Below are 72089 nucleotides of genomic sequence, written 5' to 3' on the forward strand. Positions count from 1 at the left end.
TGCAGCTCGGTGTGAGTCCTCTCTGAGCCCTCACCCGTGCAGCACGTTAACCGTCTCCAAGTGTCTCAGTGTTGTTTATTCACCTGTTTGATAACTGTAAATCTCTGACAAGAGTTTATTTATATCATCTTCACGTGAACACATTCAAGAACATCACAGATGAAGAAACATTAAAAACTTCCACACTACATGAAGCAAGAAAAATAGTTTATTCCTTTATGTAGAAAAAACAGAAACATCAAACATCACAACAGACTCTCTTTGAAAGAACTAAAAACCTTTGTTCTCATGGTCCAATCATGAGTGAACTCCCCGATGAAGCCTTGTGTGCTAAAACATGTCAGAGTTTTAAAGGTTAAACATGAGTTTCCAAAACGTTTTGCTGGAGAACAATGAACTATTTGACTGAGTTTCAATCATTTACAGACGAGCAAAACCAGGACAGAGAAAAAAGGACAAAACTGACTCAGTAAAAAACAGAAAAGAAGATCCCATGTAGATCTGTATTATGTAGAAGTTCAGCCCAGCAACCAGTTCAGTTCAACACAAGTTTAAATGATTCTATCTGAACTCTGTGGAGCCTGATCTCAAGCTTTTTGAGTCTGACACAGAAACCAGAGGATCTTTCTGTGTCTTCAGATTCACTGTGATCCAGTGATGGGAGTGATTTCAGCCCTGAGTGATCGCGCTGATGTTTGCACAGAGCAGACAATGAGGTGAATGTTTGGGCACATTGGTAACAGTGAAACAGTTTATTAGTAACGTGGGATCGTTTGTGTGCAGAGTATGAACTGAGATTCCTGAAGCTCTTGTCACACTGGTCACAGCTGTAGTTTCCTTCTATGTGTGTTCGTTCATGACTGTTACGATGACCTGAATGCGAGAAGCTTCTCTCACAGTGTCTGCACTTGTGTGGTTTCTCTCCTGTGTGGACTCGTTTGTGTGATTTAAGGTCCCTTGCAGTGGTGAAGGATGACCCACACTGATCACAGAGGTGCTTTTTAACCCCACTGTGAATCAGTTCATGTTGTTTTAACTCACTTGGTGTGGTGAAGCTTCTCCCACATTCTTTGCAGTATTTCAGTTTGTCTCCAGTGTGTCTACGTTGATGTGTTTTAAGGGCAGCTTGCCAACTGAAAGTTTTTCCACAGAGGTCACAATGAAAGTCTTTCCCACCACCACAGTGATGACAGGGTTGAGAACTGGATCCATCTGTGTCGCTCTGCTTCTAAACAAAGACACAAAGACAGTGTAAGTCAGTCCTTCAACATTTGTATCCTGAACGTCGCCTGAAATAAAGAGCATCTCTGCAGACGTCCAATTACATTTGACTGTTTCAGTTAACACACTCAGTTTACTGGGCTGCAATAACTACAATACTACCACCATAATACTACAGTAATACTAAAATCATAACTGAAAGGAAAATCTGAATAATCACTCAGAGCTGCTTTTCCATGCAGTAGAATTGCTAACATGCTAACACAGTTTAATGAGCAGAGTTGTTCCAAACAGTCAGGCTAAAATGACAAGATAACAATATAAATACATACCTCACAGTAGCTGCACTTGTAGAGTCTCTTTCTGGTGTGGATCTGTTGGTGTCGTCTCAGGTGACGTGGAGATTTAAAAGTCTTCTCACACAGGTCACATTGATAAGGTCTCTCCTCAGTGTGGGTAAACATGTGTCGTTGTAAGTCTGTGTGACTTATAAACTCTTTGCCACACTGTTCACAGCAGTACACATCATGTCTGGTGTGAATGCGTAGGTGTGTATTTCGGCTCCCTCTCTGGCTGAAAGTTTTTCCACAGATGTCACAGCTGTATGCCTTAATTCCAGAGTGGGTAACTAGATGCCTCTGTAAGTGGCTACTGTTAGTAAAAGCTCTGCCACACTGATCACAGCTGTACGCTTTAACTCCACTGTGGATGAGTTGGTGTTTTTTTAGGTAACCCTTCCTGGAAAAAGACTTTCCACACAAGTCACAGCTGAACGGTCTCTCTCCAGTGTGGATGACCTGATGCTGTTTTAGTTTATCCCTCACAGTAAAACCCTTCCCACACTCGTCACAGCTGTATGGCTTAATTCCAGAGTGGGTAACTAGATGCCTCTGTAAGTTGCTACTTTGAGTAAAAGCTCTGCCACACTGATCACAGCTGTACGCTTTAACTCCACTGTGGATGAGTTGGTGTGTTTTTAGGGAATCCTTCAAGGAAAAAGACTTTCCACACAAGTCACAGCTGAACGGTCTCTCTCCAGTGTGGATGACCTGATGCTGTTTTAGTTTAGCCCTCACAGTAAAACCCTTCCCACACTCGTCACAGGTGTGTTTTTTCTCTCCCTTTCTTCTGTGAGGTTTGTCGGCCTCCTGAGAGCGCTGACTTCTGGCTCCATGTTGGTCCTGCAGTGACAGAGATACAAACAGAGGCAGTGAGTGAAATGCAGTCGTGGAACAAACTCAGCCTTCAAACTCCATTAACACTAGTTTTAAACCTGAAGGTGGAGCGTGGCACCAAACACCTTAAAGGTCTCTTATCCCCACCTGCTGGTAGTTCTAACACATTACATCCAACCTGCTGTTAAAGATAATTCATGACTGTTCAAACACTAAAATCATGCACACACACACACACACACACACACACACACACACACACACACACACACACACACATTATTTTATAATTTAGATTATTTTGTTGTTTCCTATTACATATTTCTATAATTTGTATAGATTTATACATAATTATTCAGTGATAATAAATCCTATGTTTGTTTATTCTAAAGGAACCCCGTTAGCTTCCACAACAGATGTTGCTCGTCTTCCGTCAAATACTCACATAAAATATTACACAATAAAGTGGATTCAAGATATCCACATAATTTCACTCTTACATCCACAGTGAGGTTTCACAATTGTTCAAATATAAGCAATCAATAATAATAATAATAATATCAATAACATTGAGGCACATTACACAAATTTCAAAAACAAATCATGTCTTACAATATTTACAACAACTAAAAGCTCTGTAAATCGGCTTTTAAGTGTTCATTGAAGTTTTGAATAATTCTCTAATTTTTTAAGGCAACTTATTCCACTTAAAAGTTGCTCTAAATGTAACAGTTTTACAAAACGTTACTTTTAACTCGAGCATTTACTAAATTGCAGCTTGTTGAAAACTGTGTAATATGATGATGTATTTCATCTGGATACTGCAGCTGAGCAGAATAAATGTGGTGTGTTTAACAGAATTGCTTTCTTTAGAACTACAAGTAAGCCATAGAATATTTTAGCCTGTACAGGAAGCCAAGAAAGGTTATTATGCATTTTATCAATATTAGTATAGTATGAACATCTTCACACTAATCTGGACGCCTTATTCTGGACTAACTGAAGTCTGTTAAGATCTGTCTTATTAGCTGCTGACCAAATGATTGAACAATACTCCAGATGAGACATTACTAGTGCATTAATGACATCTTTCATAATGAAGAAGTGATACACAAAGAGCATTTCATAGCCATAGCTATGCCTTGTCGGCAGAGTTATGTGACATTAGTGATGTTTGTACTTTCAGCGTTAACTTGGTTTTAAAGCCTTTAAAATATACGCCGTTCAATAGTCGACCTTAATCTGACAGAGAATGTGATGATTTTGTGGATAATTAAAGTCAGTCATATATCCACAAACACAACAAGCTGAAAGTCAGTGATGCTGCTCGGTTTGCAGTCCTGAACATCACGGCACAAGCAGGATCCACTGCACTGTTAATGTTAGCTGTGTTATATTGCTGCCTCTGTTCGGTGGTGTCGAGCCAAACGCACTTTAACGTGTGTTTGAACGAGCTGACGGTTCACTCGTTAAGCTGAAAGAAAGATGCTTTAATCACAGCAGTCACACATGTGTCCACTGCACCATCTGGAACTCTTCTTGTTTACACTCGTAATAACACAAACACTAAATCCTGCTTCTCTGGTGCTGTTGTGTAGCAGTGTGTACACCTGAGACTGTCACCTGTCTGTCTGTCCTGCACTCTCTCTCTGTTTCTTTCTCTCTGATTGTGGAATTAAAGTATGAACATGTGTTTATAAGTTACACTTGTGTTTGAATCCTGCAGCTTATCACACATTTGATTTCCATGTGTGACGACTGCAAGTGTCCAGAGTGAGGACAGACTGAGGGAGCCACTGCTGCACATCATCTGTGAGGCTTTGCAGCCCTGATGATCCACCAGGACAAACTCAGCAGTGTGTGAGGAAGAGGAGGAGGAAGAGCCAGCAGCAGCTGACAGATGGAGAGAATAGACAGACTGTTCCCTGTTTGTGAAGGACTGCTAGGAAAGTTTAACATAACTGTCTGTGCTGAATCAGTCTTATTAGGTAATGTTCAAATAATGTGATCATCCCAGTGTTTCCAGTGTGGGAGAAAGTACTCAGAGTACTCAGGGCCTTCAAGTTACACACTATGAAAGGCAGCAACAAGTTTAATGTTCAGAAACCTAAAGTCTGTATCAGCAGCAGGATGGAGCTAACAATAAATGTTGGTTTCAGTTCTATGAAGCTTTGAGTATTTTGGATCAGTAGCTGCTGTGTTTGTTGCATCATATTGCTGTAACTGTTTATATGCTTTATATATTCTGAGCTAAGTTGATCTATAGTGTTACATCATATTCTATAAGGATGTTATGTGTTTGTAGACCTTCTGCCCAGTTTGACCCATTTAGCAGACGTCAGCCTGTTTAAGGCTCTGATATCTATTCTGTGTGACTTACAGCAGTTATGACATGGTCTGATTTTCTCACCCAATAAAGGAATATTTCATATATCAGTCTACTCTTCATTCTATCAGACACAGTTATCACAGCTCCTACATTTGCTTTTACACATATATGTAAGCATTGAGCCACATTTAGTACCAACATATTAAATGAACAATATTTGTCCCTTATATATGATACATCTGTATACACACTGTCACAGATACTTGTCTGTGAGTGAAGTGATTAATATAATAACTATAATATTGGCCATATTATATTTACATTACCACAGTGAGATGACTTTAGTCTCATGAACAACATCAGCTAATTGTTATTTACAGCTAATCTTAAACGACTGTTCAGCACAGAAATGAAGCCCAACAATCATGTTTCACAGTCCTGTGGTCTCAGCCTCAGATACTCATCAAATCACACAGAGCTCATGTAGAAACAAATGAACTAAATATGTTCTCCTTCATTTCTGTCAAACAAAGCTGTATGAAACGTTTCCAGCTGTTAGTATCATGGTTGCTAGGCAACCTGGGCAGCGCGACGGAGGCTAGACGTCCCATTTCACGAGCCTACGAGCCTCGCACTTCGGCCTTAGCGGTCTTTGAGTACGCGGCCCTTGAGGACTTTAAAGCTGCAGAACCTGAATCGGGATACAGCCATGATGATCTCCAGCCTCGTGCTCGCCAACATTCTCACCTGAGTTAAGAAGACGATCACTGAAATGGTCTCAGCAGGTCCTTTGATGACAGCAATGAAATGCAGTGGTAAGGCTTTTTGGGGATTAAGTTCGTTTTCATGGCAAAGAAGGACGATGCAGTTCATCTGATCACTCCTCATAACATTCTGGAGTGCAGGCAAAATGCTATTATAAAAACTTAAGCAGCAACTTCTCCAGGTTCCAATATTTATGCAATTCTCAAACCTTTTGGCCACGACTGTATAACCTCTTCTGAAGTTTAGTGGATATTATACATGGTTATGCTCAGGATGTGTCGGCCAGTTTCCACTGGAAACGCCTTTTGGTTAAACTGTCAGCGAGGAATTTGCATTTGCACTGTTACATTTTTATATAACTTTAATGCACATAAACAACAGCTGCTTGTTTCAGTGAAAATACATTGATGGCTTTTTAATAAAGTTGTGCAGCTGTAAAGTATTTTGTCTGGTGTCAATTCTATCGTCAGCTACATCGTTATGGCAAATGTTCAAATGTATATGGTGATAAATATCTTTGGTCATATGGTCCTGCTCTGTCGGTCACCTTCTGTGTTGAGCTCATTGTTTCCTCTGTAGTGGCTGAGCTGAGTCCAAGTAGCTGAAAATGTTCCTCTGCTGCTCCGTCAGACTCTCCTCCTCCTGCTGATCAGCTGGGACACAAAACAGATCTTTGTTAGGCTCCACACTGCACTGAAGAGTCAAAGTGTCTCATATGTTCATCTGACAAGTAAAAGAACACATTTTTGTTTCCCAAGGTGGGCAACTTGTTGGAAACAAACACAAAAGCTTTGAGCACTGATACCTGCCATTGCTGGCATTGAAAGATGCAACGCCAGCAATGTGGATTGTCAAGACTCAAACCAATCATCAAGCAAAGACAACAGGGATCATTTGTTTCTGTTTATTTAGCATTCACAGCATTTGTAGTTGCCTTCTGTGCAGGGGAAGTCCACGCACACTGTGTGGTACCGCCATCCGCAGAAGGTGCATTCAACCTCTGTAAGAGAAACGAGGTTGTCTGAGACTGAAATGATATTCACTAAAGAAGTGGTGATTTGTAAAACTTCAAGTGTATGATAAGGTGAAAACAAATACACAACTGCATGTCATGTAGTTGAAGGTTTTTTTTCTTTGGAAGACCGGAAAACACTGAAAGTTACAAATTAGTCCTTTATTTATCCAGGTAAAAAAAAAATCTCATTGAGATTAAAAATCTCATTTCCAAGAGAGACCTGGCGTCATGGCAACACAAGTCACATACCACACAGGTATATAACATTTAAAACAAACACAATATCCCAACATGTGTAACAAATGTATTGTGCTTGAAACAAATTCAGAATAGGTGATAAAGCAGCTGCACATGTGTGTCACGAGTAAATCTGGCTGTATAACAAACAGAAACAAGTGATCTGCTGTCTTTGCTCAACGGTTGGTTTGAGTCTTGACAATCCACATTGCTGCTATCTTTCAATATGTTGAATGCACCAGTGTAAGTGCAGCCACTCAGACTCAATGTGTTCATAGAAACAGGTGCAGATGTGTCACGAGTTCATCCAGCAGTAGCTATGGCACTTGGCCACAGGGGGCAGCAGTGGACTGACCTGCATTCGAGACTGCTCCAGCTGCTCTGTGACAGTCAGTAGATCTGCTACAAATTGCAGATCATATGCAAGTTTTGGAAATGACATTATAAATATTCCTAACTCAGCCACGGCAGCATTGTTGATGTATTACCTATATACTACAAATTATTCCACCTGCTGAAAAGTGGATCTAATGTGGGCGGACTCACACTTAGCAAATAAACCTGTGATGTGAGAATGTAATCAAACTGTTGATCAGAGGCAAAGTAATTTAAAGTTTATGATGCTATCGTCTAATGTTAGCTGACATGATGTTAGCTTGTAAACTTATGTTGTTGTCTGGGTCTCATGTCTGATCTGATGATAATAACTGTGACAACACAGAGATTAAATAAAGGACGTTGGTGGGACTTCTTATGTTAGAACTATAACTTCAGTTAAGGAGTGAGACGTAAGGTGACAAGGAGAATGAAGAGAATGAGAAAGAAGTAACTGGGAAGAGAAAATGAAAACACAAATTTGAAATGATCAAATTTGTGTTAACAGATGATGGTGATTTTAAAAATTCAAGTAATTTAAAGGTTTTATCCTATTTGTTGTTGTTTTTTTTCATATTCTTCTATTTGCAAGAGGTTATTAATAAAACAGGTTCTCTTTCTGGTTTCTCTTTTTGGATGCACTCTCTACAGCTCATCACATCCAAAATGGCGGATGTCAAGTACAAAACCTCGACAGAAACAATCAGCAAGAATTTTAGCATCAGTCCAAAATAAAACTGTCCAACTACAGAGTTTTAAAATCCAACTAAACTATGAACAGAGATCTTTTACAAATAGGCTATTGATGAGATGACAGTGGTAACAAAAACGTACACATCCGCGCACACAGACAAAATGGCGGGAGAGCGTTTAACGGTCGACCTCATGAGTCCGTTACCGTGAACTATGGAGCGGCAGATTTGTGCTGGAACTGAGCTGCACACAGCTGATGTTAGCCAGGAAACATTACACACTGCTAACGTTACCTTCACACGGAGCTCCACACGGAGACGATCAGCGTCAGGCACAAACACCAAGTTCAGAAAAGAGGAACTTTGAGCAGGAAGGAAAGAGTCAGAGCGGCGTTTGAGGACACGTTTACAACCACGAACATCAGAATCTGTCTGTGCTGCATTCAAGTGCAAGTTGGAAACTCACTAATCTCTGTCATGTTGTCCAAAGATGATTTATTTCTGCTGGTTTTCCTGTTTGAAACACAAACATGTGTCAGCACTTTGTTGTTCTTCACCCTGCAGCATTTGAATATTTCAGGAATAAGCTGATCATAAATTCATGAAGTCATGAATGAAAGTGCAGACTGAGAGTGGATCACATGATGTTTGAGGTGTGTCATGTGACATGTTCAGTATTGTCACACATGTCTAGATTGTCCCTGATATCATAGCTGCTCAAACACTGATGATTATATTTGAAGAATTATTCCTGATGGCAGCAAAGTTTGAATGGAGCTCTCTGTCTGTGCTGATTTGTCGCCCTCTGGAGGTCAAAGCACAAACTGCATGATGTCACTGTAACCACCACAGTGACAGGAAGTGTTTTTAAATGATGAAATATGTCAGTGATGCTGATAGTGTGTTCATCACAGACGTTCAGGCTTCGTGTTGACATGAATCAAAGTTAATGTCATTATGGACCAAGGACAGTACTCTGGGTCTCCTGCAGAACAACTCGAGCTGTGATACCTGAATGAAGAGCCTCTGCTGCTTTAAAGAAGGAGGCTCGAGGCAGAGGTGAGGTGCAGACCAACCAGCTTTTATTCAGCAACTTTAACAGAAGGATCAGAAAAATAAAACTATACAGCACAGTGATGCTGACTGAAGCCACAGCATTAAACTAAACAAGCATCTGATCATCTTTAACAACATCTAATAAATAATGACAACTATTTACTCCTGTATTTCCTACAATAAAGCCTGTTCAGATATTTGTTGCTGATGGAAATGTAAAAGGCTCCCAGGAACCAAAGGACAAAAACAGAGGCAACAGTCACAGCTGCAAAGGATCCCCTAACACATAAACTGGTTTGAAGATATTTTCTAGCTCTGCAGAGGAGCTTGATTGCACGGACAGTAAAAAGTGGATTCAATAACAGCAGCGAGCGCTGAGTGATATAACGGTGCTGCGAGCAGCAGTGCAAAGGCTCACACAGAGACAGCAGCTACACTGTGTGTGGATGTGATCCACAGTCACAGCTGTGGGTTTCAGTCAGTGTGTCTCTAACTTCATGGTCACATTTCAAAGCTTATTGGAGCCAGAAGATGTTCAAGTAAAAGATTTCTTGCTGTACTCGTCTACCAGGATAACAGGAGGTTCATAAAGCTGTGTCATACTTCAGCTTTCCATCATGGAGTAGTAGTTGTGTCCCTTTGTGTTTATTAGTGTGTTCACACGTCTACTTTAACTTCACTCTGTAATGAAAGGATTCAAATCCCTGATAAATACATACATGCTGACTCTGAGTCTCAGTGAAGGAGGAAAGGATGGATGAAGGCAGCCTAGTGTGGGTCATGTGTGTCCAGCAGTCATCCAGGGCCTGGATCCATCTGTAACAGGAAGACAAAGTCCAGCCTGTAATCATCCTATCAGGCACAGCGTTTCCATCCAGCATCCTGACGACGCTAACAACCCGTCAAACGTCTCCTCTGGTCCACAGAAGTCACACTTCCTGTGTCATGTTTACCTTTTTAAGTGTGCTATTCAAGCCTGTGTGACCAACTCTGACTCTCCAGATTCCATCCTGGTCTCTGCTGCAGCTTCTTCTACACCACTGTTTTCTGTATAATAATATCTGCCTTTCCCGTCTCTGTCCCAGTGTGCCTGCCACTCGTCCTTCATCTTTACCTTCATTATACTCTTCACCTCACTTTCACTGTATTTTATAGTCAAACCTGCACGACTTCTTCTTGCTGCACCTTTTTAAACTTATCGTCCTGTTCATTGCATCAACACCGATATTCACAGGGAGCCATAAGAAATCCACTTCTATCCCTCTGTGTTTGATTCTATACAGTAAATGAAGTATATCAAAAACAATATGTTGCCTAGAGTCTGAAGACATATCACCTGTGCTCACTAGCACGCTGCTAGAGTCCCAGCAAACCACATACCTCCATATTAGTGCGTCCTCCACCCAGTTCAAGCCAGTAACATCACTACCAGCTCCCAGTATAAACTGCCACATCATCTGTAATTCTTTTACTCATCACCAAACTTATTTCTGGGAGAACAAATGCAGCAGCCGTTCTTTTATCTGACAGTGTTGACGCATCAGTAAATATCCTCACATGACCTGAGGACTTTCCCACTATATGAACCTGCTTTTAGTCGCCCCTCCTCCCTCGCCACAAGCTTCCTTTACAACATAACTTATAAAAAACAACTTTATTGACAATCAGCAATAACAATTACAGACAGTCTAGAAGAAGAATCACATGATCAAGGAGCAGAAGTTTATGGTTTTAATAGCTTTTACATTTTGGGAAAGTTTTAAAAACATTGTTTGGTTTTCTTTCTAAAGCGTTGAAAGGACGGCTTTGCATCAGAAAAGTAAGATCAGCAAATGAATCCATCAAAGTTCTTTTGCCTTGTTTGCAAAAGAAGCCAAACAACATTTGTGTTACAAAGAGAGACTTCAGAACAGATCAAAGATCACAAACATCAGGCACTGATGGAAACAGCCAAACACAGAAACAGAGGCACCAGCAGGTGAAGGAGGCCTGTTGTAGAAATGACTCTGAGTGCTCAGGTAGAAACGCATGAAGAACCAGTGCGTCTAATATTTGGAGACCAATCTGTGTTTGAGCGTCCTGGATGAAACACAGATCATGTTGCAGAGCGAGGACGTCGTCTTTCCTCCCGAGTGTGTAACTACAGGACGTGTGCAGCAGGTTTAATCGTCCTCCTGACAGTTACTGATGAACGAGTCCTTCAGGGAGGCTCCAGGATCACTGTGGCTTTTACCAGCTGCTGCTAAACTGAGAGGTGTTGCTGCTTCATGTGTGAAGATGTTTGCATGGCTTTAACAGTGCAGACGTTCCTCATGTGCACCCATTTCATATGTTTTATTGTGATGTTTAGTAACATCTGCTTCCCTCCTTCAGGCAGACGATAAAGTGAGCTCAGCCTTAAACATGTGGAGAGAACGTTTGACCCACAGTCCTGGGACGACTGCAGAACAATGGTTTGTTTTTAATGATAAAGTTTCATAATGGAAATAAATGCTGAGCCTGTTTCATGATGTTGGCCCTGCAGCATCAGGCAGGATTAATACTGTAACAAACGTGTGTCACAGTTATAATGACTTTAAATGAAGACTTGGGTTGGATGGAGATGTCAGCTGGATTTGTGCTGACTGTCACTTTAAATGTTTTCTGTTCAGCTTCTAAATCTACTTTTGTATAATGTTTGCTGAGTTTTGCACTTCATGACGCTTTTAAGAAGAGCCAATAAATCCTGACTTTACACAAAAATAAAGGTTTAATGTGTTTAGTGTGACAGTGGAGGAGAGCGCACATAATAAGAGTCATTAACAGAATGGTGACAATTATAATCTGTCTCATTTTAGGAGCAGCTCACAGGCACAACAGACTACAGAGCAACCAAAGCACCAGTTAAACGTCCATGTGACCGGCTTACAGCCAATGAACAATCAGTCCCCACTGTCCCCACCAACATCACTGTACTGGAAAGACTGTGCTGCCATGGTCAGAGATGAACTGGTACTAAAATGTAAGGCAGCTGATGTGTGTGGCCTTAGCAGCACAAATGCATCACGGCTGCAACGCTGCAGTGTGTTTAAACATTTGAACATTTCTGTGGCTTCAAACCAGCAGCTGCTCTGTACTCAGTCGTGTTTGTGTGTCTGTCAAAGTGATTGTTGTCTTTAAAAAGCCTTTTGTGTTGAGTTTTGTGAGCAGTGCCGAGCTTCTCTGTAGTCTAAGCTGAGTCGATATATTTGATTCCATGTTTGGTGTGATTTTCAAAGTCAGCAGCAGCAAACCCATACGGTAAAAAAATACATTTTTCCTGGCCAAAATATATTTCAAATATATGGTAAATATATTTTGTATTTGTGATGCTCCAAAAAAATATATTTTTGAAATTGAAAATATATTTCTTTCAAACCAAAATACATTTCAAAACATATTTTAGGGTGAAGAAAATACATTTCCAACCTTACAGTAGAATGTATATCAAAGTATCCTTTATTTAAAATATATTTAGTGCAATAATGATGATAATGATAACAATACTAAAAGTAACATGTTTTATGCACATCTGCAAAAAACAGTTGGATTCAAACAAAACAGAGTCAAAGGTCTATCACGAATTAGGTTGTTTATTCATTTGCTTACAGTATTTCACATTACACAATATCTCACTATAATGTAGCGTTCATTGACTTTGAAATTATCTGTCAGTGATACAGTAAACAAGATACAACAACTGCTATGTACACTTTAGTTTTTGACAATATATACAATTTAGTACTTAAAGGAACACACTCCACTGTTTTGGAAATAGGCTCATTCTCCATCTCCCTCAGAGTTAAAAATGCAGCGTCTTCTTTCTAGATCCGTACGTTAATAGGGCTCTGGAGCGTGATCTTACGGGATGGGGCGTAGCCAGGATTTTTGGTCAAGGCGCCATATTAGCAGGCCAAACAAATGCTTGCTGTGTGGTCGGTTGTAATGTTAGATTGCACTACCGACAAAGGAATAAGCTTGAAAACAGGCTCTCTTTTCATTGTTTCCTCACCTGGAAACATCATGAGGGAGCTTATGTGTTGGATGTTACCAAAAGAAGGCGTCTAGCCTGGATAGCAGCTGCGAGACGAGCTGATATTCAGTTCTCTACCAGCCACAGATATCTGTTGGTGTGCTCCAGTATTTTCATTCAGGTAAGTTCTAAATAAGTTCATATTATTCTTTATAGCCTGTTAATTTTATTTTCAATGCGCTCTGAGATCATAGCACAAACTTAGAACAAACATGCAGAACTACCTTCTATTTATAGAGTTGCTAATTATTTGGCATTATTGCAACAAACCAGCCTATGAAATGAATGAAACAAATCCTGACTGGGTTCCAACACTACACATGGGGCACTACGAAATCCCTGCTTCAAACTACATGCTACATACCACCATGCCAATCAGATTACTTCTTCCATGTGTGGGTAAAAAGGTGACCTTCCTGGATAAGATGGCAAAGGTTTGCTGCGTTTTGGTGAACATGTGCCCCAGTGTGGTAGTAAAACCAGGGAAAATGCTCTTGTTAAATACTCTTAAGTCTTGTGCTGTTTATGTAGTGATAAGTTTTCAAAAGAGACAGTAAATTACAGAATGCTAGTAGTGGGTGATATTATACAAATGCTGTCATGATTTTATGTGAACATTTTGTCATTTGTAAACTATACATAACATTTTTTCTACATTGTAACTGATGTGATGTTCTACAAAGTGCTTTTAATTAAAAATAGGCAAACATTTCTTTGTTTCTTTATTCAACTTTTGAACAGTGGTATTTAGTAAGTACATATTCAGTAAATGCAAAGTATTTACATGGCCCCTTAAATTAAAACATTATGGGTTATTCAGAACAGAACTATGCTTGGAAAAATATTGTCCCATCAGTTGATCCAACTCCTCCACAGTAGCAGGTGGAACTTTTCTTTTTTGAGGATGGCTTCTTTTACCTGTCACAACGAATGGTCTGTTTATGTTTTGATCAAGAACCTTTTTTTGGGCAGCTGAAGAGGAGAAGTCTATCTTATGGCCAACCTCTGGCTGTATCTTGGTCATATTACCCAGCAAAACCCAGTATGCAGGTTCATCTGTAACAGTCCTTGTGCCACAGATCCTCACTGTTGCTTCTACATTAAACAGAAGAGCAGTGACATGGCTGCAAGTCTCCACGACTCTAGCCATACAGCTGCAGTGGGCGGCTTCAACCTTCCCTGTGATGCTCACAATGACCTGTGGCTGCAATGCTGCAATTCAGTCTTTAAGAGTGCAGGACCTAAAACACACACAGACAAAGTTCATTTAAAGACAAGAACTTTAATAAGCCAAGGCCGACACAAATGTGTTTTATTTACTTTCAAATCCATTTATCATAAATGTAACAAATAAAGTGTTTTTATGTATCCATCTATAGAACGCTGCATGTTATATTCTAAATCTGCATGTTTCTTTTTAGAAACCTATCAGCAAAAAATGAACCTAATGCAAGGATGTAATCACTTTCAAGAGGGAGAAAACATAAAGTTCGACTTTAAGTGACAATTATGGACACCTAATATGACAAGCAGATTCTGCAGGTCATTAATCAATGTATAAAACTAAAACAGAATGTATTTTTAGTGACACAGGACACAAACAAGGAAGCAAGATGTGTAATTAGGATTATTTATAATAAATATGAATTAATTAGGGCAATTTCTTTAACCATAAAGAATAACTAAATCCTTCAGGACAATGTCACATCAATGCACTGAACTCACTATGTTATCCCTCTAACAGAGCCTCTACATCAGGGGTGCCCAATCCCGGTCCTCGAGAGCTACTATCCTGCAGCTCTTAGATGCATCCTTGTTCCCACACACCTGAATCAAATGAATGGCTTGTTATCAGGCCTTTGCCAAACATGATGGCATGCTGAAGAGATCAAACCATTTGATTCAGCTGTGTTGGAGTAGGGATGCATCTAAAAGCTACAGGATAGTAGCTCTCGAGGACCGGGATTGGGCACCCCTGCTCTACATGTTCTCACTGTAATTTCCCCCTCACGAATGAATTTTTACTAGCACTAATTTGAATGCTGGGGGGAATCAAACGCATTTTACTCGCAGTACTCAAGCTGACTTACCTTTGCTTGAATGACGCCGTACTCACAACGTGGAGGCTTAAAAATAGCCAAATCTTGTACCCAGTCCTTGGTGAATTGGATGTGCGCCTCCAGAGATTTATAATTGCGAAATTGCTGCGCCGTGTATGCTCTGACTCCACAGACAAGGTATGAGAGTAGATCATGCTAAGTCAATAGCGGTTTGGTCTTCAGGGTTTCTACTCCACGGCTATATTTCATACAGGTCCACATTTCAACAATCAAGTACCGTCTCTTTGCATCTGGACAGAATCTGTCTCTATACCGTCATTTTCTTTTGAGCTACGTTTCAGAATGGTTCGTAGCAATCTTGTTTTGATTCGTGACCTGCCAAGATGGTGCTGTGCTCCCACAATGCATTGCGACATTACGTCAACTCCAAAGCCCTTTGCGTGCAGGAGTGTATGCGCATGCGCATTGCCACGGTGGTTTAAAAAATAAAGATATAATGAAAAGTAATTAATAAAAATTAAATATTTAAACATTCCCACAAATGTGCAATGAACGTGCAAAAACTCTCTTTAGTAGTTGTTGCTGTTTCTTTCTTTCTTTCTTCTTTTTTTTTTTTTTTGAAAAATAACGACGTCTCTGAGGCGCGAAATCTGACAGCGAGAGGAACGGCCGGATACAGGAGACGGGAAGAAACAAGCCGATTATGTTCGCGTTAATTAAGTGGTTGGAAGATGTAAAATTCTCAATTCTGCCAACTGAACATATACGAGATTTTAATGAGGATAAATAATTAGCCGGCATGGAGGAAACGGACCTTTATTTCGTGGGGTGGCGACAAGAAGCCAAGGCGGGTGGCCAGTCTAAGAAGCCTCCATCATCAAGCTAGCAGGTGCCTTTTCCCATATAATATTACTTTATTCTCGTGTATTTGGAACGGAAGCGTAGAGCTGCCACCCAGGCAAAAGAGAAATATAAGTATATCACGTTATAACGTGAAAAGTTTATCGTTCTAACAATATACTATCATGTTTGAACAACATGTTTGAACAACATTGTACGAAAAATGTACATAATTATCACGTCCGTACAATATTGTGCGAACGTGACAATTATGTATATTATAATAATGTGATATTATATTATACCAGTGGTTCTTAACCTGGGTTCGATCGAACCCTAGGGGTTCGGTGAGTTGGTCTCAGGGGTTCGGCAGAGCCTCCGCTGTGACGTGCACGGCTCATTTTGTGCACCAGTAAAAAACATATCTACGTCTAATTTGAAAAAAAAAACACACTTTATTTTTCACTAAAGAGGGGTTCAATGAATGCGCATATGAAACTGGTGGGGTTCGGTACCTCCAACAAGGTTAAGAACCACTGTATTATACAAACATGAAAAGCATAATGTTAGAACAATAAACATTTCACGTCATAACGTGATACAGCTCTATTTTTCTTTTGCCTGGGTGGCAGCTCCACGCTTCCATAATTTGGTAATCAAAATATGTAACTTAATTAATTATATTGTGACGTACTTTTGCCTTTTCTTATTATTCTGCCTTCTCAATAACTATCAAAGCCTATTCACATTTAATTTGGCTTTCACAGAAATCCTACCTCTCCTTCTGGCTACAGAGTACTTACCAAGGTTAGAAACAAAGAACAGTTATGCTTTATTAATGTTCGCTAATTACAATGTTCCACATTTCCTTGCTTTTTAAGTCATTTTTAGGCTTTTTAGAGTTTTTGTTTTTTTATTTTTTTTAGCAGTAATGTTTCTGCCTATTTATTTCAGCCCATGAAATCGAATGCAGATCTTCCTAATGTGAGATTTACATAAATGTAAGTAATTTTGTTTGTCATTGTCATTAATGTTGTTGCTGTTGTTGTTTTTGTGCAGTTTGCAATCATATAAACCTAGCAAACATCAGTCAGCACAGTGACTAACCTAAACAGATTCTTGCTTTATTCACATATATTATATGTAATTATATATACCTGCACATTGTACCTAGGGTTGCAGCCACTTGGCCCCACCCCATTGTTGTGACAGCCCTGATTGTACTTATACACTGCATCTGAACAGGGAACAGTCTGCCACATTAATGTATTTTTAAGTGACTTGTTTGTAATACATGAATTTGTTTCTTACAGATGTCAAAGTCTCAACCTCATGCTGCCCTCCCCCATCCTCCTAAAGTAAGTATTTGTTGTTGTGGTTTTTTATGCGGTGTCTGTGTCACATGCTAATCATAATTATTGAAATAACTGTTTTCTAACAGGTTTTCCAAAACACTAGTTATGTTTGTTGTCATTCAGACCAATACTACTGCTTAGACATTGTTTAGTGGTCATGCATGTTTGACAAGCTCGTTATGATACCAAAACAGTAGGCCTATCACAATAATCGATATATCGACTTAACACACAGTACATGTACATGACCTCAATAATTGTTGATGATGTAATTTATGTGCCATTATATTTACAAAAATAAAATATAATGATAACAAAACAATAACATTAAATATCATTGTTTTCTATTTGTTAGAAAACTTACTATTTATTCAAGTTTTTAAGGTATCTAATATTTTGATTCCTAATTTCAATGATCTAAATACTTTAAGAATTAGATGTTGGTTTGTCAATTGAAAGTGTGTAGATCTTGCATTATTATGGTGTTATATTATGATTATACATTCAAAGACATAAAATGGTCTTAAAATGACAATGACATAACTTGTCGCAATTGTTTATGGGGCAATATACCGACCAACAAAAAGTCGTTATCGTAACAGGCCTTCAAAACAGACAGTTTTATGATTGATAAATTAAAAAAATAAATACATTTAATTTCTCTGAGATTCTCTAATATTCAGTTACAGTTCACAACACAGCTACCCGTACATGCAGTATTATACTGTAAATATAAATCTCTGCATTTAGCATCCCACTAGAAGCGTCACAGTTACTGCCTCTTTTTTTTTTTTTTACAAATACCTGTACTATTACTAACACATTTACTGTTTTACTTTTAGCCTGTGGATACAAATGCAGATTTCCTTAATGTAAGTTGTGCATTTTAATTACATCATGTTATTTTTATTATTATTTATTTATTTATTTTATTTTACATTCAAATATTTCAAGCTTCTTGGTTAAAGAAGCTTGATTGCTAGTAGGTAAAGAATAGTTCACCTATAATTCATATTCCCAATTAATTTCTCACCTCTGATTGAATGCCTTTGTTTGTTTTCCTTTTGACTATAACAAAACATTTTTGCTGGATATATATGGTGAATTTATATGCATAGATACAGTCGTAGTGCTTGACACATGCAAACAGCAGTAGATGTACTAAAAAGGAAATAATTACAATCATGATGTTGATTGCTGATGTCAGTATATATATTTTAGAGGAATGTTTTGTTTTTCACCCAAAATAACTATATTGCTTCAGAAGAGATTTATTACCCTACCGGACTCTTATATATTGTTCTGTTTTTTGTTTGTTTTTGTTATTTTCAGGTTCAATGGTGCGTGTTCTTCTAATGGCCGCCTTCCCACTGGAGGTTTTGATCCACAGCAATTTAAAAGGTAATCAGCTTTGAAAGTCAGTTCAAATGGTTAGCTAATAGTACTTTAAAAAGCCTACAACTCTGTCACCAGTTTCTTTACCAAAAATTACCCATAAAAGTATCGCTCAATAGCATATATTGTAGTTCAAATGTTTAGTTGTACAAATATCAAATTTTTGGAAATCTAAAACTAGTCAAACACTCAAATGTTCATGCTTTTTATAGGAGGACAGAGCAAAACGGACATCGGCGCAGAGTGAAGAACTGCCCTTGATAAGGACACTATGACAGCCATATATAGTAAGTGAAGACTTTCTGTGTATCTAAAATTGCATACAGCACAAGTAACTTACTTTGCAACCATTAAAATAGGTTGTAAAGTAAGTTACCAATACAAATAGGTGATGATGCATTGTAGTGGTTGGTCTCAGACAAAGAAGGTCAACAGATTTATGAATGCTGGAAGGTAAGGAGAGACGACCAAAAGGGGTGTTAGCATTACTGTAATGTGAACTGGATAGACTTCCCATCTAGGAAAAAAAAAGAGGTAAATTATGCGTAAAATATATCTGTATTAATATCTGTATCTGTATAAACAGAAATATCTGTTTGCTAAATGAAGCCAGCTAACATAAATCACATTTTTATTTTAACTCTGATAAAAGTAATAGAACTGTGACTTTTGTTTGTTACAGTGGGGGTAAGGAAGGGGTTTCCCAGCGTGTCCAGAAGGGCTTTGAGGATTGCAGTGAAAGCTGGGGGACTGAGACTGTGTGTATATATATATATATATATATACACACATATATGTATATGTGTGTGTGTTTCTTTTAGAATGTTTAAGTATGTAATGAGAATAAACTTATAAAATGAATATTCCTTGCTTGATTGATATGCTATATGTATGTTTTAAACATCAAATAAAGATTTCTTTCAGATGTTACATGTGAATGTGTTTTCTTAGAAATATATGAAGGGTTAAATTTATATTTTTTTGAATGATTTTAAATACATTTAAATTGTATTTTGAAATATATTTTATTAATATATTTCAAAATATACAAAAAATGGCCAAAAAATATATGTGCTAAAATACATTTTAAATATATAAATATATTTCAAAATGTATTTTAAAATATATTTTTTTACCGTATGGGCAAAGCTACACCAGAGGGTTGTGCTGTGTAACAGGTTGGTGCAGGTGGTGTTATCTACATTTGAACATTAGGCAACAGTCTCATGAAGACACTTTCTATTGTTCACTAAAGACCAACAATAACAGAGACAAAGGGAGAGCAGCAGAACTAGTGCTAACAATTAGCACTGCTAGCCTGCCCACCAACACCAGCTAATGTTCTAAAAACGATGATCAATGATTTTGCTGTAACGGCTCCAGCTGTCTGTGTCAGGGACACGTTGGAGATGAAGTGAGTGATCCAGTGACAAAGGTTTGGAAAGCTGCAGTCAGCTGAGACTAAAGGAGTCACCTGACCGAGAGACCAAATGTTTCACTGAGAACGTCCAGATGAACAGAATCAACCTTTGGGATAATCTGTTCCACACATCCATGTTTCACTTACTGCATTATATTTCCTCATTGCTGTGCACACAGGCCTGTGGCTTATAACCAACTCCAAGTTCAGACTCAGAGGCTGCTGAAGCTGTTTTCTGGAACAGAGACGTGTTGGATATAAAAGCAACTCTTCTTTATGTGTCAGCACTGAGGAAAGGAGCAGCTTCGTTTCTAAGTGTATGAAGGACTGTAGCAGTGTGTGTGTGAGCTTTATTTCACAGACAGAACCATGTCAAAAACACAACTTCAGGTAAAAACAATACAAAATCAAAGAGTCTGATCAGAAGGATTAAACAGAGGAGCGTGGGACTGTTTTTAACAGACAGCAGGTTAAGCCAGGCTGGAGGAGTAAACTGAGCCTCGGTGTGAGCAGCAGTGTGTTTGACAGGAAGCTGAGATAAACAGTCTGGAGCCCATTTAGTGCTTCATATGAAAGTGTGAGGATTTGAAAGCAAATCTAAAATCAAGCAGGAGTCAGTGTGAGAATGATTTGTGCTTTTCCTCAGTCAGATGCTGGGAGTTTCAGTTCATCCATGTTCAGCGTGCTGTGCTTTGTGTAACAGGAGAATATGACAGTATAAATCAAGTCTCCATGTCACTGAAAGCCTCCACAGTCTGCTATGGAGGTGCATCAGTTTGGATTTACAAGAAGAACATTTCTTAAACCTGCCACAAGATGGCGCTCCAACAGAAGGGATGTCCACAGTGTAACACAGACACACACATACTGTGTGAATGTGTGAGTGAATGGGCTTTCAACACAAGGCTTCTGCTGCTACCTTTAATGACATAATTAGCTAACAAGAACAAACTGTTAATTACCACCAAAGAACGGCTCCAGATTTTAGCTGCTGACCATTTTGTGAAACGTTGATTACATCAGCTTATTGTTGATTTTTCAACCTTAATATCAGCTGCTTTAAAGGAGCCTGGTTCTCTCGCAGTAACACTTTTCTTCACTAGATGCAGTGCAGGCACAGTCTGTGTTTCTAAACTACACACTAATGTTCATTGTTGTGCAGCTAAATCCTCCCTCTGGATGGGAAGAATCCCTGTCAGGCTTCAAACACCTGGCTTGGTGTTCTGGAGCTAATGTGTCACCTGTGAGGACTCTGAGATGAACACACAGCAGACACTTCAGTTCTCCGTCTGTGTGTCCTCAGTTTCCCAGCATGCCTTGGCTGTGGTGGTGGAGGTGAATGAGGGGGAACATGCTGCTCTGTCAGCACTCAGGTTTCATACCTGGTGATCTCAGAGGACAAAGCGGCGTTACAGCAGCGCACGTTGATGAGACCTGATGCTCTGAACAGTTCAGACTTCAGCCTCACTCTGAGAAAACAAACGACTGACTGTCAGCAGCAACTACACCTGCTCCATCAGTGACGGAGAGAAGAACTGAGACTGAGAGACATACAGCTGCAGGTCAAAGGTCAGAAACGCCCGCTCTTTGTACGGGTCAGGAGTTAGTACTGCAGAGGTCAGAGGTCAGCTTGCTGACAAACCATTTGAAACAGTTTGGAGCTAAAAGCACAACAGCAGAGGAAAGAAGAGACACTGCAGAGATGATGCAAAATATTGTGTTTTGTTCTCAGCTGTCAAAAAGTGTAACACACGTGTTCCAGCACAGCCTTTGTGTACTTTCACTTCTCCATACTGTCCATTGGAAATCCTGTTTGTTACTTTTTGATTTCAGTCCATGTGTCCAAAGCAAACTTCTGTCCCACACTTTCTCTGCTGACTCTTCACCGATGCTCAGATGATCTCAGATGATTTCACCAGAACTCATCAAAATTCGGGCTCCACAGAAACCCAGACGTCACTAAACAAGCGTAACAAGCAAAGTGAAAACTGGTCGTTCAGCTTTATTGACCAAAGATAAGCTCACATGTCACCTCATGACACAGACACTTATTTCCACAGCATGCACGAGGACTGACAATAAGTGTCTATAAAGCCACTTCTATCTGCCACACCTGTGCTTCTGTCATGGTTGCTCTCCTCTCACTCTGTCATTTATCCACAGTCTGCCTCCCTCTGCTCCGTCAGCTGACGTCCTCTCTACACCACCTGCTGTGTTTTATCCTGCAAAAACACATTTAAGAAGCGTTGCACCGAGTAACGGGAGGAACTGCTATAAAATCCATTTAAAGGAGGTGGTGCTGAGTGCTGTGACTGGGGTCCCACCACTGACATCACGGGTGGAGGACATGTTGGAAAACTGCTACAAAGTGCTGTGCAGCCAGCAGAGCTTACAGTCTGTCCTGTGTGTCATACAGGCTCTCACACTTAGTGTTTCTGTGACACATTGAAGAGAAGTTTGTGTTGTTCACAGTTGTGCTTGTACTGAGTGACAGCTGACATGACCTAACAGGAATAATGTGTCTGTGCTGAATGAGAAGTAACACACAATGAAGTCTTGATGCATCTCAATCATCCAGGAAAGTGAGTCTGTTGCTTCTGTTCATCTGGACGCAGCGTTTTGTGGGAGAAACGTGTCGTCATCATCAGGTGACGTCTTCAGTCTCAGCTGCAGGTTTCAGTCTTACAAACAGGACATTTGCATAAAGACTGAAAGCAGCTGCAGGAACGATGGGCTGGGAGCTCCGTTCCTTCATCTTAATTATGCAGATTCTCAGGACCATTGATCAACAACCACTGATCCATGTCCATGAGTCCCATTCACAGAGATGTGGGAATGGCTGCAGTCACAGCATGTAAGATGGAAAGAAATGAGAAGTATTTAGCTGAAGTGGATTTGATTTATGTTACTTCTTTTTTAACTTGTAGTTCTACATTGGAAGATTATTGTGATATTGAAATATAAAAATACATTTATATTCTATTATTTTCTCAAAATAAGCGTCACACTCGTGGAAGCCGGTGTAGCCGCCGAAACGCCTGCATTTATGGAGACTTTCAGCCCCAGGTAGGCCAGTTATGGATCTTGGGATCCACATTATGTCAGCAGCTGTTCTCCACCGTGAACTGTGTTCAAACAAACACGCTCACGCCTCACAGACGACAGCTTACAGTCTGTAGAGATAAAGTGACTTCGTACAGCCCCGTCTTCAGTCTTGTGGAGATGATCTCGACGCTTTGGTGGATGTTACTAGCTCCTGTGCAGTATTTTGTAAAGACATGATTATACCCCTTAAGCGCGTTAAAATGTACGCTAACAATAAGCCATGGGTCACTAAAAGTGTCAAATCCTGTTTAAGGAAAAAGAGACAGGCCTTTAAAGAGGGGCTGTTACCGATTTTCAGACAGCTACCAAGGAAATGAAAATCGAGATCTTGAAAGCAAAACAGACAAAAACCTTCTTGAAAGCAAATTTGCTGCAAAAACTTTTGGGTCTGCCTGGACTTGTATGAAAACCATAGCAGGGTTTCAAAATCCCCAGAGCAGCAGTCAGGTCATTTTAGATGTTTTAATTCAGACAGAGATTTTCAAATGCTTTAAACATGTTTTATGCTCGTTTTAGTTCTTCTGATTTCAGCGAGGATATTTGGGAAGTGAAACAGAAACTGAGAGATACTCAGCACTTTATCATTGAACTCAGCGATGTTAAAAAGGCCTTTCATACAGTCAATGTGAACAAGAGCCAGGTCCTGATAATATTAGTGGCCGCCTAATTAAATCTTGTGCTGATGAACTCAGTCCTATATTTCAGGTTATTTTTAACAAATCCTTGCAAACACAACATGTGCCCTCTCTTTGCAAAGAAGCAGTCGTGGTTCCTGTCCCTAAATCTAAACGACTTCAGGCCTGTTGCCTCACTTCAGTTGTAATGAAAGTCTTTGAAAAAATCCTCAGAAATGTGATTATGAAGAGACTGAAGGTCAGCTGGATCCAATGCAGTTTGCATACAGGCCCAACAGAGGAGTGGAGGACGCACTTTTGACTTTACTAAATCTGATTCTTAAACATGTAGAGAGTAAAGGGACTTTTGCAAGACTTCTTTTCATTGATTTTTCTTCGGCTTTTAATACAACACAGCCCCATATTTTAATTAAGAGACTTTTAGAACAGTTTGAAATCAGGAAAAACCTGCTGGGCTGGATTTTAGATTTTCTAACTGACAGGTCACAAAGAGTGAGAATAAATGGGGTTCTGTCTGACCCAGTGTTCTCCTCCACAGGTTCTCCTCAAGGCTGCGTCCTATCGCCCTTATTATTCACTCTCTATACAAACATGTGTCAGGGCAGACATGAAAACAGGGTCATTATTAAATATGCAGATGACTCTGTTATTGTCAGCTTACTGAAAGAGGGTGAAACTAACCACGGCCCAGTCATTGATGACTTTGTTCAGTGGTGGGAGGAGTCTTATCTCCAGCTGAACATATCTAAAACAAAAGACATGGTTGTTGATTTTAGGAAACAACAAAATGGGCACGGAGTCACTTTAATTAAAGGTCAGAAAATAGAGCAAGTACAATCATATAAATATCTTGGGACTATAATCAATGAAAAACTGAACTTTGATCAAAATTGCAAATCAGTTTGTAAAAAGGGTCACCAGCACCTTTATTGCCTTAGGAAACTTGTTCATTTCCACATTGACCAAAAAAATGTTAACTTTGTTTTATCGTTCTTTTATTGAGTCTGTTTTATCCTTTTGTTTGGTGGCATGGTTCGGTCAGACCTCTGTCACAGAGAAAAACTCTCTGAATCAGATAGTGAGATGGTCCAGCCGTCTGATAGGTGAGCCACAGTCTTGTTTAGCCTCCCTGTACTCTGAGCAGGTACAGAGGATGGCTTTATCAATCCTTAAAAATGGTTCCCATCCTCTAAGGGGTGAATTTCAGCTTCTTCCCTCAGGACGGAGGTTTCTATTTCCGAGATGCAGGACAAAGCGTTATAAAAACAGCTTTGTCCCCGTTGCTGTCACTGAATTAAATAAGAACTGTTTTTGATTCGAAATATTAAAGTATGTGTCACAGTGAGTTTTATATATTTACTAGGTATGTGTGTTTTTAAAGGGATGTCAAATGCTGTCATTTTTCTGTAGAGCAAATTTACCTTGCCTTTGGGTATAAATAAAGTTACCTTACCTGCAGACGCTGTGCGCAGAGGTTCAGGAGCAGAAGTCCCGTTGTAAACATATCACGGCAGACCCGACGATGTTTGCATGAACGCGCTTTTTTTAAAAGTCAGGTCGAGGCTCCAAAAGCCCAAAGGCGATATAACAGTTTGTGTTTGCTACATGGATCATTGGAGTTCAGCTTTCCTTTGTTATATTTCTTTAAGAGCTCAAAATGTGTTCATTACTTAAATAAAATGTAATTTTCTCTGTAGCACTTCATGGATTTCATAAGCAACACACTGTAGTTGTTCACACAAAGCATAAAGGTAAAAACAATATACACAGTGTTATCTTCATTTTAGATGTCACAAAGTATTTGCGGCTCCCAGTGTTTTCCCGAACCCTGACCCTTTGCGTGGAAACCGGGTCCAAAAGGCTCTTTGGGTGTTAAAGGTTGCTGACCCCTGCACTAGGCCCAACTGACACATATATTTGATTCCAAATACAAAAAATAATGTGTAACCTGCTGGAAGAATGTAGGAGGTTGAGACAGGATCTCAGCACTTGGTGTCTGCAACAAAAGACAACAATATGTGGGCCGATCGTGGCTCAAGAGTTGGCAGCTCGTCTTGTAATCGGAAGGTTGCCGGTTCGAGCCCCGGCTTGGACCGTCTCGGTCGTTGTGTCCTTGGGCAAAAAAGCACTTTGGGGTCCTTAGGGACGAGTAAAGCGCTCTACAAATACAGGCCATGTAATGGCAGAAACGTTCTCTAGTGTAAATCCTGACTAGTTCATTAACTACAGATCAGTTTCAGTGAACATTATTCACAGAGGGATCTGAGTTCCTTATACCAGACTCTACAGAAACTGTAACACTGTACAGCTCTGCGACTCAACAATATGACAACAATGTAACACACACTAGAATCATCAAATAAAGCCCCACTAACCACTAGAACTAGAACTAACTAACTAGCACTGGACACTTGCATATTAGAGATTTCTACCACCATAGGAGGCGAGATATCATCCTTGAACCAGAGCATCCAGCCCTCAATTTCGGACATAAAAAGCGACGTGGCCAGGCATGATAACACTTTGACTGAACTGCAGGACTGTGCCTCGAACCACTCTGACACCATCGCCACTCTCCAGGCCACTGTGGAGCGTTTGTCTGCGGAGGTAAAGAAGCTAGATGAGAGATGTGGAGCTCTTGAGGCACTCCAGGAGGAATAATTTAAGAACTGCAGGAATACCAGAAGGCACAGAGGGACCCAAGATGACTGAGTTGGTTCACACCTGTTGGCGGAGGCGCTATCTCTCGAGGAGAAGCCACTCATCGATCGAGCACATAGAGCGAATCGCCAGCATCCCAAACAAAGTCATCTTCCTCGGCCCATCATCTTGAGATTGCACTACTACCACATTGGTGAGGAAATTCTGCTGAAAGCTGCAGAGAACAAGAACCTGATGTATAAGGGTTTTTAAAATAAACATCCTCCCAGATTTCCCTTCCTCTGTTGGAAACGCAGAGCCGCATTTGCAAATATGAGAGGAAGACTACGTGGGATGACCGGCGTCAGGTACAGACTGCTATACCCTGCAAAGCTGTTAGTGACCCACGGTGATGTGAGGAAAAGCTTTACCGATCCCAAAGAGACCGTAGACTACGCGGAGAAGCACCTCTCCCACCCACCTTCAAATGTATTAAAAGCAAGGATATATCTATATGTCTAACGCTGACACAGCACTGTGTTTCTTCTTTTCCCTTTATATTCCATGTAAAGGTGAATATGGAGCGTTTATGGAGCTCGTTTATTGACCAGCTGTCAGTTAGAAGGTAAGAGTTACTAGGTTAACAGAGGTTAGCAGTAACAGTACGGGGAAGTATATTGTGTTGTTCTTTTGTTGGTTTTTATTTTATCCTACTTTACTTTGTTATTTTGATTTTACCTGTTGTGAGTGCTTCCCGTAATTCTCCTTTTTCTTGCGCCGCTGCGGCCAGAGTTCACAACATTACATATTTTTGTATCTATAAACAGGAAGCTGACACTCTCCAGACTTTATCAAAGGTGTGAGCGTCACAGCAGAGGCCTTTGTGTCAACGTAGCTGAAGACAAAACACAGAAACACATGAAGGAGATTTTCCTGGCCTGGATTTTATACAAATATTCTGCAGTACATCAAAAATGAAAGAAAACCATTAGTCAACATATGAACATCACCTCTGAAGTTACAGAGCTTTGATTGGAGACACAGCTGAGCGTTTTGCATTTTGCATAATTAATTACATAATTAATTATGTAACCATAATTAAATGGTTACATCATCTTTAAAGTCCCCAGAGATCAGGAAAAGGGCCTGAGGGTGCTGTGTTTGGAGTCTGCTGGTTACAGTGTGCAGGACCTCACAGGCTGCTGCAGCGTTAGCAGAGGGCGGGACATACACAGCTATCATAATCACGTGTGTAAACTCTCGTGGTAGATAGTACGGTCTCATGCTAACCGCTAGCAGCTCAATGTCCTTACAGCATAGCGTCTCTTTGATAGAGAAATGTACGGAAGAGGATTAGGGCCACTGGAAAAAAAAAAAAAAGAATTCTGACTTTAATCTCAGAATTCTGACTTTATTCTCAGAATTCTGACTTTTTTCTCAGAATTCTGACTTTTTTCTCAGAATTCTGAGATTAAAGTCAGAATTCTGAGAATAAAGTCAGAATTCTGACTTTTTTCTCAGAATTCTGACTTTAATCTCAGAATTCTGACTTTTTTCTCAGAATTCTGACTTTAATCTCAGAATTCTGACTTTTTTCTCAGAATTCTGACTTTTTTCTCAGAATTCTGACTTTAATCTCAGAATTCTGACTTTTTTCTCAGAATTCTGACTTTTTTCTCAGAATTCTGACTTTATTCTCAGAATTCTGACTTTTTTCTCAGAATTCTGACTTTTTTCTCAGAATTCTGACTTTAATCTCAGAATTCTGACTTTTTTCTCAGAATTCTGACTTTATTCTCAGAATTCTGAGATTAAAGTCAGAATTCTGACTTTAATCTCAGAATTTTGAGGTGGGCACCTGCAGGCTTCCAGCTTCGGTGACAGCGATGTGTCCAGTTTGGCAGGTGGAGAACTAGTTCACTAAATATGGTGGATATAAGTGACTTTTTGCGTGGCCGAGGGGTCCCCGAAGATGCTATTTTATTAATGGAAGAGCAGAAGGTGAGTAACAAAAAAGAGAAATAGTTTGGTGTCTCCTATTTTTACAGGAAAACAGTTACGGTTAGCTGTTAGCATGCTTGTTAGCTTATAATGTTATATAGGAATGAACGTGTTTCACGATGTTACAGTATACTAGGTGAATTGACGTTTTAACTGTTGTTGATCGCAGGATCATCCCAGATGGGTTCGTTGCATTTTATTTTATTGTTCTACTATTTCAGAGTTTTTCAAGGCAGTTAAGCGGAGCTGTGTTACAGATGCTAGCCGCCTGCCAATATCACTGATATATTTGATGTGTACAAGTAAGTTACACTTAGTACAGCGGAGGAGAGAAGCTGTAATGAATGTTTATGCGGATATTTCACTCAGAAAAATGGGTGGCGTTCATACACAGCCACCGACACAGCCCCGGTTGTTGTTCTGACGGTGGCCGACTGACGATCCCCTCACAACATGTTAGCTAACACAAACTAATGTAGTGCATGTAACTGTGTATACGTTAGTGGTACAGTGTCGGAAGAAATGAGCAAACCGTTTATAATGTCAGAATGACATCATCTTTCTCCTATATATAAAAGTGCTGGCTGAGGAGCGCTGCCGGGTTGAACTTTGACCTCGGAGTGACGTGACGTTTGTTCGCACAACCAATAGAAGTGCAGAAAGTCGCAAATCAGGCATATTGTTCGCATAAACACAAAAATAAATAACGAAATAATCCCGATATTGTGCCAAAGACTGATTTACAATGTTACTTTGTGTTCTATGTGTAATACCTTTGCTTAAATGACTAAATGGACTGTGTATTTATGACTCTGCGTTATAGTCTTACATACATAAGTAACATTCATATGTACAGATAAAAATGTACAGAGCTATGTACACAAGCGTGTACACAAAAGTCTACTGCTGATCGAGCTGCTCAGTGGTCGTACAGTCTCATGCAGAGAGCGTGGAGGTGTTGTCCATGGTGGATGTTAGCTTAGACAACATCCTCTCCTCCCCAGTCTGCTCAGTGGACTTTAGCAGACCGCTAAAGCTGGCCCTCCCGACCAGTTTGTTAAGTTTCCCCCTGTCCCTCTCTGCCATTCCACCACTCCAGCAGACCACAACATAAAAGACAGCAGACGCCACCACAGTGTCGTAGAACATCCTTAGAAGACGTACTACCTACATCATAACCAGAGGATTTATTATTTACTGAAAGGCTATGCCTTAGTTTGCTTCTTTCATTATTGTGTTTCGCCCTGCATAAAATAGATAGCTTTTCTGATAACTACAGTCAATACTCTCCTACTGGCATTAACGAGGCCTAAGAGGCTTAACTGTAATATTGCTTTGCAGCGTAAATGTTGCAGAAAATGACTGTCTTTTCTTTCTTCCTGTGTGCAGATTGACTGTGACGTCATAGCGCTGATGGATGACGCAACTTTGGCAAACTACATTCCCTCGTACGGAGACCGAATTGCCGTCTTCAATTTCTGCAAAAGCAAGCAACCACTGTCAAAAAGAAAACTAGGACTTCTGCAAAAAGTTCACCTCTCAAAGTGAGAGAAACAGTGGCTGACATGTCAGATTTGGATGACTTAATAAGACTGTATTTCAGACTTTCTTTCAGTAACAAAGAAATACTTTCAATTTTAGCACATAGTCATCAGACAATTATAAGTGTTCGAACTCTAAAGAGAATTTGTAAAAGACTTGGGCTTTTTAGAAGGAAGAATCAATCAAACTTGGAGGAAGTGCTAGCCTTTGTCCAACAAGAGATCATGACAAATGGACAGATGCAAGGTTATCGTTGGCTACATCTACGTGCAATTCAACATGGATTTGTGGTGTCACAAGATACTGTAAGATGCATAATCAAATTGCTTGACCCTCAAGGTGTGGAACTGAGACGAGCTCGACGGTTGAGAAGACGACAGTACAGCTGCAGAGGGCCAAATGCTCTCTGGCACATGGATGGCTATGACAAGTTGAAACCATATGGTATTGCTATCAGTGGCTGCATAGATGGTTTTAGCCGCTATGTTTTATGGATGGAGGCTTATACTACAAACAGTGACCCTAAATTGATTGCAAGTTATTTTCTGAAAACAGTTTCATGCATCAGCGGATGTCCAGAAAGGTTACGTGCTGACCGAGGTACCGAAAATGGTTGTGTCGAACAAATGCAGATGTTTTTACGGAGAAACCACACAGACAGTTTTGCAGGTGAGAAAAGTTTCCTTTACGGAAGAAGTACGGCCAACCAACGTATAGAAGGATGGTGGGCTACCCTACGCAAACAGAGTGCACAATTTTGGATGAACTTATTTCAAACTTTTCAGGATGATGGCCACTTCACAGGGGATTTTTTGGACAAAAGTCTTATCCAATTCTGCTTTCTCAATCTTATTCAGGTAAAAGCATGTGCTCATGCTATGTAATGTCTTAGCTGCATAAATAGAAAATATAAATATGGTTAGAACATTTTTTTTCTTTAAATTAAATATGAATTTTATTTCCATTTTAATATGTCTTGATGCATGCTCAATCAGCCAGGTAAGGAATGTTTTTTGACAGAACATTTCTCACACTGAAAACGCTACATCCAGATGAACAGAATCAACTTTTTGGGATTCCATTTTAATACTTTGATGGAATTGTATTCATGTTATCAGTGGAAGTAACTGCACCTTTCTCAGCACAGGTGCATGGAGCATTTTTTTTTTTTATTGCCACATGGTTTAAATTACTATGGAGTCTGTTACCTAGTGGTCCTTTGGGCACGGTTTCAGAAAGCAATCCTATCATTTGGTTAATTCTCTATTGAAAATTGATTGTAGAATCATTGCACACTGAGTATAAAGTGTTGGGCTATCTATTCAACAGCAGAATCATGCAGCACCATTCTGTGTCCATGTGCTGTTTAGTGAAAGTGCTCTTTTGTTGTTGCTGCTTGGTTTTACATTAATTAGAGGTCAGTTTCTATGTCTGTTGATTAATGAGTTAATAAGCCTCAACTTTGGCTAAATCTACTGGTACATGGTCTGTTTCATATACCAGTACTTATATTGTGTTGTTTTTCATGTAGGATGAACTTGATGAAGTTGTGAACACATGGAACTCGCACAAAATCCGGCCAAGTGGTAGTGCAGCATCGGGTCGACCAGTAGTAATGTACTCATTTCCAGAGCTGCACAGTGCTGAGGATAGACTGAAGCCTATTTCTATGGAGGATATCACTTTGTGTATGGAAGAGTGTAGCCCAAAAGGTCAACACCCCTGTGATGAAACAGTCTTTGAACTGTGTTGTCTGCTTATGGTAGAAAATGAATGGGATGCCCCAGGAGATCCACTTGGTGCTGCGGATCTGTACATTAGGTTAAGAGAAGAAATACTGCAAAGTATTTAAGGAACTTCAGTGTGTAAATGTACAAATAAATACAAAATATTTCTCTTTATCTTGATAACGTGATTTGATAGTAGGTGCCATGTCTTACAGGTACCTTTTATGCAGGTATTTCTGCACTGCATTAAATGAAAAATGTTTTTCTACATTCACACTACCATTAAACAGAAATGTTTATATATTACTTGAAAAAGCTGAATATTGTGATATTATCAATCAGTTATGAAACACATGTCAATCCTTTTAAAAGGCCATACATTAAACTGCATTTACAAATGTTATATTTTTGATTGAATCATAAGTGGTGTAAACCTGCCTACCAGTAAATTGCAATATAAATTTCTGTGTTTTGTTGCCAGACATGTGCATAGTATATAAAATATAAACTGACCAGCTCCCTGCTCATTGTTTTCTGTATCAACCTTTACTCTTAATATTCATGGCTGGAAACCCAGGCACCAGCATATGATATGCTAAGTGCCCGGGTTATCTGTGGTATGTTTCAGCAAACCATAGTAGCATTAACAATTCTAGGTCTTGACAACAGCATGTTTCTATAAACGTATCATTGTTAATATTTAAAGTCGTTATGCCTTTTGGGGAGCTTTTAGTGCAATTATATTAAAGCAAAGCTATTATAATCATTTACCCATATGAAGATCCATCACTTAATTATTAATGTATTTCACTTCTGTTAGTTGTAAGATATTTTAGCTGGTTTTTCATGTAAAATGACCACGAATCATTGCTATACTGATTCAGTGTTAGCTGTTGTATACAAGGCTCCTTCATGATATGAATCCTAAAATTATAAGAAACATACCAAAAATATTTTGACTTTTATTTGTAGTATCCCAGCAACAGTGCAACAAAACAGTTCCTGCAAGTGGAACCAAGTTATTGTCCCATTAAGTGCAACATGTTTTACATTTATATTTGTGTATCTTTATGAAATATTTGAAATTAAAAATAAATGGTATTCTTCCATGTTACTGAGCTCATGTGTGGCAGTCTCTTGAATTCTGGCATGTTCAAATAGATATGGAGTTTGATGAACATATTCAAAACAACAATACAAATGTACTGTGTACAGTAACATTTTATTGGAAAAAGTTTACAAGAAACCTGTTCTTTCCAATGCCAATAACATGGCTAAAACTCATAACCGTATAAGCTGCCCTGTAACAAGAATGACTCAACTTTTAAAACAAACTTATAGATCTCATATAGTCTTGTTATGCATCAGTATACATCAGTGACTTACTGTAAAGACCATGAACACTGGCTATTGTGGTATCACATATTCCTTCAGTGTCATCTATGGTATAGAAATAAAAACAAGTGTGAATGACTGAGAACATACATGCATACAAATAAAAATGCATAATTTCTGGCAGTAACAAGACATTTTTTCAGGTGTTAAGATTAATACTATATCTGAGAACATGACAATTTGGCATTACAAAAGGATGCCTGAATAATCACAGTACTTGACCACTGCACTGAAGTGTACAGTGTTTATTTATGATCTCAGTAATCAATAACCATCTTCAAAACAGACTGAATCCTTTAAGCAGCTTGAATCAATTTGATGGATGAATAACAGGTATGCTTAGAAACAATATGACATTAAGAAAATACTGGAATTTAAAAAAATATTTTCACCAACTTTATATGGAACCTTTGTAATCAACAACAAATGCCAAACTTTGATACCTTAACCTACCTTAACTAAAAATTGCATATACTGTAAAGCAAAATGTTTTCAGACATGACAAATGCTAAAGTATAAAATTGTACTTATTCCTTTTACAATACAGTGTTGCATAACAGCATTACTTTTACGTTATAACTATGTTCAGTTTTAGCCCTGACCTAATAAGAAAATACCATCTGAATGAATTAGTCTTACTACTAATTACTTACAAAAGTATTTGACTGTGCTGAGCTCTCACACCACACATGGTGCTTTAAAGAACGTTTAAGAGCAGTTTAATTATAGTTTATAGATCTTAAGTAATCTTTCTTCATGCTTTTGCTGAAGGTTTCTGTCTTACAGCTGGAAAGCTTGGATTTGGTGAAGACAGCTCTGGATATGGTAGTAAACAGTGTACCTGTTCGTTTTGTTTTGTGACTGTATTATGTAAAACTCAAAATGATAAAAGAAAATGAAATATTAGCCAAAACTAGACTTCTAACAGAGATGAGAAACTTCTCTCTAATTAAAAAAAGTATACTGTATAAGTTCAAAATACATAAAAATACATATTCCTAACATCTCTTTACAGTTATGCTCTAGTGTGCATGAGCAGTTCAAATGTAGCGCATTGCTGTGAGAGTCTAAACAATGTCCATCACCCAGACATTACTTTCAAGAACTGCATTAAATTCAGAACGAAAATCTGGGAAGTTTTCATAGCTGTTAGCTAGCTGCAGAACATTCCCACACGTGCGTCCGACTGGTCTTCTTGTAAACTCTGTCATATCTTGAAATTCCACATAAATACTGTTTGTTACTATAAGGTCAGATCCGGTGCAGAAACACATAAATTTCTGAAGTTTAATGTTATCCAGCTCTCTGATGAATCTTTTGAGATGATTTTTCACTTCTTTTTGTTGTGGAGTCAAATCCACAGCAAATTTCAGCAGCTGGCACACTTTTTTTGAAGTTGGTTGCAGTTCAGAGAATAACTTGGTCAGTCCCTCCGGACTGAGGGAGATATGGGGGTCGATGATCTCCCGCCAGCAGTCAATAACAAACATTGGTTTTTGGACAAGCTCTTTGTGTGCTATTTCATCAAGGATTGTAGGAAGAGTCTCAGCAGTGATTCTTTTTCTACAGCCATAACTGTCAAGAATTTCCACAAGATCATCCAAGTCAACTGCAGAGAAATCTTTTACTGCTTCCATCAAAACATCACATTCTTGGCTGCTGACAAACTGTAGAAAGTGTGCTTTAAGATCACTGTAAACACCACTGAAAAGCACTTGTTCCATAAAAGGGATTGCAAGTTTATTTGGAAAATACTGACATTCTTGGTAACCTTTCAGGAGTATTCGCCCAACTGCCTTCCATTTTTCAGCAGGAAAATCATGGCGAATGAATGGCACTTTAATGGTTGCACCTAGGGTGCATCGCTCATAAAATTCATGCCAGAAGCATGTGAGTACATCTCTTAGTATTCCTGATCCAGTGCCTGGTTCTTCTGTGTTGTCTGGAAGTATGCGCTTCACATTCAGTGTTTTGGTCAAAATCTCCTCATCAGAGAAAGCAGTAATCATGTCATGTAAAGTGTCAGTATGACGTATGGTGATTGTTATTATGTTCTCTGAATTAGGTGGACTGAGGGGTACAAGAAAACCCTCATAGACTAATGTGTCTTCTGTATCTTCTTCAGCATCAAAAATTGGACCAAAAGTAATTTCTGGATCATCTAAAATTTCTGAACCAGCGATGACTTCATCAAAATTACCCCTGACTTCCCCCACTTGCAATGGATTAATATCATTGCCACTGCTTTCTGAGACAAACACCACTTCAGATGTCTCGCTGGCATCTTCTTCAGGATCTTTTGGTTTTGTTGCAATGTAGAAGCGTAACATTGTCAGTCTCGCTGCCTCATACATATTGCCAATAGACTGGCAGGTATCATCAGTAAGGTGGTTCTGTTTAAAGTCCCAAACCTCAAACTCAAAATCTGTTTCACGTCCCTTAGGAGATATGCCATTAGGAAAAAAAAGTTTCTTTCCTTCCTGAAGAATATCTTTTAATCCAGCATCAGTGGCCATTTGAATTTTTCTAGTGCCACCTCCCTGCTTCGCTCTCACCTGTTTGGCTATTTTTCCATCACAATGTATCCATCCTATCTCAACATTGCGTGTTGCTTTTTGCTTCTTTGTCTGTCTTATTCCTGCATCTGTATGTGAAGTGTTCTCCTTTGGACTTTCTTTTCTGGTTTTCATTTTCTCACGAAGTTTTTGCAGAAGTCCTAGTTTTCTTTTTGACAGTGGTTGCTTGCTTTTGCAGAAATTGAAGACGGCAATTCGGTCTCCGTACGAGGGAATGTAGTTTGCCAAAGTTGCGTCATCCATCAGCGCTATGACGTCACAGTCAATCTGCACACAGGAAGAAAGAAAAGACAGTCATTTTCTGCAACATTTACGCTGCAAAGCAATATTACAGTTAAGCCTCTTAGGCCTCGTTAATGCCAGTAGGAGAGTATTGACTGTAGTTATCAGAAAAGCTATCTATTTTATGCAGGGCGAAACACAATAATGAAAGAAGCAAACTAAGGCATAGCCTTTCAGTAAATAATAAATCCTCTGGTTATGATGTAGGTAGTACGTCTTCTAAGGATGTTCTACGACACTGTGGTGGCGTCTGCTGTCTTTTATGTTGTGGTCTGCTGGAGTGGTGGAATGGCAGAGAGGGACAGGGGGAAACTTAACAAACTGGTCGGGAGGGCCAGCTTTAGCGGTCTGCTAAAGTCCACTGAGCAGACTGGGGAGGAGAGGATGTTGTCTAAGCTAACATCCACCATGGACAACACCTCCACGCTCTCTGCATGAGACTGTACGACCACTGAGCAGCTCGATCAGCAGTAGACTTTTGTGTACACGCTTGTGTACATAGCTCTGTACATTTTTATCTGTACATATGAATGTTACTTATGTATGTAAGACTATAACGCAGAGTCATAAATACACAGTCCATTTAGTCATTTAAGCAAAGGTATTACACATAGAACACAAAGTAACATTGTAAATCAGTCTTTGGCACAATATCGGGATTATTTCGTTATTTATTTTTGTGTTTATGCGAACAATATGCCTGATTTGCGACTTTCTGCACTTCTATTGGTTGTGCGAACAAACGTCACGTCACTCCGAGGTCAAAGTTCAACCCGGCAGCGCTCCTCAGCCAGCACTTTTATATATAGGAGAAAGATGATGTCATTCTGACATTATAAACAGTTTGCTCATTTCTTCCGACACTGTACCACTAACGTATACACAGTTACATGCACTACATTAGTTTGTGTTAGCTAACATGTTGTGAGGGGATCGTCAGTCGGCCACCGTCAGAACAACAACCGGGGCTGTGTCGGTGGCTGTGTATGAACGCCACCCATTTTTCTGAGTGAAATATCCGCATAAACATTCATTACAGCTTCTCTCCTCCGCTGTACTAAGTGTAACTTACTTGTACACATCAAATATATCAGTGATATTGGCAGGCGGCTAGCATCTGTAACACAGCTCCGCTTAACTGCCTTGAAAAACTCTGAAATAGTAGAACAATAAAATAAAATGCAACGAACCCATCTGGGATGATCCTGCGATCAACAACAGTTAAAACGTCAATTCACCTAGTATACTGTAACATCGTGAAACACGTTCATTCCTATATAACATTATAAGCTAACAAGCATGCTAACAGCTAACCGTAACTGTTTTCCTGTAAAAATAGGAGACACCAAACTATTTCTCTTTTTTGTTACTCACCTTCTGCTCTTCCATTAATAAAATAGCATCTTCGGGGACCCCTCGGCCACGCAAAAAGTCACTTATATCCACCATATTTAGTGAATTAGTTCTCCACCTGCCAAACTGGACACATCGCTGTCACCGAAGCTGGAAGCCTGCAGGTGCCCACCTCAAAATTCTGAGATTAAAGTCAGAATTCTGACTTTAATCTCAGAATTCTGAGAAAAAAGTCAGAATTCTGAGAAAAAAGTCAGAATTCTGAGATTAAAGTCAGAATTCTGAGAAAAAAGTCAGAATTCTGAGAAAAAAGTCAGAATTCTGAGATTAAAGTCAGAATTCTGAGAAAAAAGTCAGAATTCTGAGATTAAAGTCAGAATTCTGAGAAAAAAGTCAGAATTCTGAGATTAAAGTCAGAATTCTGAGATTAAAGTCAGAATTCTGAGAAAAAAGTCAGAATTCTGAGAATAAAGTCAGAATTCTGAGAAAAAAGTCAGAATTCTGACTTTATTCTCAGAATTCTGAGATTAAAGTCAGAATTCTTTTTTTTTTTTCCCCTGTGGCCCTAATCCTCTTCCGTAGAAATGCCCAGAGTTACACCATCTATCGTTCACAAACACAGCCAGACCCCCTCCTCCCTTCTTACCACTCTCCGCTGTTCTGTCATAAGAGGCTCAGCAGCTAAAGCAGCACACCTGGGTCTCCCAGCCTATTAAAAGCAGCCCTTTGCTTCACCTGCTTCACTAAACATTATTATTTTAAGCAGAGTGGTGTGATTTATGTAGGCATTGCTGTGTGACAGGATGACTTTTCTTGCACACCCACCAAATGAGGGCGCACATGCTTCCACGCCCACTGGTGACTGCACACATCCTTTCAAGGAAGCATTTCATTCATCCCTAACAAATGGAACAAAACACTGTGCAGCGTGTTCAGGTTTGAACGTGGCCCTGGCCTCTCTCTGCATCCACCTGGCACATGCAACACACATCCACTCCCTGCTGAACTGCTTGTATTTGATGTGTTGAAGTTTTGGTAAAGTTTGAATAAATTCCACTTTATTTATAGGAACATTTCATCTGTGGACTCCTGCTTCCCCTCTCCTTGAGCCAGTTTGTGACGGGAACATGACATAAGAAAAGGAATTTATCCCTTTTTGATTCTGTGTATCTGGCGCTCATCCAGTGAGTTCACACTTGGCAGAAACAGACTGAATTTGTCTGGAGAACTTTGGCTTCAGCCAAGTTAGATAAACACACTGTGTCTCTGTCAAAACAGCAGTGTAGTTGTGGCACCCCTGTGAGGGAATGACCACATGAATATTATTTTGTGTAAAACACTCATGTAACGGGACATTTTTCATTGCTATATGTATTTATTTTCAGTTTCTTTAAGAGGATAGAAAATCCATGTAACAGGGATTCATTTTATGTTAGAAAGCAGTGAGGGCGGAACTTTGGTGCTTGCTCCGGGGTTTCGGGGAGCAGTAAGTGGAGCCCACCTTCCGCTGCTTCCTCAGACACGTTCTGGAGGAAAGCAGAGACGCATCGTGTCTTCCTTACTCTGCTCTTCACCTGCTTTTACAGGTCGGTACACGGTGCTCGCACCGAAAATGTTGTTTATTGTCACCATGGTTACCCACGTTAATGTGAATGGGAGAGTTAAGGCGGTCCGCCAAAGTTATTTATATGTAAACACGGGAGAAAACCAGAGGAGTGTCCCGCGCGACCGCACCGCGAGCCCGCTCGTTAGGTGGAGCGCTCGTGAAGCAGAGTCAGTGCGCTCCTATGCTCTGTGCAAACGTGTTGTAATGCTCCAATCAAATCAGTTCTGTGAGATGTGAATGTTAATAGTTCTGTTAAAGTGACTGAGTAGATTAGCTAGTGTAACACAAGCACTCTGAGCAACTCTGTGTAGCTAACAGAGGCATTCATGGGTTGATTCAACAAGCTGTGTTTCATGATGCACTAAATAGTGATTTTGCCAGTAAATTACTGGAGGGAACAAATGTAATGTATTTACCAATGCTGTTATTGAATAGAACTGTTTAGCCAGTAAGACACTGCAGAAGACAATGTGATGTGTTTATTGATATGATAAAAGGATGTAGCTGTTATGGAAAGAAGTGTGAACTTGAGAAACTGAACCAGTTAAAAAGAGTATATTTCACTGATGTTGTGAAATAAGTAAATGTCATTGATGTGAATGAGGAACCAGCTGAACAGTATATTGAAAGCTCATGTTTAGTGTTTTATAGCATTTATTTGTGTGAAATAAATCAGACTCAGACACGTTCTGGAGGAAAGCAGAGACGCATCGTGTCTTCCTTACTCTGCTCTTCACCTGCTTTTACAGGTAACATATTTGTCATCGAGGTCTTCATCCTTGGGACCCGTAACATAGTAACTTCTTCATTGTTATACTTCTATAGTTTTCCCATTTTGTGAGCTGTGGATGTGGAAAGTGTCTCAGTGACACATCCACATGAAAACGGCGTTACCTTCGTTCATTTGCACGTCAAATGAACGAGCTGTTTGGACTTTAACGTCACAGCTGATGCTTCGATACTCGAACTCAAGAGTTCAGCTTCCACTCAGAGGTACAAGTACACACAGCAAAGATAAACGTGTACACAAGGTTGAACCCACAAGTGCACAGCTCCAACCAGAGATGGGCAGTAATCCGATTACTTTTTTCAAGAAACGAGTAAAGTGAGGGATTACTATTGCAAAAAAGGTAATTAGATTACTGTTACTTTCCCGTAAGCACGCTGCGTTACTGCGTTACTAAAACCGCAGCTGTGTGCAGATGAACAATGGATAATCTATCGAGTGTGGAGAGAGTGTGAGCGTGCAGCGTTTAAAGCGTGGAAGCACTGACCTTACTTTGAGTTTGACTCTGTAAAAAGTGACAAAAACATTAGCATCCGCTGTTCACTGCGTGGGAAGACAACATGCTCACTCACTATGTGTTAATGGGCATGCTTATTTATAACTTTGATAAAATGTCATAAAAATAATTCCATGCCAGCTCACCATTGGTGATCAGGTAGTTTCTGTTCCAGTTCCAGTCCCATAAATCATGAAGCTTGCTGCCAGAAAAGCTTCAAATCTCCTTTGAAAGCTGTTTGTGGTCTTGATTGTGGGAGCTTCAGTTGTCTGACTCCAGCTGCCACACAGTGCTCACTGATATCATTTGCAAAAACCCCAGTGTGACAATATTTATCAGTGAAGCAGAAATCAGGAAGTGACGACTTTTCTTTGAACATTTGCTAAGGCTAAGCTGTGCTTTCTACCACAGTTGGGAATTTCCTGGTTTACAACAAATTATTGTGTCAACACCGCATAAGATTTCAAACTACAGGAAAATCACTGGAGTTATAAGAGGCAGACAACGACACACACACCACATGCATGCTGTTGCTATTTATTGTGGATTAACCTGTCAAGGGCAAGAACAAAATAATTCTGCCTCAAATACAGGAAATCATAGCTTTCCTGTATTTCCTCCATTGTTGGCATGCTGGTTAGTGCTGTTGCTCCACAGTAAGAAGGTCCTGGGCTAAATTATCCATGAATGTAAACGGCTGTGTGTTTCTATCTGATAGACTGGTGAGCTGTCCAGGGTGTACCCTGCCTGGTAACCTATCACTTCAGGGTTATTTCCCAGCCCTGCTGCAACCAGGATAGAGATAGGAGGATGGTAGTTGTTGTAGACCCATTCAATTTCAATTGAAGGATTAAAATGTTCCAGGAGCTCAACTTACTCCATCTGAACATGTTTCAATCGTGTTTTATGAACACAACATGCAGCTTTACTGAAAATGAAAAGGTTGTGTTGATTTAACTCAGTTGTTTAAGTTTCTGCCAAAGCAAAACCTTTGTGTGCAACCAGTGTCCACTATTGAATCAAGTCAATCCAACATGTTTTTGTCAGTGCAAAAGGAGTTACGGTGCCTGTATTCCTGCACAATATTGTCCCGGGAGGGAGGAAAACTTTCTGGTGAAGTTTTGGTTGATTTTTGGGTTTTGCTTGACACTAGGTTGATTTTATCAGTGAGGTTTGGATTGTTTTCTTTCTCTAAGAGAGAGAAAGATGGTTTTATGCTTGGACATGTTTGCAATGGGCCCCAGTATTTGTTACTTTATTAGTATTTTATTGGTTGCGTTTGTTTGTGCTTTTGTTACAGTGCACTGAGATAAGAACATCTGAGAGGTGTGATCCACCGGTGGTGATATTTTGGTATTTTGTGAGTTCCCGATTTAACAAATCAGCTCTTTAATCCAGACCTGAGAGGTTGAACTTTAAAGCGCTATAAAATATTCTTACTGGAAACAGTGGCAAAGTGTTTTTCTCCATGATTATAATGGGCTTGGGAGAAATTCACTTATATGTGACATTGATCACATGAGAAGTCCTGAGCCTAAAAGGATTGCAGCGAGTCAATCCAGTCCAAAAACAAGGAGCTGTTTTCCTTTAAAATGATGACGTCATCTTGCTGGTGATGGAGGCTCGAATAGGCTGCGCGTGAGACTCCATTATCAGCAATATCTGGTATGAATGTGTGTGGATGTATGCACGTGACTGGACTGTGACGGACTGACGACTAAAAATTTAACTGACTTGACACTGAGACAAAAACGGTGCCGACTTTAGGATTAGTGAATGTCCACAACAATTCACCCAGCCTGTAGAAGAAGGGTGGAGGTTTTGTCTTGCTTTGTTTGTGCAGGAGCAGAAGGATGACAGAGACTAAAGGGGGAGGCTGTAGCTTCACATGAGTGTGAGCTGCAGACTGAACCCTTTGGTTGCTAATGTTGAGTCACTGATGTTTGCATTAAGAAAATTGTGTTTTATTAGCTGTGTTTTAATTAAGGTATCACATTATATTGTTGGGAATGTTAAATGCTAAAGTGAAGAAAAGCTTTGATTTCACTCATGACTGAACATGTTATTATTAACCATAGCAGGCCACTGTAAAGAGTCAATTAACTGTTATAGAGGAAAAAAGGCCAAAAACTATGTTAATACCTATGAATAACAGGGAATGATAGACTTGTCACATTCAAAATAGAGATATGTAATAACAAACACGGGTCCGTGTCATTTAGGTTCTCCATTGAAATAGTCAATCATTTAGAAAAGTAGAATATATATATATATATATATATGTCTCAACGCTGTTTCTCAATAATATTAAAAACCTAAAAACTATTGTTGTGGAAGATAGAAGTCACTGTGACAGCCCTCTGACTGTGGAGGACGTTTGTAATCCTATTTCTGCACTTAAGGCCAACAAATCTCCCGGCACAGATGGTTTAACTGCAGAGTTTTATGAATCATTTTCTAATCTCCTGGCTCCGTTCTTACTGCAGCTTTTCATAGGAAGTGTAGAGAATAACATCCTCCCTCCTACTCTTGCTCAGGGTCTCATAACACTTATTCCAAAGCCAAACAAAGACTTACTTCTTATTGATAATTGGAGACCCATCTGTCTGCTCAATGATGACTATGAGATTATGGCTTTAGTACTTGCTAACAGAATGAAAGAGTTCTTGGACACAATTATCGATGAGACACAATCAGGCTTTATGAGAAACAGACACCTTTCTAAGAACATGAGACTGGTTTTAGATCTACTTGATTACTCTGATTTGGTATCTGACTATAGCTTCATTCTCTTCCTGGATTTTTAAAAGGCTTTTGATACAATTGAACATCAATTTATTTTCCACTCTTTGGAAAAATTTGGCATTTTTCTGTAAAGCTATCAAAACCTTGTACACGAATGGCAATAGCTCAATTAAAATGATTAAGACTCCACCCCGAGATTTGACCTGTTATACAAGGAATCAGCACAGCTGATAAGGAGCTCATCATCAGCCAGCTAGCTGATGACACCACACTCTTCTTGAAGAATGCAAATCAAATCCGTCCAGCCCTTAGTGTTATTAGTGATTTCTCTGAGGCATCTGCTTTATGTCGAAATCTAAAAAAATGTGAATTACTAGCAATTAAAGGCTGCACTGCAAATGCTCTCTGTAACATTTCTGTTAAACAAGAAGTCACATATCCAGGACTGTTAATATCCAAAGACCAAAAGTCAAGATGCTCGTCAAACTTGTCAAACAGTGTTGGGGAATTCTCAATGGTGCTTGGTGCCATACCCTCAGGGACTTTAATGTTATATAAAAACACTGACAGCTCAATATCTGCCTCAGTCACTCTCCCTGATCCAGCTGAGTCAGCAGTGGGAAAAATCTGCTTTTCACAGGAACTTGGTAACAGCAATAAGAGAATACGTAGTTTATTACGGCGGGGAGTCTCTGGCTGGCTGCAGCGGTATCTAATAACCAACTCGCAAAACAAAATAAAAACAACACAACAAACAGATATTATGATACAGACTTATAATCTGCACCGATGTTTTTTCTAAATTATATAAAGTGAGCGCGAGAGCCCTCGGTGCGCCTGCGCGCTGCTGAAGTCAAAGTAAACTTTATTGTCAAAGGAGCTTGCATAGAAAAGCGTCTGGTCTTCTTTAAGTTACTTGAAGACGTTTCACCTCTCATCCGAGAAGCTTCTTCTTTTGTCCCTCTGTGGGGGGTCACTCCCACTAGGTTTATATCTGGGACTCTCCACCATTTGACCTTAGAACTGAAGAAGCTTCTCGGATGAGAGGTGAAACGTCTTCAAGTAACTTAAAGAAGTCCAGACGCTTTTCTATAAAAGCTCCTTTGACTACGATGACCTGGATGACTGTGAACCTTCACAGACATAAACTTTATTGTCATCTCCGCTACAGACAGTCCAGCATATCCGGTTGTTCAGTCTGACGTCACTAGCCGTGTCTGGGCCTAAACTCCGCTGCAGGTCCATATATCAAACGATCACTATGGCATTACTGAGAGTTGAAAAACTGTCTAAAGTCTTTCATCTTTAATAAAATGATCAGCGTTCTGCTCTACCAGGTGTAACAATTGAGTTTAACATTCCAGGCATCCATGAAAACGGAATTTATGACATTTAACGGAGTTAGAAGTTAGCAGGGAGTTAGCTCGCTAGCTTCTATCTAAATACAATATAGCATGTCCTGACTGCGGGGTTTTGGAAACAAATTAAAACGTACAGCTCTGCTATCACTTCCAGCATAAATGAAGACAGAAAACTAAACAGCAGTGACGTTTGTAGGGTTACTGAAGTTGGGCTAGCTGGTATATAATGATGTGCTACGTGACCGCTAGCGACACTGCTATGTTAGCATAATATAAACAAGATAACTTTTTTTTCCACTCGATAAAAGTTAACGTGAGTGTTCTCGGTGGTCAGGAACAAATGTAATCGCATGGCAGGATGCTGTAAAAGGACCAAACTTCAGCCAGGAGAACAACTGAGATAATCCATCCACAATACGAGGTTAGTCATTCATATACTGCTGCATGGGCTGGGCTGTAGTTACATCCTAAGGTTTTAAAAACTGAGCTTAAATAAATGATTAGCGGTAATAAAAGCCGAGGGAGGTCAACAGTGATCACTGACTGTTTTAGGAGCTTTTTGAGATCAAATAGAAGAAAATACATAACATTAAACATGTTAACAACACAAAGCTATATTAAACGCCCGGAAGTAGGATTCGTCTTGTCATCACTGAACAACCGGATAGAGAGACGAGACGACGAGGCTGCAGTTACAGCGGTGCAAGTAAACAAACAATAAATATAAGAAGAGTAAGAAAATAAATCTACACTTTAGGACTCGGGGTAAAGGATCAATAACAATTTAAATTTATAATTTACAGTTTGATGATTTAAAGTCTCACACAACCCGTCAAAAGGGGCGGGGCCGGCTGCTTCCAAGTAGAGCACATTTCATTTATAATGATGTAAATCCAAGCCCATCATGGATTCACGATCTGAATCCTGGGTTGTGTGAAATCCCAGAAATCAACCTTAGACAAAGTGAATCTGTGAACTAAGGTGTAGGTCTGTTAGGTTAATTGTGCTGATCCTCGGGTTGGGGGATTTGTGTTTGTACTGGAGCGCAAAATTCAAACCAATGGAAGATGGACAACAAAAGTTCAAAGCCATCAGGTGCTCAGGTTATGTATTTATTTTTGGCCTACATCAGTAAGAAATGCCAAATTATATACACAAAGTTACAGGAATCACCACTCCTGTTATTCAGTCTTTTCTCTGCAAATGAACATTTTCAGCCAATATAGGTAATACATCAACATGGCTGCCGTGGCTAAGTTAGGAATATTTATAATGTCATTTCCAAAACTTGCATATGATCTGCAATTTGTAGCAGATCTACTAACTGTCACAGAGCAGCTGGAGCAGTCTCAAATGCAGGTCAGTCCACTGCTGCCCCCTGTGGCCAAGTGCCATAGCTACTGCTGGATGAACTCGTGACACATCTGCACCTGTTTCTATGAACACATTGAGTCTGAGTGGCTGCACTTACACTGGTGCATTCAAACATATTGAAAGATGGCAGCAATGTGGATTGTCAAGACTCAAACCAATCCACATTGCTGGCGTTGCATCTTTCAATGCCAGCAATGGCAGGTATCAGTGCTCAAAGCTTTTGTGTTTGTTTCCAACAAGTTGCCCACCTCGGGAAACAAAAATGTGTTCTTTTACTTGTCAGATGAACATATGAGACACTTTGACTCTTCAGTGCAGTGTGGAGCCTAACAAAGATCTGTTTTGTGTCCCAGCTGATCAGCAGGAGGAGGAGAGTCTGACGGAGCAGCAGAGGAACATTTTCAGCTACTTGGACTCAGCTCAGCCACTACAGAGGAAACAATGAGCTCAACACAGAAGGTGACAGACAGAGCAGGACCATATGACCAAAGATATTTATCACCATATACATTTGAACATTTGCCATAACAATGTAGCTGACGATAGAATTGACACCAGACAAAATACTTTACAGCTGCACAACTTTATTAAAAACCCATCAATGTATTTTCACTGAAACAAGCAGCTGTTGTTTATGTGCATTAAAGTTATATAAAAATGTAACAGTGCAAATGCAAATTCCTCGCTGACAGTTTAACCAAAAGGCGTTTCCAGTGGAAACTGGCCGACACATCCTGAGCATAACCATGTATAATATCCACTAAACTTCAGAAGAGGTTATACAGTCGTGGCCAAAAGGTTTGAGAATTGCATAAATATTGGAACCTGGAGAAGTTGCTGCTTAAGTTTTTATAATAGCATTTTGCCTGCACTCCAGAATGTTATGAGGAGTGATCAGATGAACTGCATCGTCCTTCTTTGCCATGAAAACGAACTTAATCCCCAAAAAGCCTTACCACTGCATTTCATTGCTGTCATCAAAGGACCTGCTGAGACCATTTCAGTGATCGTCTTCTTAACTCAGGTGAGAATGTTGGCGAGCACGAGGCTGGAGATCATCATGGCTGTATCCCGATTCAGGTTCTGCAGCTTTAAAGTCCTCAAGGGCCGCGTACTCAAAGACCGCTAAGGCCGAAGTGCGAGGCTCGTAGGCTCGTGAAATGGGACGTCTAGCCTCCGTCGCGCTGCCCAGGTTGCCTAGCAACCATGATACTAACAGCTGGAAACGTTTCATACAGCTTTGTTTGACAGAAATGAAGGAGAACATATTTAGTTCATTTGTTTCTACATGAGCTCTGTGTGATTTGATGAGTATCTGAGGCTGAGACCACAGGACTGTGAAACATGATTGTTGGGCTTCATTTCTGTGCTGAACAGTCGTTTAAGATTAGCTGTAAATAACAATTAGCTGATGTTGTTCATGAGACTAAAGTCAGTGTAAATATAATATGGCCAATATTATAGTTATCATATTAATCACTTCACTCACAGACAAGTATCTGTGACAGTGTGTATACAGATGTATCATATCTATGTATCATGTCTCAGTTATGTGTGCCTTTACTGTATTTAACACACACATAAGGCGCACTGGATCATAGGGCGCATACAAGTACCGTATGCGTATTTAAAAATAAAGCGGGAGCAAACCTGAGTTCGGTACTCACATTTTTATTACCAGTAATCGTCATCATCAACAACACACAAGCATACAAGTGTGCGTATTTAAAAATAAAGCAGGAGCAAAACAAAGTTTGGTACTCACATTTTTATCATCAATCAAACCCATCGAAGTCCTCATCCTCTGTGTCTGAATTGAACAGCTGCGCTAAATCTCCATCAAACATGCCAGGTTCACTTTCTTCACTGTCAGAGTCACTTTCCGTGCCGTGCGGCTCCTCGGAAACGATGCCGGCTTTTGCGAAAGCTCGAACAACAGTGCCAGCAGACATGTTAGCCCAAGCATCTACAATCCATTGGCAAATTGTGGCGTAACTCGCCCGGCGCTGCCTTCCACTCTTGGTGAAACTGTGGTCTCCATCGGTCATCCATCGCTCCCAGGCCGCTCGCAGCCTTACTTTGAACGGGCGGTTCACACCGATGTCCAGCGGTTGGAGTTCCTTTGTCAGGCCTCCCGGAATGACAGCAAGCTCACAGTTCATTTGTTTCACTAGTTTTTTCACATCGGCTGTGAGATGGGCACGCATAGAGTCACAGATCAACAGCGATGGTGATGCGTGGAAAAAAACCACCTGGTCTCCTTACATACACCTCCCTCAGCCAGTCTTTCATCATTTCTTCATCCATCCAGCCCTTTTCGTTTGCCTTAATGATGATTCCTGCTGGAAACTTCTCTTTAGGCAAAGTCTTTCGCTTAAAAATCACCATAGGCGGCAGTTTCTGTCCATTAGCACAACAGTAAAAGAAGACTTTTCATACCCCGTTGTGCGTATCGCTACCGTGCTGGTCCCCTTCTTCTCCACAGTGTGACTCACCGGGATGTCAAAAGTGAGCGGCACCTCGTCCATGTTTGTGATGTGGCTGGGCTGGATGTGTTTGTCGCCGATGTGTTTGCTGCAGTAGGAGCAGAAGATGGCCAGCTTTTCCTTATAATCCGCTGGAAGTTGCTGCGCTACCGTAGTCCTGGTCCGGAGGGAAAAATGGCACCGTTTCATCAAACGAAAGCACCAAGACGGGCCTCCTTGGAAATGTTCAATGTTCATCTCTTCAGCTAGTGAAACTGCTTTTAGCCGAATGGTGACCGTCGAAACGCTTCTCCCGCTCGTTCTTTGCTCGATGATCCACCGCTCGAGTCTTTCCTCCAACTCGGGCCACCTCGCCTTATGTCCGCGGAAACTCAGCTGCGTTTTCTTGACCTGCCGGAGCTTGTTTTCCAGCTTCCTCCATTTGCAAACCATCGATTTGTTAATCTTAAATTCTCTCGCTGCTGCTCGATTTCCATGTTCCTCCGCGTAGCTGATGGCCTTCAGTTTAAACTGTGCTTCGCAAGTGTGTCTCTTTGCCATTTTCAGGGTTGTTAAAACAACGATGTTCTGCATAATGCACATACCTGTTCTTTTATACAGGTATAAAAGAACAGGTATAGGGCGCACTGCGCTATAGTAGGGCGCACTGCGCTATAGTAGGGCGCACTGCGCTATAGTAGGGCGCACTGCGCTATAGGGCGCGCCGTACTTTTTGAAGAAAATCTAAGACTTTTAAGTGCGCCTTATGGTCGTGAAAATACGGTATGTGTAAAAAGCAAACGTAGGAGCTGTGATAACTGTCTTCTTTTTTTTTTTTTTTTTTTTGTCCCGTTTGGATCTATAGCCATCAGAATTGTTGTCTTGAGGCCAAGAAAGATGCCAAGCGGATTTATTTTACCAAGTGGATCATCATTGAATTAAGATGGCGCCGGTGAGGTCGGCTGCCGTCACGACTGCTCCGACCACTTTTTCTTTGTCTTTGTTTTTTTAAGTTAGTTTTCAGTGTTTCTAAATCGGCAAAATCATCACCATTGGGTACATTAGGTATGACAGTGACACTCTTGTTTCTATTGGTTTACAATGTACTCACAATTCGAAGTTTTTAACTCCGGATCCGAGCTGGCCGAGTGAGATCTCGAGGGAGAACAAAGGGAAGCGGCGGCGGCCTAGAGGGAAGCGAGCCGGCGTCAGGAACAGGCTGAGAGCTCGTGCACACCGCACACCTCTGCCTAGCATCCTGCTCGCCAACGTCCAGTCACTGGAGAACAAGCTTGACGACCTCAGGGCCAGGATAAAGTTCCAGAGAGACATTCGGGACTGCAATCTCCTCTGCTTCACCAAGACATGGCTGAACCCAGAGGTGCCGGACCACGCCATCCAGCCGGCCGAGTTCTTCTCGGTTCACCGCATGGACAGGACACGGGACTCGGGGAAGTCAAGGGGAGGCGGCGTGTGTTTTAATGGTGAACAACAACTGGTGCAACAGTGCGAACGTTGTTCCTCTCACACGCTCCTGCACACCAAATCTGGAACTACTGTCCATCATGTGTCGTCCTTTTTATCTACCTCGGGAATTTACATCGGTCATTGTAAGTGCCGTTTATATTCCACCACAAGCGGACACGGTCACCGCCTTATGCGAGCTGCATGAGGCACTCACACAGCACCAGACACAACACCGGGACGCTGCGCTTATTGTGACGGGGGACTTTAATAGCGCCAACCTCAAACGCGCAGCGCCGAACATTTATCAACACATCACCTGCCCCACCAGGGGTGAAAGGACACTGGACCACTGCTACACTACGGTCAAGGACGGCTACAAGGCACAATCCCGCCCCCCGTTTGGCAAATCTGATCACGCCGCCATCTTCCTCATGCCAAAATACAAACAAAGGCTGAAACAGGAAGTTCCGGTTCAGAGGAAGGTCGCGCGCTGGACGGATCAATCGGTGGCCGCGTTACAGGACGCACTCGATGACGCAGACTGGGGCATGTTCAGAAACAGCTCCGACGATGACGTCAACGTGTTTACGGAAGCGGTTGTGGGATTCATCGGGAAACTAGCGGATGATACCGTGGAGACAAAGACTATCACAACGTTTCCCAACCAGAAGCCGTGGGTGGATAAAACCATCCGCGACGCTCTGAGATCCCGCACCGCTGCCTACAACACGGGACTCATGACGGGGGACATGGACCCGTACAAAGCCGTGTCATATAACGTGCGGAGGGCGGTGAAAGAGGCGAAGCAGCGCTATGGGAGGAAACTAGAGTCACAACTCCAACAGAGTGACTCTAGGAGCCTGTGGCGGGGACTAAGGACAATAACGGACTATAAAGCACCAACAACCGGTATGACGAACGCGGCCGTGACTCTGGCAGACGAGCTGAACACTTTCTATGCTCGCTTCGAGGCTGCAGCTAAGGTCTCCAACAATGCTTGTGTTAGCGGCGCTAACGGCTGCAGACAGGAAGATACTGCCAGCACCGGAAACGTGCTCGTCATCTCCGAGCATGAAGTAAGGAGAGCCTTCAAGAGAGTGAACACCAGGAAAGCAGCAGGACCAGACGGCATCCCAGGTCGTATCCTCAGAGACTGCGCATACCAGCTAGCTCCTGTGTTCACTGAGATATTCAACATCTCTTTATCTCAGTCGGTGATCCCCACATGCTTCAAAGAGTCCATCATTGTTCCTGTCCCGAAGAAACCCCACCCTGCTTCTCTCAATGACTATCGCCCTGTAGCCCTCACCTCAGTAGTGATGAAGTGCTTTGAACGCCTGGTCAGAGACTTCATCATTTCTTCACTACCAGACACACTGGACCCACTACAGTTCGCTTACCGTCCAAATCGTTCCACAGACGATGCCATCTCTCATCTCCTCCACACATCACTCACTCACTTGGACACTAGAAGGGGGAATTATGTTAAAATGCTCTTCATAGACTACAGCTCTGCATTTAACACCATAATTCCCTCCACACTCACCACCAAGCTGGAGCATCTGGGACTCAGCTCATCTATGTGTCAGTGGATCTCCAACTTCCTAACTGGCAGACCACAGGCAGTAAGGATGGGCGGACATGTCTCAGCCTCCACCACTCTCAGCACTGGAGCCCCCCAGGGGTGTGTTCTGAGCCCCCTGCTGTACTCTTTGTACACATATGACTGTGTGGCCACTACCAGCTCCACCACCATCATCAAGTTTGCTGACGACACCGTCGTGGTGGGCCTGATCTCTGATAACAACGAGACGGCCTACCTGGAGGAGATTAGGAATCTGGAGAACTGGTGCCAGAGGAACAACCTCCTTCTAAACGTCAGTAAGACAAAGGAGCTGATAGTGGACTTCAGCACTAAGCAGGAGAGGAACTACCAGACCCCCGTCATCAACGAGTGCCCAGTGGAGAGAGTGGACAGCTTCAAATACCTCGGAGTTCACATCACGCAGGACCTGTCATGGTCCTGTCACATCAACACCGTGGTGAAAAAGGCCCGACAGCGTCTCTACCACCTCAGACGCTTGAGAGACTTCCAACTGCCCTCCAAGGTGCTCAGGAACTTTTACTCGTGCACCATAGAGAGCATCCTGGCGGGAAACATCTTAACCTGGTTCGGGAACAGCACCATGCAGGACAGACGAGCTCTACAGAGGGTTGTGCGGTCAGCTGAGCGCACCATCCGCTCCGAGCTCCCTGACCTGCACTCAATCTACAGCAGGCGGTGCCGGACCAAGGCCAGGAAGATGGTGAAGGACCTCAGCCATCCCAACAACAGACTGTTCTCTCTGTTGAGGTCAGGAAAGCGATTCCGCTCCCTGAAGACCAACACAGAGAGACTGAGAAGGAGCTTCTTCCCGCAGGGGATACGGTCTCTCAATCACACCACCACACAGTACTGACCCACACATATGGTTCTTACACACACACTGGACTTTCTGGACTTTGGTTTTGCACAACACTGGTCACTATATTCTTCATTTCCAGTTAATACTTGTACAGCTGCTGTTATTGTGTATATATTTATTTATATTTCTTCATACATTCTTATACAGTTCTATATTGTGTATTGTGTATTTTGTTGTACAGTTATTTTATTTTCAACTTTAATTTATATATTTTATCTTATTCTTCCCAGTTAAATTTACCCTTCATTCTAATTTGTGTTGTACAGTTATTTCATTTTTAACCTTAATTTATATTTTATTCCTTCCTAGTTAAATTTACACTTTTTAATTTTTCATATTTATTTCCTATCTTATTCATAGCCTTTTCCTTTTTTTGTTTTCTTTAGGTCACGAGCAGTTGTCCAAGCATTTCACTACATATCGTACTGTATATGACTGTGTACGTGACAAATAAAATTTGAATTTGAATTTCATGGCCTTGCCATATTGGTCCATTTGATTGACCTTTATTATAATTATGAATTTATTTTATTTTCAGTTGCAAACGGGACAGACATAACTGTGGGATAGGACAGGGGGAAAGAATGAAAGAAAGAGGGGGAGAGAAAGAAAGAAAACCAAAGGGGAGAAGAGACGGTGAGAAGGGGGGGAAGAGAGAAAAAAAACAAACAAAAAACAAACAAAAAAAACTCCTGGGTCACCTGTATGGAGAAAAAAAAAACAGAGGAGACAGCAAACAACAAAGAGCAACATAATAATAGAAAAAAAAAGCACCATCACAATAAACTAGCTAGCAGTAGATATCAATAGTTACTAAATAATAAACGATATTGTGCAACACTCAAGATAGACAGCGCACAATGTGCTTTGAGGCAGCAGCCAAGAAAGCTGTAGTCCGCGTCTGTGAATACCCATGTGTACACCTGTGTGCATACCTGTGTGGATCAGCATGCTTGCATTCCAAAGGTTTCTCCATGTAATGATCTGCTAGGGAGTGTGGGGGGGCCACAGCCCTGTCCTTTATGGTATCAAGCAGGTATGGAGGAGATCAAAACTCCAGACATCCAGAGGCCCCCAGAACACAAGAGACCAAGGAAGACCCACAGAGGGGAAGCTGTGCCACTGTCCCAGTAAGAGCTAAGGAGAGTCCCAGATGAGGGCTCATTCAGCAGCCGCGGAGCAGAAGCCAGGGGGAGTTGCAGTGACGCGCCCGTGAGCTCCGCCGGCAGCCAGCTGTGCCTGAGTGACTGAGCCCCAGGCCGAGAGGCCGGGGGCACCCCACCTCTGAAATGGCCCGAGCGAGCCCCAATAAGCGGCCGCCAAGGAGTGAGCCGGTGTGTACCCGGACGCCCACCCCCAGATACAAAGAACCACCAACGCACCGACACCCGAGGGAGTCCGCCACCGGCAGGGGAAGTGGGGTGATAACTGTGGTGTGATAACTGTGTCTGATAGAATGAAGAGTAGACTGATATATGAAATATTCCTTTATTGGGTGAGAAAATCAGACCATGTCATAACTGCTGTAAGTCACACAGAATAGATATCAGAGCCTTAAACAGGCTGACTTCTGCTAAATGGGTCAAACTGGGCAGAAAGTCTACAAACACATAACATCCTTATAGAATATGATGTAACACTATAGATCAACTTAGCTCAGAATATATAAAGCATATAAACAGTTACAGCAATATGATGCAACAAACACAGCAGCTACTGATCCAAAATACTCAAAGCTTCATAGAACTGAAACCAACATTTATTTTTAGCTCCATTTTGCTGCTGATACAGACTTTAGGTTTCTGAACATTAAACTTGTTGCTGCCTTTCATAGTGTGTAACTTGAAGGCCCTGAGTACTTTCTCCCACACTGAAAACACTGGGATGATCACATTATTTGAACATTACCTAATAAGACTGATTCAGCACAGACATTTATGTTAAACTTTCCTAGCAGTCCTTCACAAACAGGGAACAGTCTGTCTATTCTCTCCATCTGTCAGCTGCTGCTGGCTCTTCCTCCTCCTCTTCCTCACACACTGCTGAGTTTGTCCTGGTGGATCATCAGGGCTGCAAAGCCTCACAGATGATGTGCAGCAGTGGGTCCCTCAGTCTGTCCTCACTCTGGACACTTGCAGTCGTCACACATGGAAATCAAATGTGTGATAAGCTGCAGGATTCAAACACAAGTGTAACTTATAAACACATGTTCATACTTTTATTCCACAATCAGAGAGAAAGAAACAGAGAGAGAGTGCAGGACAGACAGACAGGTGACAGTCTCAGGTGTACACACTGCTACACAACAGCACCAGAGAAGCAGGATTTAGTGTTTGTGTTATTACGAGTGTAAACAAGAAGAGTTCCAGATGGTGCAGTGGACACATGTGTGACTGCTGTGATTAAAGCATCTTTCTTTCAGCTTAACGAGTGAACCGTCAGCTCGTTCAAACACACGTTAAAGTGCGTTTGGCTCGACACCACCGAACAGAGGCAGCAATATAACACAGCTAACATTAACAGTGCAGTGAATCCTGCTTGTGCCGTGATGTTCAGGACTGCAAACCGAGCAGCATCACTGACTTTCAGCTTGTTGTGTTTGTGGATATATGACTGACTTTAATTATCCACAAAATCATCACATTCTCTGTCAGATTAAGGTCGACTATTGAACGGCGTATATTTTAAAGGCTTTAAAACCAAGTTAACGCTGAAAGTACAAACATCACTAATGTCACATAACTCTGCCGACAAGGCATAGCTATGGCTATGAAATGCTCTTTGTGTATCACTTCTTCATTATGAAAGATGTCATTAATGCACTAGTAATGTCTCATCTGGAGTATTGTTCAATCATTTGGTCAGCAGCTAATAAGACAGATCTTAACAGACTTCAGTTAGTCCAGAATAAGGCGTCCAGATTAGTGTGAAGATGTTCATACTATACTAATATTGATAAAATGCATAATAACCTTTCTTGGCTTCCTGTACAGGCTAAAATATTCTATGGCTTACTTGTAGTTCTAAAGAAAGCAATTCTGTTAAACACACCACATTTATTCTGCTCAGCTGCAATATCCAGATGAAATACATCATCATATTACACAGTTTTCAACAAGCTGCAATTTAGTAAATGCTCGAGTTAAAAGTAACGTTTTGTAAAACTGTTACATTTAGAGCAACTTTTAAGTGGAATAAGTTGCCTTAAAAAATTAGAATTATTCAAAACTTCAATGAACACTTAAAAGCCGATTTACAGAGCTTTTAGTTGTTGTAAATATTGTAAGACATGATTTGTTTTTGAAATTTGTGTAATGTGCCTCAATGTTATTGATATTATTATTATTATTAGTATTGATTGCTTATATTTGAACAATTGTGAAACCTCACTGTGGATGTAAGAGTGAAATTATGTGGATATCTTGAATCCACTTTATTGTGTAATATTTTATGTGAGTATTTGACGGAAGACGAGCAACATCTGTTGTGGAAGCTAACGGGGTTCCTTTAGAATAAACAAACATAGGATTTATTATCACTGAATAATTCTGTATAAATCTATACAAATTATAGAAATATGTAATAGGAAACAACAAAATAATCTAAATTATAAAATTGTGTGTGTGTGTGTGTGTGTGTGTGTGTGTGTGTGTGTGCATGATTTTAGTGTTTGAACAGTCATGAATTATCTTTAACAGCAGGTTGGATGTAATGTGTTAGAACTACCAGCAGGTGGGGATAAGAGACCTTTAAGGTGTTTGGTGCCACGCTCCACCTTCAGGTTTAAAACTAGTGTTAATGGAGTTTGAAGGTTGAGTTTGTTCCACGACTGCATTTCACTCACTGCCTCTGTTTGTATCTGTGTCACTGCAGGACCAACATGGAGCCAGAAGTCAGCGCTCTCAGGAGGCCGACAAACCTCACAGAAGAAAGGGAGAGAAAAAACACACCTGTGACGAGTGTGGGAAGGGTTTTACTGTGAGGGCTAAACTAAAACAGCATCAGGTCATCCACACTGGAGAGAGACCGTTCAGCTGTGACTTGTGTGGAAAGTCTTTTTCCTTGAAGGGTTACCTAAAAACACACCAACTCATCCACAGTGGAGTTAAAGCGTACAGCTGTGATCAGTGTGGCAGAGCTTTTACTCACAGTAGCCACTTACAGAGGCATCTAGTTACCCACTCTGGAATTAAGGCATACAGCTGTGACATCTGTGGAAAAACTTTCAGCCTGAGAGAGAGCCGAAATACACACCTACGCATTCACAACAGACATGATGTGTACTGCTGTGAACAGTGTGGCAAAGAGTTTATAACTCACACAGACTTACAACGACACATGTTTACCCACACTGAGGAGAGACCTTATCAATGTGACCTGTGTGAGAAGACTTTTAAATCTCCACGTCACCTGAGACGACACCAACAGATCCACACCAGAAAGAGACTCTACAAGTGCAGCTACTGTGAGGTATGTATTTATATTGTTATCTTGTCATTTTAGCCTGACTGTTTGGAACAACTCTGCTCATTAAACTGTGTTAGCATGTTAGCAATTCTACTGCATGGAAAAGCAGCTCTGAGTGATTATTCAGATTTTCCTTTCAGTTATGATTTTAGTATTACTGTAGTATTATGGTGGTAGTATTGTAGTTATTGCAGCCCAGTAAACTGAGTGTGTTAACTGAAACAGTCAAATGTAGTTGGACGTCTGCAGAGATGCTCTTTATTTCAGGCGACGTTCAGGATACAAATGTTGAAGGACTGACTTACACTGTCTTTGTGTCTTTGTTTAGAAGCAGAGCGACACAGATGGATCCAGTTCTCAACCCTGTCATCACTGTGGTGGTGGGAAAGACTTTCATTGTGACCTCTGTGGAAAAACTTTCAGTCGGCAAGCTGCCCTTAAAACACATCAACGTAGACACACTGGAGACAAACTGAAATACTGCAAAGAATGTGGGAGAAGCTTCACCACATCACATCACTTAAAACGACATGAACTGATTCACAGTGGGGTTAAAAAGCACCTCTGTGATCAGTGTGGGTCATCCTTCACCACTGCATGGAAGCTTAAATCACACAAACGAGTCCACACAGGAGAGAAACCACACAAGTGCAGACACTGTGACAGAAGCTTCTCACAGTCACATAGTCGTAACCTTCATGAACGTACACACATGGAAGGAAACTACAGCTGTGACCAGTGTGACAAGAGCTTCAGGAATCTCAGTTCATACTCTGCACACAAACGATCCCACGTTACTAATAAACTGTTTCACTGTTACCAATGTGCCCAAACATTCACCTCATTGTCTGCTCTGTGCAAACATCAGCGCGATCACTCAGGGCTGAAATCACTCCCATCACTGGATCACAGTGAATCTGAAGACACAGAAAGATCCTCTGGTTTCTGTGTCAGACTCAAAAAGCTTGAGATCAGGCTCCACAGAGTTCAGATAGAATCTCCTGTAAAAATCTGATGAGGCAGCTGTGAATCAAACTCTTCCCCTAGTTCCATTTTAAGCTTTCAAAACTGTCCTACTGTAGTGTTCATGTCAAGTGGTTAGCTTTCTTTTCATCAGTTGGTTGAAAAGTTTCAACATTATAAAGTTTATTATTATAAAGTTTTTGTTTTAATGTATTTTGATCCACATAAATGTTTTCTTGTTCAGGTTCTTTATGTTATTGAATCTTGCAAATGTTAAATAAAAAATTCAAATGTAAAATATCTTCACTGATGGTACAAATAAACTGTCCTTTCAGCTTTAGCTCCTAATTTATTCATTATTTATGGATGTAGCACAGCAGCCGTCTCTTGATTAACACATGGAGGGCTCGGGATCTGATGGTGTCGTCTCCCTAATTTGCCCACTCAGTAAATCTCACTCATGGCCAAGAAATTGAAATAAACCTTGTTTCCCTGCTGGATAGTGATCCACTGTAACTCTGCTCCTCCTTCCTGTTTAGGATTTCTGTGGCTGAAGTAAAATTCCCTCCATCCATCACTTATCCCAGCTAACCCAAAGTGAAATAAAGTTTTGCTCGTCTTAAAAAAGCATTACAATAATGGGCATTACCAATGCAAACTGAATGATACAGAAGATGAAAGAAGAGACTTTGATCAGTTAATAAAGCTCATGATCTGGATTCATTGTGGCTGCTACACAGATACTTCTGGGTCACTTCTCTCAGTTAGGAACCTTCCTCACCAAACTGACTGTTGGACCACACCCCTGGTTTCATGAGAAATTGTTTCAGCCATGATTTCTCTTCCTGTATTTCAGAGTAAAGACTGAAGTGACGAATGGAAGCATGTTTAAAAAACACAATGTGAGAGAGACGTTGAGGTCCTTAGAAGTTACCCTGGGTTTTTCTGTCACCCTGCTAGATGTTACACACCTTGTTATTGGACTGATTTCTACTGCTGGACTACTCCTGCGGAGAGTAACAATACTCTTACTAATTAGCTCCCTTTCACACCTTTGGGGATATTTATTTTTGTGTTTGCAGCGCTGTGAGCCAGAACAGCGAGAGAAAAATCTGCAACAGCGACGAGCCGAATGCTTACGTGAATCGCAGCAGCTGCACATGTGCTACGCTGAATTAGAGGATATCTTTGCTCTGGATTTCTATTTCTACTTTTTCATTTCTATATGATTCTTCTTGCATCTAAACAAAGATGATTCAATTTGCTAAATGTTGATGGCTCTTCGTGCTCAGGTGTAAATGAGACGTAATATTTGCTCTTGGTTTGGTTCTCCTGTACAGAACCTTGCAGTACAACAGAAACCTAAAAACATTATTTGTAGTTGTTATTCTTAGTTGTTCTGCTGCCTAAATACCACAGGGTCTGATTATGAAGTTATTGAGCTGCACATACTTTACGACCTGCTTAAGTTCGAGGTCACAGCGTCTGTAGAGCAGCTGGAACATAATGAAGTCTACAAGGTTAAAGTTTTCTCTTCAGTTATTGTTCTTTCTGCTGCTTGGTTTGATGGATCTGAGAGCTTTTGTTTTTATTATTGTTATTATAATTATCATGAATATTTTACTCTCTAGAAGCTTTAAAATAGTGTTTGTGTTTGAAAAAATTGATTTAAGAATTGAACAGAAACATCTGTCCTTCTGAAAATGGCCCAAAGGCACGGAGACAAAGTCAAAGGATGCAACCTGTAACTTTCTCTTCCTTCATGTCAGGACCATCATCCATGATTTATATAAAATGCATATAGCAACAGTAGCACTTTAGTTTGGACTTTATGATTTCTGTAACTGGAAAATATTATTTTGTTTAAAGACAGAAGTGACCGCATAGTTGCAACATCAAAGGGAAATATTAATTAATTAGCATCAAGTATATTTGTTGCTTAAGCGTTTGCACTATAACTTAAGTAGGATTATAACTTTTAAGGAAGGAAAGATTTCAGATATTTAGTTCACTGTTTCAGTTATTTTATATGAAATTAAAACATTTACGTTGGTCAAATATGATGCTCTAAATCAAATAAAAGTTTGAAAATAAATGATGTATTTTTAAATGCTGCAACAAATGTTCACAAAAAGTAACTATAATTAAAACCAGTTAAACAAAATCAAATGTTTGAATCATGCTTAACCAAATGCCAGGCTGGAGAGCTGAACCTAAAGTATACGTAGAAAGATTTCAACATCTGAGCAGTTTTTAATGTTTTTATCACATATAAATGTCACAGCAGTGGGTCCTGGCCCAATGCTTTGTGTTTTTGGTTTTCTTTGACTCTTGTTTTTCTTGGTTTTTGTTCTTCTTATTTATCAGGCTCTCAGTAATCTTAGTTCTCCCTCCCTCAGTGTTCATTTCAGCCTGTGTTTAGTTTCTGTTCCCGTGTCCCACGTTTCATCGTTTCATGTCGAGTCAGCCCTGTCTCTCTGTTTCCTGTGTCTCCCCAGTCAGCCCCGCCTCCCTCGGGCACTCATGTGTGATACAGAGTAATAAACTTAAATACTTATTTTCCACCCTGATTTACGAATAAATTCATACCAAATCCTACCATGTGAATTCATGGATTTTTTTTTCACATTCTGTCTCTCACAGTTGAAGTGTACCTCTGGTGCAAATTACTGACCTCTGTCATCATTTTAAGTGGGGGAACTTGCACAATCGGTGGCTGACTAAATACTTTTTTGCCCCACTGTACAGCTGATTATGATGCATGTTTTACTATTGCTATGTTCACATCATCTGCTTGGCTTTATTACTGAAAGCCTGGAGATCCTCTGACGTGTGCATGGCTGATGTGAAGTATGATTAGTCCTACATGACATCAACAGCAGAGGCAATGAAAGCTTTGTTGTTAACAGGTTGTAGGTAAAGTCAAATGTCTACTTCTACACTTGTGTTGGGTAAAGTTCTTCTCACTGCAGCAGATTTATATCTGTGCTTTCACAGGGCATGATGTGGAGCTCAGCGCTGAGGTGCAGGTCTCCTTGGAGACGGCATCCTGGCTGAAATATTATCATGCTTCCAAAACATTTCAGCTTTTATTTTGAAAGAAACAAGACTTGAAAACGAATCCCCTTCTTCCTCTTTGTCTTTGTTCTTCAGAGGAGTGTCACCTGGACAAACTCAGGGCTGTTCTAGAGCCTTTGTTATTATTTGACTCCATAGAAATAAAACTGAATCGAATCAAACAAAAACTCCCAAACAGCTAAAACACTTTGCTTTATTCTCTTTTTTAACAAATACGTTGAAGTCCATCCACAACAACACAGCTGAGATCTCCTTTGTAATCAAGTGTTTACATCCTTTGTACAGATCTGCATACAAAACAATCATTTACGTCCCACAGAAGTCTAGTTACACGTAACTATACAAGAACTGGTGAATGACAGAAACATGAGACACATGATCACAGGTGATAACAAAAAGAGAAAGAATTCATGTGTTAGTGATGTTTTTCAGCCCTGATGGCTCATGTTGGAGAAACAAGCTGAGGTACGTGGAAAGTTCACACACACAAGTGGGCGTGAGCGCACACACAGAGAGAAACACAACTGAAGCATCTGTTTGCTGTTTCTGCTTTCATCATCTCTGCTGCTGTGTCAGGCTGGGGTCTCTCAGTGACGTGGTTGAGGTGAAGTATGACGAGTATCCCTGATTCAGTCCATCGAGACAAAGGGCAAAGAAAGCTGTTGTTAACAAACTCTATGGTGATGTGGCGTTTAGCTCTGACTCTACGCTCTGCTGAATCCTTTGAACCTGCTGATCAGTAAAGCTCTACGTGCTGCAGCAGATTGACCTCATCTGTGTTCACAGGTGTGGACCTCAGCGCTGAGGTGCAGGAGACTTTCATTCAGTTCTCCCTGCAAACAGCATCCAGCCTGGAAATACTGTCATCTTTCCCACAAATGGTGCTCTTATCTCAGAGAAGAAGTCTGATGTAAATAACTGCAATCAACAGTGATGTTCTGCACAGATCACTTTTCCATTTTGCTCTCTAGATGAGTCCCAGCTGCCTGACCTTGTGTCCAGGTGATCGTCTCACTGAGGAGCTTTTGTTCTGAAAATCTCACGTCCATCACCTGTTTCCTTTTTACTATCTCTGCTCTTTCTTTATTCACAATGCTCATAATATCACACAATTATATTCATCACCTGCATGTTTTTATCCAGCTGCTGTTAGAACCAAACAAATAAAAAGGATGAAAAGCCTGAAATCCTTTGATTTATTACATTTGAAACAAATATGAGAGCATCCCTAACAGCACAGCTGAGACCTTTGTTTTAATCAAGCCTTTGTATCGACACACTTGTAAAGATTCATATACAAAACATAATAGAATAAATCAATATAAAATACACATAATCACAAAAAATGCAGCCATGTTGTGAGTTTGCATGTAAAACATGCATGTTTCCCTTTGTACAGGCAGATTTACAGCAGACAAAGCAACACGCTGATCGACTTTGACCGCTGCAAAAACAAAATACCCACCAAGTCTGAAGTCGATCAGAGGAACTGTTGACAGACTGACAGACAAACAGATGCTTGATTCATTAGTGCGATTAAATGTTCTTCTTTAGCAGCATCACTTCATGTGTTTGTGTTCCAGGAATAAAGGTCTGTTTAAACTGGACGTCTCCTCAGCATCACTCGTGCTGTCATGGTTTCAAAGCTGTGCAGAAAGAATCTGAGGGATGATACAGAGGTGACCAAAGTTACAAACATCCAGCTGTGCTGCAAATGTTTGCAGAGCTCCAAACTCTTTGGCTTTCTGCAGAGCAAGTATGGAAGAAGCACCTGAGCTAACTTCAGTTTAGACGATATGAGGAAAAATGCTGCTTCCCAAAGTTTCCTACAAGTATCCAGTTTATATTTAGAGAAGCGAAGGCTCTTTATCCTGACAACTACTCCCTGGTGGATCCCTGTCCTGTGACAGCAGCAAAGACTGTGTATCAGTATCATCAAAGCCACTTCAATAACCAGTGTTTAAAGCTCTCTAGCAGATGGACTTCAGTGGCAGCAGCCTCTGTCTGCTGTGTACAGAAGGTTCTCTGATGAAGCACACAGCAGATGCTGCACTACAACAGCAGCAGCAGCTCAGCTTCAGTTTGCTTCGACGCCCTTTTTGACCTGTGAAACAGCAGAAAATGAAACATTTTAACACCCGTTTGTTAGCGTGAGCTATTCTGCTGTTTTTCATCATTTCACAGGTGAAATAAAATCACATTTACTTCCTGTAGGAGTGATCGTGTCCAGCCTGACTGAGACCATGTGCTCCATCCTGCACAGGTAATAAACCTCTGACATGAAGGGCTGTCAAGTAGTTTTAGACAAATGGGGGTAAAAGATGTTAAAAGCTTAAAGAGAAACTACATTTTCTAAGAACTGTCTGACGTTCACCTCTCACACAGTGGATACGATTCTGCCGCTGCAGGAATAATCTTTGTGGTTATGAAACTGTCCATGTGTTTGCAGAAAATGTCACATGTTCAAAGCCATCCCAGCACCTGGGGTTTGTATAAGTGCAGCTGCTGGTGGGGAGATAGTCTCACTCTTCTATATAAAGAGTCAGCAGGCAGCAGATCTTCATCTGTGATCTCCTCCATCATCACGTCTTCACTCTTCAGCAGCTATGGCTTCACTTCGTGCCCTTCTGGGAGTGGTGCTGTGCTCCTCATGGTTTCTGCTTCTGCCTCAGGCCGACTTTGATTTACAGAGTCATCCATAATATTTTTTATTTTTTATTTTACTGCCCATCTATTTTCATACAAATGTCTCCGTCTTATGGAAAAGGGGTGGAGCTTATCCAACGAGGACAGGCAGGGCCCCCCCAGACAGTTTAGCAGTCTATACAGGAGGCTGACCTTTGCAACATGTACTTCTATAATGACTTCACCATTTAGGTTATTTGGTTATGTTTCACCCTGGATTTTGTGTGATAATATTTATTTTGTCCACTGATTTAAAAACAACAAACTATATGAATATAAAACAGAGTGAACAACAAAACATCAGCTTTGGAAACTTTGATGTAAAATTCTGCAATTGTTTTCTCAGATATAGCATAAATCAAACTAACATACATCAGTGTGTTATTAATGTGCACACACACACACACACACACACACACACACACACACACACACACACACACACACACACACACGTGTTACAATAAACAGCTCTTATGCTTCTGTATGATTCTCAGTGCTTTCCATTTGCGTGTCCACAGGTTGCTGTAAGTGGTGCTTGACTGCAGTTTGCTCTCATTTCAAGTGGTTTGCTGTCACAAAGCCAACAGGAAGTCCGGCCATGGTTGAGCCAACTGAAGATGGGTTGAAGGTGGCGTCCTCGTTTCCTCTGTGAGTGCGAGAGGACAGACAAAGCAAACACCGTTTGGACAGCATTAAAATATTTACACTGATGATTAATGTTGTGTCTTTGCACCTGTAGCGATACATGTTGGAAAATGGAGACTTTAGCCACCAAGACTGACGTGCCTGGAAACTTCCCTGTGAGTACGCCCACAAAGACAGGAAACAGTTTAGCCACCGCGGTTAATCCTCCATCATCATCATCCAGTATTTTTCACATCTTTTCTTCTGCTGTTTCCCTTGTTGTCAGTCACGGGGTTTGTGACTGAAATGCGTGTGGTCGACGGGAAGCCTGACGAGTACGGCCTGAATCATTCCATCAACACCAGACGGAGTGAAACCTTTGTTGAAAACAGATTATATGGTAACGTTGCATTTAGCTTCAGTAAACTGTGAAGTTACAGCAGCAGATTTACATCACGTGGCTTCACAGGAAGTAGTCTGGACCTCAGCGCTGAGGTTCAAGCAGCTCTGCTTGCAGACGGCATCCTTCCTGAAAATGTTCTTCATCTTCCTCAAACCAGAACTTTTACATTGGTGCTGAAGTTCTATATAAAAACAGCCTGAAATACAAAGTGATGTTGTGCACTGATTACCTCACACTCTCCATGTTTCCTTCTACAGAGGAGTGTCCGCCTGAGTGTTTTGTCTGATCTGTTGTTGATCGTCTCATTGACACTGCATGCAGATCTGACACCAGGGCTGGACTGGGACAAAAAATGGTCCCGGGCATTTTGACTGGAGACCGGCCCCCCAGGTATTAAAGGAAAAACCATGAAGCCTTTGAATGAAAACAAACGCTGTTGTCACAGTGATGGACGCTGTCTTGTTGGTATACATGCATCAGTCTAATAAACTTAAACCTGCACCATCCTCCCTGTCCTGGTATTCTAAACAGGAAGTAGACTGTTGGTCGAGTTAACCTCCTGAACATCTACAACACACGGTGGAAACCTGACATTAAGACAGAGACTAGAGGTGAGACATGATCATTGCTGATTACTGATGACAGATTTAGATATATTTTCATAAACCTTTCATTTGCCACATCAATAAACAGCACGGCAGGGCAAAATATGTTTTCTAACATGGCAACCTTTAAAAAGTGAAAGGAGACAGAAAGACAGCTGAGAAAGAATCAAACTGACTTTTTGATGCATTTTACACACAGTACTGGTGCAGAATCTAGAAAATGTGGGAAACACTGGCATCATATGCAGTACTTACTTCTGAAGAAATTATGATGGGACCCTAAAAAATGACTATGTACAATAATGGATTTCTATACATTTTACATCAGATGAAAACGTTTGTTGTAAGATTCAGATAATTATTTATTAAAAGCTCGACATTTTAAATGAGAACAAGAAAGAAAAGTATGTCTTTGTGCCCCCCTCTCCCTGTTAATGCCCTACCTGCCCCCCTGGCAACACTTTGCTAGACCCGCCCCTGCACAGTTACCAGCTGTCAGCTACACAAAAAGGATCCTGGTGTTATTTGTCTCTCAGAAACAGTTCATAACTTCAACTCATTTTTGTTTTGTCATGTTTTGTTCTTTACATTGTCTTTCTTCTATATAATTGTTAAACATTTAATAAATATGTCTACAAAAAGATTTTAAAAATCAGACATTTCACACAGACACCCAAATGATTTCTGACTGATGAAGGGGGCTGAAGGTGCCCTGCTCTTGCCCAGCTTCTGCTGCTCTCTCCCTGCTCACTGTCAGCAGCTGGCAGCCTCGGTCCTGCCTGAGACTCTTCATCTATCAGTGCCAAAGAATATGGGAAATAGCAACGCACAACATGCACATTACAAAACAAGCACATGAATCAGCATTACATTCATTAGTGAAGTGCTGACGTTCGTTCCTAAACTTTGGGCCTTAATTAACATCACTGTGAACTAATGTTTGCTTTGCTTCTTAACCAGTGAAGCAGCGAGGGGCTTTCTGAGGTTCCTGCTCGTAAATGCCCAAAATGAGTCGAGTATTTCTCTGCAACTACAAACTCTGTTTTCATCAGAGGTGTAAATATTACAGCACTGTGTCAGAGTCACTGAGGCTGGAACACAGAAAAAGGAAGTAGATGTATTTATTTTTAGACTTTATTGCCTGGAACCACTTTAAAAATACGCTTTGGGTCACAATTAACTCCAGAAAACCAGGAATCCACATATGAACATTATCTGTGCAGATTTATGCTTCTGAAGGTAAACAGTGAAAACTTGCAGCACTAAATGCACAGATAGCCAGGCGTTTCACATTTTGGGACCATCTGCCAGTTTTCATTTCTTAGGTATTGAAGAGCAGAAATGATTGAATTTTATTTACATGCTTAAAAATGTTTGCTTTTGAATATTATTTGAAGAATTACCCACACACTCAGGCACTGTGGGCCTGTTTCCCTTTGCACAACCGAGTGTTGGAAACGGGCCTTTTCTCTTTAAACTCTGAGGGGCTGTAACTTTGGCTTCTATTGGCAGATTTGCATGATTGACCCTCTTTTTAAAATAGTTTTAGCCAAGAGAATCAAGCTAACATCACTGTTTTTACGTCAGCTCACGTCACACGAGCTGTTTCAAGAAAAGTCCTCCTGTCACACAGTAATGCCTACATCAATCACACCACTCTGCTTAAATAATAATAATAATGTTTAGTGAAGCAGGTGAAGCAAAGGGCTGCTTTTAATAGGCTGGGAGACCCAGGTGTGCTGCTTTAGCTGCTGAGCCTCTCATGCTAGCCTCCATCTATAAGCTGGGATCACAGGAGCACTGCAGTCCTGACTAGATCAAGGATTGTTATTCATGCAGGTGACAAAAGTTTACATTCACAGAGTCATAGGATTGAGCCTGGTTTGAAAAGCAGCTGTTTAATGCAGCTGCTTAGAGTTCACACACAGTAGAAGAATCAGACTTGAGTCACATTTCAAACACTGGAAAAATACTCAGCAAGTAACAATGAAAACAGCACAGACTCAGTATATCCTGTTCAGTCCTGTGTTTGATATGAATGTGCTGTTCAGAGAGGATCTCATGTCCTCTTTTACAAAGCCTTTGTTTCACGATGTTTGTGTATAAATGAATGTAGGTGTGTTTCTAAGTGTGAAGGAGCCCTGGGAGAAAAGACTGAAGCTTGTGCCAAAGAACAAACAGGAAAGAAAGATCAGCATTAATGAAGACGAGCACAGAAGGAGCCCAAGCACGTGTTGCTTTTTCAGATTTCTCTAAAAGTGTGTGTTCATTTGTTCCATCCTTCACAACAAACAACAGCTGACAGACACACATGCACTCTGTGTCACTTCACAGGGGCTGATGAAAGTGGACACAGTAAAGGGAGAGCTGGACCTGCTCTACACATCCTGCACTCTGTTAACAGACTTTATTCTTCAGCATCAACAGATAAAAATACATGAAGATATAGAAACGTTTAACATTGTGACTGTTCACATTAGTGAAGCTGTTACTTTGCTGCCAGGTGGGAAAAGAAGCCTAAAGCTGAGTCTGATTAAACATCTGCTGCACCAGAGAGTTTCATGGCCCTGCTTTATCCTGTGCTTGCTGACCACCTCGTCCTGAAACCTCTTCATCATCCTCACAGTTGTGTGAAGAAAGAGGGAAGCAGGTGGAAACCATCTGTGCTGCTGTGTTCACTTGTGTGTGTGCGTCTATGGTCATATCTAATGTGTACCTACAGACAAACACAAACACCTGGCATTGCACAAGAGTCTCTATGGAGCAACCTGCAGATGTCAGAGATGTGATTAGAGGGTAAAGTGGACTAGTGAGAGCATCTATGTTGTTGTTGTCTGCTGGGGGACAGCATCAGCTCCAGAGATGCATCAGGATCAGCAAACTAATCTGCAAGGCTGCAAGTGTCACTGAAGGAGTTTGAGTCAGTGAGGGACTCAAACTCACACAGCTGCTCAAGAAGGCTCAGCAGCTGCTGTATTTCCTGAGGAGGCTGAGGAAATTTGGTATGTTGGTCAAGATCCTCAGCAGGTTCTACAGCTGCACTGTGGAGAGCAGCCTGACAGCTGCATCACTGCATGGTACGGCAGCACTACTGCAAACCGCAAACGCCTGCAGAGAGTGATAACAACTGTGGAGAAGATCATCAGGACCCCGCTGCCCTCTCTGCAGAGCAGCTACCATCACAGAGTCCAGAGGAGAGACACACCTCTGCCCTCGAGACGAAGGTTCAGAAGTGTGAAATGTAGAACATCCAGACTCAACAACTCCATCTTCCCCACTGCTATCAGACTCCTGAACAGCTGACCGACCTCAAACTGCAGTTTGCACATCAGGTCACTTTGCACACTAAGTTCATTTTGCACATTAAACTCCATGTACATCCATGTACATCGACATCTGCAGACCACACGTGTCTTCAGTTACTTATTTGTACTTATTTGCAGTTATTTATCTTTTTATTTTATTTTTTTAAGTTATTTTTTATCCTTATTTTATCTTTTTATTTATTCTTATCTTGTTCTTTTAACCCTTATCTAACTTGGCATTGTGCACGGTGTGTTTAGATTCAGTTTAAATTCAGGGACACGGAGCCCCTGTTGATCCTCTACCTAATCACACGAGCCACAGTGTGAGAACGGGTGTGGGTCACAATCAGCCAAGGTTTTGGGTGAATCCATTGTGAGATCTAGCCCCACCCCATCATGTGATTTCCTGTGATCAAATGTCCCAGGATGTGAGTGGGCGTTAAGACGTCCATGTCCCTCTTCAAGCAACTTAAAGAAGTCCAGACGCTTTTCTTTCCAAGCTCCTTCAACAACATCATTCATAGAACAACTTCCAGCTTCTTTTGCTCGGCTACAGTTTGGATGGATTTGCATTTAAAGATGCAACAAGACTAAAATGGTTAGGGTCAGGAGGTCAAAGGTCAGAGCTCCTGTGGGTCTGAGGGCGGCCTCACGCTGGAGAAGGATGAAGGAGTCTGACCTGAGCCAGTGTTTGACATGAACACATCAGCACTGCTGTCAGTGAGCCTAACGACAGCCGTTAGCATCATTTCAGTGTTTCAGTCATAAAAACACTTCCTGTCTCTGTGGTGGTTACAGTGACATCATGCAGTTTGTGCTTTGACCTCCAGAGGGCGACAAATCAGCACAGACAGAGAGCTCCATTCAAACTTTGCTGCCATCAGGAATAATTCTTCAAATATAATCATCAGTGTTTGAGCAGCTATGATATCAGGGACAATCTAGACATGTGTGACAATACTGAACATGTCACATGACACACCTCAAACATCATGTGATCCACTCTCAGTCTGCACTTTCATTCATGACTTCAACAGGTTGAAATGAGCTTTGAAGAAACATTCAGTGAAATAAATCTTTCATGGATTCATGTGAGCAGCAGATGAACTTTGTACCAACAACATCTTCAATAACAGAGTCTGAATGAAGCTCAGGTGTTGATGCTGCTCACTGATTGGACGCTTGCTTTCAGCTCTGCTCTCAGTCTTTACTGCACAGGTGAAGGTAGAAAGTGTGACTGGATCTATAGACTGGAAACAGAGAAACATGCTGAACATTTGAAGCTTTGCAGCAGAAATGTTCATGTTACAAATACAGCAGAGCTGATCTGGGATCAGTGTGTTCACACCTGCAGCTACAACAAGGTTTCATGTCTCCACACGTCAGCATGTGAACTTTACTCTGACTCAGTCTGAGCAGTCAGACGGCATATTTTTAAAGTTAACACATCAGCACACACAGAGCTGAGCCCCTCCCACCTGTGCTGAGTTTCAGGTGGAGCCCCGCCTCCTTCCAGGAAGCAGCTCACCTGTGTGTCCGTGTTTAGTGTCCAGGTGTGGAGTGGAGCTTGTTGTTGGTGTGAAGAAACTGTAAGTTTGCTTTGTTTCCTCCTTTAACAGTTTGTCTTTAGGAACTTTACTGTTTGTTCAGCTCGTGTTTGATTTCTTCACACAACAAACTGTGTGTGTTTGTATTTCCGGTCTCTCCATTAAAGTCAGTGTGTAATGTTTCCTGGCTAACATCAGCTGTGTGCAGCTTAGTTCAGCACAAATCTGCCGCTCCATAGTTCACGGTAACGGACTCACAGCTGGACCAACGAGGCCGAGTGTGTCCGCCACTCTGAGCTACGTTCGTGTTTGTGTACTTGTAGTTTGTACTTTGAGTTCACTCAGAGCCCACAGAGGACGCAGCGTACGTGATGACGTCACAGCCCTTTACCTCCTTTACTGTCACTGTGATTAATATTTACACACGAGACACCTGCAGAGCTCTGACGCTAAGCTAGCCACACAGCATGCTAACGCTAAGCTAACGCTAAGCTAACGCTAAGCTAACACTAAGCTAACGCTAAGCTAGCACTAAGCTAACACTAAGAGTTCTTACAGACACGAGTTAAAAAGCTGCTTTTAGTGTGTGATCAGAGTCCAGGACTGAGAGCAGCAGCAGAGCTGATGGATGATGAATTACTGGATGGAAGAAGCTTCTCATTAGCAGTGAATCAGTGTGTGTGCAGTTCTCTGCAAACTCAGCAGCAAGAATTAGTGTGAAGCTTTAACTCTGCTGATCCTCTTTGAATCCTGGATCAGCTGAAATGTTTAAAATGTTGTTCACACGTGTTGGACTGACTGAAGCTTCCAGTCACAGTGAATCAGTGTGTGTCAGTGAATGCATCGTGTGTGCTTCAGGCTCCATCTAGTGGACTGATAGCAGAGCAGCTGATGGCAGCTTCCTCTGCCTCACACTGCTGTCTGACTGCATCCAGCTGACACTGAGATGAAGCAGGAAAGAAGCAGCTGATATTTGGACAGCACACATGATGAAAGGAGGATTTCAGCTGATGTGCACATGAATGATTTGTGTTTCCTCTGCAGGTAGAAAGTGTGTGTGAGCTGAATTGAGCAGCATGGATCAGTGTGAGGACAGAGAGGAGGGAGTCCCTCCCTCTAAAAGCACTCTGTGTGGGGAACATGAGAGCCAGACCAAAGCTCAGAGGTGAGATGACCATCTCTAACTGTCCATGACTCTTCTCCATGTCACAGCTCAGCACTCACATCACTGCTGCATCATTATTCACAGGAACCAGCCTGGACCTCCACCCAGCTCTGTGTCCTTACAGAGTGACTGGTCTAAAGGTCTTCCCATTCATTTTAAAGTCCAGCCTGTGTCTGCTGCAGAGAGGTGAGCTGTTAGTAACAGGAACTCTTTGATTAAACTGCTTGATGTTGTTGGATATAAACTACAAACACGTCGTTCCCTCAGTCCCATTTAAACTGTCTTTTAAAACAAGCCTTTGGTTTCTAAACAACTGAAAACCCACTTCAGCAAACAGGAAGTGATCAGAGCGTCCGTCCACTTCCTGTCAGGCCCTGCAAACATTTCATATTGAAGAAAAGTAGCTGACATCTCACATTTTTACTCCACCACATTCAACCATTTTGACATTTTACAGCATGAAACTCTTGTCACATGACTCCTGTTATGTTATAGAGTCATGTGACCACCAGGGAGGGATTTGTATGGATGAAACACATTCAAATCAATCTGATTCATCAATGGAAACATTTTTGGTGTAAATGCAGCAACACTGAAAACGCTGAAGATAAAAACACAACAGATGAAATATGAACAAATCGAGGCTTTGAATACACGTGTGTGTGTTTGAGACACAGAGATAAATGGATTGTGTGTCTGTCCTATTGCTGCATGAGGGTTTTATTGTAGATTTTGTGCGTGTACACTTTTGACCACGAAGGTGTTGAAAGGGCGTAAAACAGTTGGAGGCACCAGAGTGAACACTAGTGCTGTCAGTAGATTAAAACATGACTAATTAATGACACAATCTTCTGTCATTAATCCTGATTAATCACAATTACTTGATCAATAGCTGCAGTTACATTTTCCAACTTTATATTTAAGCCTGTAACAGACGTTTACACCATATAATGAAGTCAATGCAGAATAAACACAAAGAATGTTAAACGCTTCAATTCAAAGAGACTTTGAATAGTTTTCAGTCTTTAACTCAGCTTCTCTGCTGTAAATACAACTTTGTAACAAACATATATACTAAAAGCTAAGTGTGCACTAATATATAATAATATATAATCTATATTACTGCTGTTAATGAAAATGTTTAATCAGACTCATCACAGGGTTACTGTGGATTAATTTGGATTAATCACCATTAAACATCATTTTTAATGTAAACGAATCAAAGTTCATTTCATG

At 40.9% G+C, this 72089-nt stretch overlaps 2 protein-coding genes and 3 long non-coding RNA genes across 9 annotated transcripts in view; 4 read left to right on the top strand and 1 right to left on the bottom strand.

Annotated features, from left to right (window-relative positions):
- Window positions 1–8359, bottom strand: part of LOC143415971 (uncharacterized) — a 9462-nt gene extending 1103 nt beyond the window's left edge. Inside the window, exons 1-4 of the mRNA XM_076881341.1 lie at window positions 8104–8359; window positions 6038–6490; window positions 1554–2402; window positions 1–1228 (exon numbers count right to left, since the gene is read on the bottom strand). The exon at window positions 1–1228 is cut by the window's left edge and continues 1103 nt beyond it. Of these exons, the coding sequence (XP_076737456.1) occupies window positions 536–1228; window positions 1554–2402; window positions 6038–6055 (1560 nt within the window). The 5' untranslated portion in view covers window positions 6056–6490; window positions 8104–8359 and the 3' untranslated portion in view covers window positions 1–535. The remainder of the gene's footprint in view (window positions 1229–1553; window positions 2403–6037; window positions 6491–8103) is intronic.
- An 8060-nt stretch (window positions 8360–16419) lies between these two features.
- Window positions 16420–19268, top strand: LOC112432640 (uncharacterized). Its single transcript, XR_013096458.1, has 6 exons — window positions 16420–16623; window positions 16771–16817; window positions 17130–17174; window positions 18014–18043; window positions 18504–18572; window positions 18779–19268. It is a non-coding gene; the product is annotated as an uncharacterized LOC112432640 (long non-coding RNA).
- Window positions 19269–28181: 8913 nt separating this feature from the next.
- LOC143415892 (uncharacterized) lies at window positions 28182–32754 on the top strand. 3 transcript variants are annotated; one of them, XR_013096317.1, is made up of 4 exons: window positions 28286–28367; window positions 28589–28669; window positions 29757–30766; window positions 31441–32754. It is a non-coding gene; the product is annotated as an uncharacterized LOC143415892 (long non-coding RNA). The 3 variants fall into 3 exon arrangements; XR_013096315.1 differs by lacking the exon at window positions 28589–28669 and having other exon boundaries at window positions 28182–28367; XR_013096316.1 differs by lacking the exon at window positions 28286–28367 and having other exon boundaries at window positions 28514–28669.
- Window positions 32755–38991: 6237 nt separating this feature from the next.
- On the top strand, window positions 38992–57778 carry LOC143415885 (uncharacterized). Of its 3 annotated transcripts, XM_076881300.1 has the most exons (5): window positions 38992–39597; window positions 45965–46070; window positions 53045–53429; window positions 55882–56478; window positions 56804–57778. In XM_076881300.1, the coding sequence occupies exons 3-5, from the start codon at window positions 53298–53300 to the stop codon at window positions 57488–57490; spliced, it is 1416 nt and encodes a 471-aa protein (XP_076737415.1). In that variant the 5' UTR covers window positions 38992–39597; window positions 45965–46070; window positions 53045–53297; the 3' UTR covers window positions 57491–57778. The 3 variants fall into 3 exon arrangements, with proteins under 3 accessions (XP_076737415.1, XP_076737417.1, XP_076737416.1); XM_076881302.1 differs by lacking the exon at window positions 53045–53429 and having other exon boundaries at window positions 38994–39597; XM_076881301.1 differs by lacking the exons at window positions 38992–39597; window positions 45965–46070 and having other exon boundaries at window positions 52215–53342.
- An 11891-nt stretch (window positions 57779–69669) lies between these two features.
- LOC143415906 (uncharacterized) lies at window positions 69670–71033 on the top strand. The gene is made up of 3 exons (XR_013096334.1): window positions 69670–69730; window positions 70733–70853; window positions 70938–71033. It is a non-coding gene; the product is annotated as an uncharacterized LOC143415906 (long non-coding RNA).
- Window positions 71034–72089: the final 1056 nt, after the last annotated feature.

Source organism: Maylandia zebra, unplaced genomic scaffold, assembly GCF_041146795.1.
Source record: "Maylandia zebra isolate NMK-2024a unplaced genomic scaffold, Mzebra_GT3a scaffold11, whole genome shotgun sequence".
In the NCBI taxonomy this organism is placed as follows: domain Eukaryota; kingdom Metazoa; phylum Chordata; class Actinopteri; order Cichliformes; family Cichlidae; genus Maylandia; species Maylandia zebra.

Coding starts and splice junctions, on each gene's coding strand:
- LOC143415885 (XM_076881300.1), top strand. CDS start 53,298: ATGGCCCGAGCGAGCCCCAATAAGCGGCCGCCAAGGAGTGAGCCGGTG. Junction 53,430..55,881: donor CCACCGGCAGGGGAAGTGGG/GTGATAACTGTG, acceptor GTGTCACTGCAG/GACCAACATGGAGCCAGAAG. Junction 56,479..56,803: donor ACAAGTGCAGCTACTGTGAG/GTATGTATTTAT, acceptor GTCTTTGTTTAG/AAGCAGAGCGACACAGATGG.